General features: G+C 39.8%; 2 protein-coding genes across 7 annotated transcripts; both read right to left on the bottom strand.

The window, feature by feature from the left end:
* Nucleotides 1-23,614: 23,614 nt before the first annotated feature.
* On the bottom strand, nt 23,615-28,296 carry LOC147887170 (ribonucleoside-diphosphate reductase large subunit-like). 6 transcript variants are annotated; one of them, XM_087394152.1, is made up of 18 exons: nt 28,214-28,296; nt 27,725-27,964; nt 27,583-27,644; nt 27,407-27,494; nt 27,041-27,304; nt 26,707-26,947; nt 26,518-26,594; nt 26,244-26,414; nt 26,048-26,140; nt 25,793-25,942; nt 25,553-25,639; nt 25,301-25,465; nt 25,027-25,146; nt 24,743-24,945; nt 24,432-24,581; nt 24,184-24,331; nt 24,010-24,093; nt 23,615-23,922 (listed from the first exon to the last, which is right to left on the bottom strand). In XM_087394152.1, the coding sequence occupies exons 2-18, from the start codon at nt 27,950-27,952 to the stop codon at nt 23,824-23,826; spliced, it is 2,430 nt and encodes an 809-aa protein (XP_087250278.1). In that variant the 5' UTR covers nt 27,953-27,964; nt 28,214-28,296; the 3' UTR covers nt 23,615-23,823. The 6 variants fall into 6 exon arrangements, with proteins under 6 accessions (XP_087250278.1, XP_087250277.1, XP_087250276.1 ...); XM_087394151.1 differs by lacking the exon at nt 28,214-28,296 and adding an exon at nt 28,080-28,189; XM_087394150.1 differs by lacking the exon at nt 28,214-28,296 and having other exon boundaries at nt 27,725-28,176.
* An 18,703-nt stretch (nt 28,297-46,999) lies between these two features.
* Nucleotides 47,000-48,599, bottom strand: LOC147887169 (outer envelope pore protein 16, chloroplastic-like). Its single transcript, XM_087394855.1, has 6 exons — nt 48,306-48,599; nt 48,154-48,205; nt 47,753-47,784; nt 47,613-47,646; nt 47,441-47,508; nt 47,000-47,259 (listed from the first exon to the last, which is right to left on the bottom strand). Exons 1-6 carry the CDS (start codon nt 48,417-48,419, stop codon nt 47,116-47,118), a joined length of 444 nt encoding a protein of 147 aa, XP_087250981.1. The 5' UTR covers nt 48,420-48,599; the 3' UTR covers nt 47,000-47,115.
* Between the last annotated feature and the right edge of the window lie 23,490 nt (nt 48,600-72,089).

Below are 72,089 nucleotides of genomic sequence, written 5' to 3'. Positions count from 1 at the left end.
TTGCCAGATTGCCTAAGTTCAAGGTTGCAGAAATGCATAAGGTATGTGAAGCCTGTCAATTTGGAAAACAGGCAAGGAAACCATTTCCTAGACATGTTCAAGAGAGTAAGAGGCCATTGGAATTAATCCACTTTGATGTGTGGACTACTAAAGCTATATCTATTGGAGGCTGTCATTATTTTGTCACTTTTATTGATGACTACAGCAGAAAAGTTTGGGTGTATTTTATGAAAAAGAAAAGTGAAGTGTTTGGGCATTTCAAAGCTTTTAAAGCTATGGTTGAGAAAGAAACAGGCCTGCAAATAAAATGCCTAAGGTCAGATGGAGGGGGAGAGTACCTCTCAAATGAGTTTGCAAGGTTCCTACACGAGCATGGCATAAAGCAGCAATATTCATGCAAATCATACCCCACAACAAAATGGACTTGCAAAAACAAAAAACAGGCATATTGGAGAGGTATCTCGTGCCATGCTCAACGAAAAAGACCAACCAAATTATTATTGGGCTGAAGCAATTGCTACATCAGTCTACATAATGAATAGGACTCCCATTGCAGCAATACATGGCATGATGCCAGAGGAGAGGTATATTGGTAGGAAACCAAGATGAGTTGAGATCCAGGTTGGATCCAAAAGCTGAGAAGTGCATTTTTATTGGTTATTCTTTGTAGCAGAAAGGGTATAGATGCTATAACCCTTCTACTCGTAAGTTTACAGTAAGCAGAGATGTTTTTGATGAGAGGAGCAGCTGGTATAAACCAATAAATGTGATTGATGATGTAGATGCACAAAATTGTAATGCTGCACAGAATTCACAGCAGCAATCACAAAATAGTAGTGGACCTGTAGTGTCCTCTAGCAGTGGTTCACATACTTCACCATGGATAGGCAGATTGAGATCAGGAGGATCTCTCTCCTCAAAGCAATGCAGACACTGGTATGCAAGTATCACAAAAAGGAAAAGAGGAAGTAGATCAGCCCATGTTTGATGTGAATGCAGGACACTCTTATGTGGATGGTGAATCTAGTGGCTCAGAACAGAGGCTTGATGATGAGTTGGGTATTCCTTCTATTGTTACACCTGGAGTAAGGAAGAGAAGGGATGTTTTGAAAGCACCTGGTAGTGAGCCTATTTTGCGCAGGTCTACCAGAGTTAAGTATCCTGTGGATAGGCTGAAATATGATGGATTTACAGCCATTCACTATGCCTATATGGTCAAAGTGATACATGAACCAGAACCCACTTCTTTTGAACAAGCCATGGGAAAAGAAAAATGGGAGAAAGCCATGGATGAAGAAATGGATGCCTTGGAAGCAAATGCTACATGGGAATTGGTGCCTTTGCCTAAAGACAAGAATGCAATTGGCTGCAAGTGGGTTTATAAGCTAAAGCACAATGCAGATGGTTCTGTGAATAGATACAAGGCAAGATTAGTTGTCAAGGGGTATGCACAGACATATGGCATTGATTATGAAGAAACATTCAGTCCGGTTGCAAGGATGGCAACCGTAAGAGCAGTCATTGCTATGGGTGCATCAAAGGGATGGTCTTTACATTAGATAGATGTAAAGAGTGCTTCTTGCATGGTGATTTGCAAGAAGAGGTCTATATGGAGCAGCCACCAGGTTATGTTCATGCTGTTCCATCCTGAGTTTGTTTGCAGGGTGAAGAAAGCCTTGCATGGCTTGAAGGAAGCACCCAGAGCATGGTCTGACAAGATAGGACAGTATCTTGCCACTATTGGCTTTCAGATTTTCAAGGCAAATTTTGCTGCTTGTCATTTATGTTGATGATTTGATCATCACAGGTGATAGTGATGAAGATATCCTTCATGTGAAAATGCTATTGAAGCTTAGGAGAGCTACGTTACTTCTTGGGCATTGAGGTGATTAGATCCACAAGTGGGACATGGCTCTTGCAGAGGCAGTATGGATTGGACATGCTATCCAAATATGGGATGACAGGCTGTAAGCCTATTTCAGTTCCTTTGGAGTAGAATGTGAAGTTGAGCGCAGATGCAAGTGAGCTTCTGGAAGACCCTACTATGTACAGACGCATAGTAGGAAGTTTGATTTATATGACTATTACCAGGTCAGATTTGAGCTATGTTGTTGGGTTGGTAAGTTAGTTTATGCAGGCTCCAAGGAAACCGTATTTGGATGCGACTAGATGCATACTGAGTCATGTGAAGTCCACATTGCAGTATGGACTATTTTACGAGACTGGGGTTTAGATACAGTTGCATGGATACACTGATGCTGATTGCGCTAGTAGTATTTATGATAGATGATCTACCAATGGATATGTGTTCTCTTTTGGGAGTGCTGCAGTCACTTGGAGCAGCAAGAAACAGCCTACAGTTGCCTTATCGAGCACAAAGGCTGAGTACAGGGGTGCAGTAGTGGTTGCATGTGAGGTAGCTTGGTTGCGTAAGCTACTTTATGATATGCATCAAGGCCAGTTGTCATTTATTGTGAAAACATGAGCAGTATACACTTAGCAACTAACCCAGTCTATCATGCTAGAACAAAGCACATTGAGGTGCATTATCTCTATATGCGGGAGAAGGTTCTAGTAGGTTTTATTGATCTAGATTATGTCAGCACAGAGGATTAGGTAGCTGACATATTCACGAAGGCATTGGGCACAGAGAAGCTGCACAATTTCAGAGACCTGCTTGGTGTGCAGGAATTGGGATTGAGCTCGAGGGGGAGTGTTGAGATATCAAGCTCCACCTGTGATATGCCAGGGTGACCATTGTGCATTTATGTCACCAACTTGTTAGCTGCAGATGCAGTTGGTACACTGCCCATGAATGATAGCCGGATGACAACTATCTTTATGTACTCTAGTTAGTGGCTCAATTAGTATGCCACCTGGGCTAGCTGAGTTTGGTTTGAGACCCACATATATGGTTCACCTATTCCTTTTGTACTTAGAGAGAGAGTTCTTTTGGCTTTCACAACTAAGAAGAGGAAAACTGTTTTTAGCCTCCACCTTTGTGTGTATTCCCCCATTGTGTATGTGAGAAAGCTGCAAGTGAGACTCCTTACTTCTTTCCCACTCTCTTCACACTATGTGCATGGCTTCTATGGGTATAATACTGTTCACATGAATTAAACTAATTAGGTTTAATGTCTATGAAAAGTATCATACCATCGGGTCTCATTTTCATGGCTGCGAATGCTTGTTTTAAACCATGCATTATGCATCAGTGTTGAAAAATATGCATCATTCTACTTCTAGAGTATGTGTGTGGCTCTAATGGTTGTGAAACTTTTTCCAAACCTTAAATCTAATTATTTCAATGCCTTTTCAAAGTATCATACCCATCGGGTCTCATTTTCATGATTGCAAAGGCATATTTTCTTGATTACAGCCGTGCATCATGCGTGAGTGTTGAAAAATATGCATTGGTGCGCTTCTGGTATATGTGTGTGGCTTCTATGGGTATTATACTTTGTACAACCCTTAAAAATACTTACTTTAATTCTTGTACAAATTATCATACCAATCAAGTCTCATTTGCATGGTCAAGAATGCATATTTCCTTGTTTTAAACCACGCATCATGCATGTGTATTGAAAAATATGCATCGGTGCACTTCTAGTGTATATGTGTGGCTTTGATGGGTATGATACTTTGAAAAAGCCTTAAAACTAATTATTTAAGCCTTTTGAAAAGTATCACACCCATCGCAGCTCATTTCCATGGTTGAAAATGCATATTTGCTTGCTTTAAGCCACGGATCATGCATGAGTGTTGAGACATACACATTGGTGTGCTTTCTAGAATGTGTATGTCTCCAATGGTTATGATCCTTGAACCTTCTTATTTTAAGGCTTTTTCAAATTATCATACCCATCGAGCCTAATTTTCATGGTTGGGTATTTTCAACCATGAATCAGGCATGAGTGTTGAAAAGTATGCATCAGTGTGCTTCTAGCCTATGTACGATGCTTTGATGGTGGGTATGATACTTTGCACATGACTTAGAATAAATAGATTCAAATTTTAAACAAATTATTATGTCCATTGGGTCTCATTTGCATGGTTGGGAATGCTTATTTTCTTGTCATCAACCTACATGTGTCTTAGTGGATTTCTAGTAGGGTTTGCCTTTAAAAAGTGTGTGTGTGTATCTCTTCATGGCTCAATATATGGCATATCTCTTTAAACCATATTTTTCTAGAGTCACACCAAATCTTGTCCCATTACAAGTGATGGAGCATCTAATTTTTGGTTATCCTATCAAAAGCGCTGCATGCGGTTAAAAAAATGATGTGCATCCTAAAAGAAGGCCTTGAGCTTACTCCAATGTAAAAATACCTACCATGAAACATTTTCTTATCATGATTTGTAGCCTTACCAAATTTTGGTCCCACTCTAACCACCAATGCCCCACTTTTCCTATGCAGTACCCTCATTGGTGGACCCCCACATTGCACGTTCAAAGGGGCCCACTAAAAAGGTGCATGTGCAGGTATATATATGAAACAAGATTTGACATGCTTCAATGAACCCACACATCCTATTCAAATGATAATAGGTTCATGCTTCCATGTGCTAGAATTCCACAAACATCACACAGTAGTAATGGATAAATTTATTTCCCCAAACATCATGTACAAATTGGTGAAATACTCACAGCATATATATTTCCATTGCTATTATCCAATACACATGGATATCGATAAAAATAGCAATGGAAATATCAATGTTAATATCGACACTGTGGGTTAAACAACCTCCTCATGAGGAAGCGTAGCTCTCATTTCCTCCCTTTCAAACTTTCAATTTTCTCACACCCCTTGTGTCAAATTTCCATGCAAAGCTTTCAATTTCCTCCTACACACACCAAGCATCCATAACAAAAGGAGGGAGGTCTCACACTCTTCTAAAAACTATAGCATTCTTCCCCAAGGTGATATTTTGTAAAGCATTTTGCATTCCTCTCTCCCTTTCCTCCTCCCTCTCCCTTCCCTCCTCTCTTTCCTCATCCCTTTCTCTCCCTTTCCTCCTCCCTTTTTTTTCCCCACTCAATTGCATGGAACTAGAAAAGTAGTAGGAATGAGTAGATCATGCACAATTTGAGTGAAAGAATGTACATCTTGTTTCTTGTTGGTTTGGTTGCATCTCATTGTTATTTACCTCACTCATTCCCTTGCTTTTGCTATGTTTCTCTTATAAAATGATGTGTTTTCTCGTTTCTAGGCATCCAAAGCATCCCCCTCAATTCCAATCATTAACCCTAATCCAAGGAAGTATTCATCTCACCTCTCTCATGGTTGTTGTTTTTGTGTTTATTATTTTTAGCTTAGTGTTTATATTGTTTTCACTCCTTCTCTATCCCCCTCCTTACACTCTCTCATCGTCTTTAGCATCCCATTTTCCCTCTCTTCCCTATCCTCTAAATTCCCTTGCTTCAAAATTTGTCATCTTGTTCTCTTTTCTACCTTCTTTCAGCCCCTCTCCTACAAACCCCTTCACCCCCCCTCCATCCCCTCCATCCTCCATCTTTATCACAAGTGTCTCATGAGGTGAGGGAGAGGAAGCATGTGCATCATAGATGCTCTTCCATGGGAGGTGGAAGGTGTGGTGTGAAAGCTGCATTCCAAGATTGATCTAGAGACTACCCCACATCGTTGATAGCTAAAACCATATCATTATGGATTGTAGAGGTAATTTAGCAAAGATGAATCATATGCAATAGCTATGCATGGGAGAACATTGGGCCATCTTCCCAATTTGCACTAAAAAAAACTATAGCTATGAGCCTTGGCTCTCCTCAATGCATGATATCTTGTGAGTTGCCTCACCAATGTACTTATCTATCTTCTTTACTCTATTTGTTGTTGGATGCATTGATTGGAGCTCAATCAAGTAATTACATAACATTATGTAAAGCCATATAAATGTCATCAAATTATCTTACCAACTACCTATTGGTAAAGTGTAAGACTTGAAAATTGATCCCTCTATATCTTCAATATATTGTGTTTGGTATCAATGAGTGTATGCATTGGTATGATGTATCCCTATTCTATATTGCCCCATCAAACTCATAAAAAAGATCAATATTGACCCTTGTTTATCTGACATGATGATGTCATTCACATAGAGTGCAATAATTGTAGAGAATCTACATACACACCACCATGATTAGGTTAATTTCTTGTAATTAACCCTTCTTGCCTAAAGTAGTTATCAATCTTTTGATACCAAGTCTATGGAGATTTCTTGAGACTAGACAAAGCTTTCTTGGATATGCACAAAAATGTTCAAACAATAAATCCCTATGGCTACTTCATGTATATGCCTTCAAACAAATTTGTATTCAAGTGTTAAAATTAAAATTCATCTAATGCAAGTGTACATTCATGCTATAGGCAAGAGGTAATATCATCTAGATGGTCTCCAACATTGTGTTTTGACACACTAGGCTTCAAAATCAATGCCTTCCTACTTTGCATACCCCTTTGCAACCAATCTAGCTTTGCATTAGTATACTTTCCCATTTACATTGCACTTAAAATTGAAAAACTCATTTGCAACCAATGGAATTCTTAGTATTGGGTGGCTCTAGCACATCTAAAGTATCATTCCTTGAAATGCCATTATATTATTGTTCCATGGTAGCATGTACCTACTCCTTGGGTTCTTGTTTTATGGCATGTACCTACTCCTTTAAATGCCATTATATTCTTGTTTGATGGCATGTACCTACTCCTTGGATTGTTATACTATATGGCATGTACCTACTCATTGGATTGTTCTAGCTCTTGGAACGTGATGGGTTCTTAGATTGGTGATATGTAACGCCTTCAGGTTTCTTGTTATCCCCCAATGTTTTTTGCCTCATCCCCCCTAACCACTTTGCCCATTTTTCGTGGACGTAGAGGGTTTCAGGTCATTTTGTACATAAGGTACACCACGTGGCTAAGTGTTTGCATCCTAGATTAGGGATGCTTTCCCATTCTATGGACTACTTTCGCAATTGCTGAGAAGAAAGTCATCAAATACTTATACTATGTGTGGATTATTGTGCCTCAACTGCAACTTTAGGATTTTCTTTAGCAAGATGTTTGTTTGTCCTTTCATTTTGAAATTCATAGCTATAATGGCATGTCTTTTGGTCTATCTTTTCATCAAAGACCACATCTTTGGAAGAAACCATCCTATGGGTCGATAGATTGTAAATCTATGAATACCTTATACTCATTCGCATAACCAGCCATAATGTACTTCTTGCTATTGGCATAAAACTTACATTGCTTGGCCTTTAGCACATAAGAGTGACGTGTCCCCCCAAAACCTTTGCGTTACTATACATTTGGCTAGTGTTCCCAATCTATGTTTCCTCTCCCAATGTGCATCATTTTACTCATTCATAAAAATTAAATGCATACCTTTGGTCTAGATCATGCTCCTTACACACTCCACCACATTATTTCTTTTCACTACACCATTTTGTTATTGTGTGTTAGGCAATTTCTTGCAAATCTTAGGGATCCCCTTTACGCGTATTGTCCCCCTTGTTGAACCAAACTTGAGCTTCTTTTAGTCTTGAACTTTTGGAACATCTCTAATAGTTCAAACCACTTCTTCCTAAAATAGACATTAACATTACATGTAGCATCATCTTGAAGTATTTTCTACCTATAGATGATGCATCTAATATCTCATTGTGTATCTCATTACGAACCAATTCCAAAGGCTTCTTTGCCTATGTGGCTTGCTTCTTCATAAACGTCTCCTTAATATATTCCCATAAAGGTATCCCTCACACAAATACGATTCTTGGAGCTCATTAATCATATTCCACTTCTCATGCATCTACATGGCCATAAAGTGAAGGCGTCAAAATCTTTCTTGCCATATATTATGCTCATTATACATTATCACTTATATGGGGCTCATTATGCACTATCATGCACATTCTTTGACCACCTGGTCTACAAATTAATGCTTATTCCATGCCCAAGGGTTCCCTCTTTGGTTGAATAAATATATTTTTTTCATAAAAAGAACCTAAATCTTTGGACATAGATAGAAGATTCATGGCTAGCCCAAGCACAAACAAAGAATCACAATATACTTATTTGTTTATTAGATGATTGGATCTAAACATATTCAAATCCTTGGATTAAGAAGTGGATGATTATCTTTTAGATGAATTCCAAATAACCTTTGGACTGAGTACGTGTATTGAACTAGTTTTTCCACAACCCATGTGTTTTGATACTTTGAAATCAATTCTCTAGATATCATAGTCAAATTTGTTGCTATAAGAAATGATGTGGAAAATATAGGTCTAAGTTTTGTATGGAATTATTGGATCTATTATGGCATAAAACATCTTGCAAGATGTCTCCATTTTGTCTAAATCATTAAAGGAAAATTTTGCACCTGTTGCATGTGTTTACTATTCTCTCTTTCCCATGTTTCCTTATCCATGATTCTTAGGCTTATTACAATAGTCCTTCTCAATCTGGGCTCAATGTGACATAGCTTACTACAATAGTCCTTCTTGATCCGGGCTCAATGTGACATAGCTTGCCACAGCTGAAGTATTTCACCTTACCCTTTCTCGATAGCTTTTTCTTAGCATTAGACTATTGATGATCCTAGTCTTGTTATCTTTACACAACTTGGCACCTTTCTCTTGGCATTAGACTATTGATGGAGTTAGTATTTTTTATGTCTAGGCATTAGACAATTGATGGAGTTGGTCTTTTTAATGTCCAAGCTGACAAATACCCACTATTGATGGGGTTGGTCTTGTTTTTATGTCTAGCTTGGATGAATACCCATTATGATATGGAATTACTTTGAGGCTTCATGCCTTTAAGCTACATACCACTCATATTCATGGTATATGCACCATTAAACATAGTCATCCTTGCTCCTTTGCATCAATGCTCTTCTTCAACGCTTGATATTTTAATTCCTACACAATCCTTCAAAGGATGTGGGTAAGCTATGGGGGATTCTCTTCACAAAATCAAGGTCTACCAACTTGAGGCAATTCTCAACCAATTGTCTCAATAGACATTCATATTATTTAGATGATCCTTGATGGCATCATCATCCCACATATTCAACTTATGTGACTATAAGTGAGGTTTAGGTGGGTGACCAAGGTCTTTCCCTCGCATATGTAATTCAATATAGAATGTAAATCATACATTAGATGTTTTTATCATATACATCACCTAATCAAAGAATGTTTTCTTTAAGGATTCTATAGAAATGTCTATACTAAACATTCATTTCACCATAGGCAGACTTTCTTGCTTGTGGTGTTGCTTCTATTGGGGTAGGTGCCTTTGCCCTAGTAATAAGTCTTTAGAGATTCTTTCCACAAATTCATTCTTGAGCTAGAATTTTCAAATGTGCTTCTATTGTTGTGGTGTCTCCCCCTAGTGATAAGTCTTCAAAGATTCATTCCACAAATTGATTCTTGAGCTGGAATTTTCAAATGTGGAAATTATCACCATCAAAGACCAAGGTCTTTTAGGACCTTGAACTTTAACACTAATGTTATCCTCATGATGGATGATGTACTTACATTGCTACACAATATGCAACTATCATAATTTTATGTTCATTATTTTTGGACTTTCTCTAAACTTTTAGACTTTCTAGCAAAGCCTTTTCTCCCCCAAGATTTGACGTTGCATACCATAATCCCATGGAGAACTCAAGGTCCTAATACATGGATTGTATCCACATATTTTGAGAATACTATGCTTATGAAATGAAGACTCGTGAAATGAAGAGTAATATTATAATACATCATTAATATGCTTATGAAATGAAGACTCATGGAATGAAGACTGATATTATAATACATCATTAACTAATTTCTTATATCAATCATTTACCCACCACGTATGAAAAATGGAAATAGGAGCTCCCTTTGTTCTAAAATTAGGGTCTATGCACCAAACTTAATAGGCCTCACGTTCCTAAGGGATGTGCTACTTTGCATTTGATGTACAATTTCATGAAATGAAATCATCCTTGCGACAAGCAAGTTTAACAAATAGCATATAATAGAAGTCCCCAACATTCATCAATGATATTATCCCTACATGAAAAGGGGCTCCCTTTATTCCAACATAAGGATCTATGCTCCAAACTTTCAATGGGCCTCAAGCTCCTAAGGGATTGACCACTTTTTATTTGATGTACAATTCTCATGAAATGAAATTATGTTTGAAATTTGCATGCAATGTCATGCAAGTAAGTTTTACAAATAGCATATAATAGAATTCCCAACATTCATCAATGATCTTATTCATAGGTGACAAACATACATATTGTGAGGTAGTGAAAGTAGAAGTTGCAACTAAATTTATCAAGTAAACCAAAGACTTCCACATATGCTATCAAAAATTTATCACATTGACACTAAAGATCACTACAATGGTCTTATTAGGGAAACTTGTCAATTAATTTGATATCATAATTGAATATTGATGCCAAAGAAATTTGTTGCCATGGACATAACTTTCATGAGTTGAAGAGCTCTAACTATAGCCAACGATTTATTTTTTGACTAGTTAGGTCTAAGGATACCTTAAACTCTAAGATTAAGGTGAAATTAGTGTTTTCATGCATCATTGTTAAAGGTTCCTTATAGTAGAAATCTTGTAGCTACAAAAAAATGTTTTCCTTGATAAGAAGATCTTTAGCCATTGGAAAATGATGGCCCATGGGCTAGGACATGCTAATGCCTTGACAAATGATGCCTCACAAAGTAGACCACTGTCATTAGCTAAATACTAGCCTCTAAGCTAGATATTTACCATTTTTTCCAAACACTTCCCACAATTAGGGATTGGCATTAAAAAGAAAGAATTTGGTCATCACCAAAGGCTGTGGCTTCTAGATTAGGCAACCAATCTCTAGCTCATTAGCTTGTCCTTTTTACTTTTTTCCATACTAGATATGTTCGGTGAATCATTTCATAACTCCTATACTTTCTAGGCTTGTAAAAACATAAAATTTTCTTAAATGTATCCTTCAAACAAAGGACCATATGAATAGTCAATCTTTTTTCTAAGGAAAACATCTTTCCATTCTTGTTCATTAATCCAATAATCTCCTCTTTATGCTTTGACTTCTATTTTCAATTAGCAGTTGCTGCATGATTCCCACACCTTCCATCTCCTTCTCTAGGATCCCAACTAGTTCTATGACCTTACCTTAGTTAACGCCTTAATATAAAAGTCTAGAATGTAATAACTCTAATTTACCTATGTGGGATTTTACAAGCTCCAAGGTGATGCGTGGAAAAGTTACAAAGGACTAGGAAACCTTCAAGCATGGCTAGAGGTGGTTGCATGTGCTACTATAATTTGTAATAATATTGTAGACCACAGATTGGGGGGGAGTCTTCTTGGCAAAAACATCATCCAAATATGATAGGAGTTATGCCTCCCAAAAATCTAGTTACGTACATACTTTAAGATACCCATTTGGCCATAGCTAGAGGTTGTATAGGTAGAGAAACATCCGATTATGGCGAGTTAGAGGAAGAGAAGCTTGGATTTCCTAATTGAATTGAATTTTCAGATTGTATTGAAGATGCGATCCCAAAATATGGATTGACACCACTAGGTATTGCCCTTAACATAAGGTCCATTCAAATCATATATAATTTATCTCCACATGAATTTTAGTATATGCCAATGTGTCCTTGGTATTTTATCTATACATGTTGATAATGCAAAAAAGACATGATTGCACATCAACATATTAGGGTTACAAAACAACTAGTTAGCATAACTAACAGTTTGAATGACACAGTTGATAGTTGAGAGCTAATTAACAACCAATGATTGAGCACTTAAGGCTCAAGATATGAGAGAAAACTTTTGGCCATGGTCAAAAGATTTTAAGTCTTAGATTCCAACATTTATTTTGAGGTCATATGCACCTTTAACTATGGCTAGAGGTTTAGCATAGGATGTAGCTAAACAAGCTCTAGCAAAGTTGAAGGTCGTCTTACGTATATTCTTAGCAAATAGAAAGGAGGTGACATGGATTCAATGTCGTATAGACACTCTATCTAATGGAGTGAGAATAAGGTAGTAGAGATGCTATATGTATAGTACGAGATCCAAAAAAGGAAACCTTACTAGGGGGAATGGATATTAATACATTCATTTTAGGGTTAGTCCATTCAAATTGTGGCATGAATGAAAGTACAAGATGAATTTTAAAACACATTGGTATTAGTATAAATCCCCTACAACATTGTCATCTCTATGTTTGAATGTCTATCTGCAAACCATTTAGCATTTTCACATCCACCCAATAGCTACAATGAGAGATGAAGGTTAAAGAATGAGAGCTTACTAGACAAAAGACAAAGAGGATTTTAAAGAGGAGAAGGTGGCATGGAAGAGTAAGATCTTACTAGCCACAAGACAAAATCATTGAGACAATCGCATGGAAGTGTGAGAGCTTACTTGACAAGAGACTAAAGCATTAAGAATTTACCAAGAGAGGGTGGAACTAAATTAAAGAAGAGAGTAGAGAGAAGATCTTGAACAAAGTCTCCAACACAATAGAAGTCCCTTCTTCTAGAAAAATGGGGAGGGGGTCTCAAAAGATTTGGTCTATTTATCGACTTGTTCTAGGGTTGGAAATATGTCTTCCAAAGGGTCTCTTCAGGGGCTAGTCCTACCCATTAAACTTCATTTATTCATGCAATTCATCATTAAGCCTCCAAATAATTTCTTCATGGGTTTTAAAGAGACACATGGAAATTCTAGAGCTTCTCTTCATTTCTTTACCTTAGGATGCAATCCACACGACCCCCAAGCTTTCTAACACATTTGTATTATGGTTTGGGATGTGATTCTCTATCCACATGCTCGCTATAGCAATGCACATTGCATCATAAGAGGTTACTAAAAGCTAAGACACTTGGATATTAGAAGATCAAATAGCCAAGCTTCATACACAAGAACGTATTGCTCATTGCTGCAAAACTCAACAATAGCCTAGACTGGGGTAAGTCAAAACATCGAGCGAATGCGTTCGAGCGAGCCCAAAGTTCGAGTGACACTTATGAGGAACTTTGTCTAAACCTGTAGGAGCAATAAATTTTTAGTAAAATTGGTTGAATCTACATGACACTATTATAGATTGTTTTAAATTATTTTTTGTATGATTCTTGGCAACTTACAAAGATTAAACTTACTATTGGATAACTCATAAATCCATGCAAGTCAGCAATCATTCAATGAATACCAAAGGGAAAATTCTTGGCAACATACAAAGAGAAAACCTATTCTTCGATAAATAATAAATACATGCAAGTTAGCAATCATTCAATAGATACAAAAGGAAAAATGTTGCAATGTCTACACCTCGAGGCAATCACTCAAAATCATGTAAGGTAGCACGTGAATTGAACAGGTTTCTTTATTTTATGGACTTACATACATGGCAACAATAGTCCCACCAATGATATAGAAGCTCCTCCTAGCAAAATCTCTCACAAACAACTATTTGTAGCTCATCGATTTTTATGCTACTGACATGATTTGATCCATTTTGTACACAAAATAATCACATGAATAAAATGTTTAAACTATAGAACTAATAAATTATTGATCACCTTATGACCATGATGATGCTAACTAAATATGGATCACCTTCATATGTCCTTGACCATGTATACACCTCTAGGATGGAGGGAGGAAACCAAGGACCCAGACTCTATATGAGAAAAATCCATGGTCATAATTAAATATAGAGTTTGATAAGGTCCGACTCTCATGAAACAAAGATAAGTATAAACTTTCTAAAGATCTAGGATTTTGACACTTTAATATGATAAATGTATTCATTCTTATCATTCCGATTGTTTTGACTACAAACATGACCATATTTGGAGTCCAATTGACCAAGTTATGGCCCAAATAAAATTGGCAAGAGGAGCCTCCCAAGAGGCCGCGATATCGCGGCCTCTAGGGAGGCTCCTCCTCCCATTATTTTTTTGCCTTGAAAATGGAAATTGCACAAGAAAAACACATACTTTGACCCCTTTCTTCCACCCCTCCTTCGTTGACCGTTGAAAAACATTGCCAAACATTTTCAGAAATTGTTGTTTGTCTATAAGACAATTGATTACTCACAATATCATGGGTAGGATAACAACTATAAAAGTAAGCAATGAATGCTACTTTTTGAACATAAAACATCACACTAGAATGTCAAAAGTTATGAAATTCCTCGCTTGAACCATCACCATGCTCGAATGCAGTCGCTCGAATTCTAGTAATCCTCCCTACACTACACCCGTGTGACACACACTAGCCATAAGCACACACAACACACAACAATATATGAGACAACAGGAGAAACACCACAAAGAAATACACAAACAGTGCTACACACACACAAGAGAAGAAATATATAGCTCCTATCAATGCACACACCCATTGCATACTACACATAGCAAAACACACACATAGCGCATCAAAATACAGAACACCACATGCAAAACAAAGCACACAAGTAGAATGTGCACAAAATAAAACAAATCCAAGCAAGTTTAAGAAAAACTAAACCTACATAAGCATCGCTCGAGGTCACACATATACTTAATGTGTATACAAATAGACTAAGGAAGATGAAGCGATGGGGAAACGAACTTGGAACAAAAGCCCTAAACTTTGATACATAGTAGATAAGAGAATCCATATGTTTAGATAGGGGCTACACTATATATTAACACATGGCATTTAGTCCAATCAATGAGACACATGGTAGTTCCATGTCATCATTCCCATGTGGGTAGCACACATCAACAAATTCAATTTAACCTCATGTCAAATGAACCATAGCTAACATCAACTTGGATAAAGTCACCTAACTTAGTCATGATAAAGCTACTTTAGTTATCCAACCTGTAAATTTAAGATAAACCATAGTTTATCCAACCATGGTCAAGTGCCACATCATCCTAAGAAAATGGAAAGAATACTCGCTAATAGAATTTCCATTTGCATGTCTTTAAAGTTCAAAGCACCCCTAAGAATGTCCTATTAAGCCTTGATTTAAAAGAGAAAAACTCATCCATTTCAAGTCCCGAATGAGCTCGGAATCTTAACTTTCACATATTGAAAGATCATGTTTTGCACAAAATTTTGACACGTCTTTTGACATAGTATTAATGACCAAATCAAGCAACATTTTTTTGACACATTTTTTGATATAAATTTAAAGACCAAATAAAGCAACAATTTTGTGCACTTTTTGTACCTAAATTGTGATCATATCATATTAGATTTGAGTCGTGTATTCATAATTAAGTTTAACAAATCAAAGCCAACATTTTCAAAAAATGATTCCTCCAAATTATAGCACTTGTACCAGGTTTCAATATTGCTTTTCATTATTTTGGCAATATCTTGATCATTATTGATCAAAACCCAATTTTATGTTCACAAGCAAGTTTTCCATATTGAAAGTTATGCTTTTAAAATGTAGATATTTTCACATGGACATTTCAACATCAAAGTTAACACAAATGTGATAACAACTCATGATGACATCATTTTCTTAGACTTGAACATCAAATTGGATGACAAAAACTATGGCAATCAGAAGTTCAAATTGGTGAACATCTTTCAGCCAAAAAATTTGTGGAATATTTTCATTAAACAATAAAAAAAAGCTAAAGCCCTACATCAACATTAACAATACTATTCATAGAAGACTAAGTAAGAGAACTGGGTGAAAATTGAACACATTGAGATGCAAGAGCACAATTGGCACTTAATCTAGTAAATGTTAATGTCAAGGACAACGTGATCCTAATCGTCAAGGAAAAGGCATCAGTAATGAATGCATGGGAAGCCTTAGAGAAGAGATACAATGTAAAGAATAATTATAATGCTTGAAAATTAGCTAAATAATGCAATTAAGTTAGTAACTAAGATAGGTCTAGATTACCTGGTCCAACTTAAAGATATCGTAGGACAATCGGCATCAAATAGCCAAAAAATCAGAAATAAAAATCAAGTTTAGATTGCATCAAATGATCTTAGCAAGAATCATGAGCATTTTGTGACAAACAACATCATTGGAGATGCTTTATTGACATTTGAAATCATGTCTAACTTCTTATGTAAGAGCAACCATGGAAAAGTTTGATTATAGATTCAAAGAATCATGTTTTGCTAGATGCAGAGGTTTCAACAAGAAAGAGAAGAGTTGAAAGTTTTAACAGAGGAGCAAATTGGAAAGTACATAAATATGCTCCCATGTTGACAATGGAGGACTTCACGTCATATGATTCCAAGCTGTTCAAAGTTTTAATAGAGAAGTAAATTGGAAAGTACATAGGTATCCCCCAATGTGACACTGGGAGGACCTCACATCAGATGATTTAAAGCAGTTCTACAGATATATGGAATCAAAAGACAGTCTACTTGCAAGTATACACCTCTACAAAATGGAGCTGGAGAAAGAAAGAATAAAGCAATAATAGAGTTATCTAGATACATGTTGGAGGAAAAGTTCATATTGGACAAAAGCATGTGGAATTATAGTTTATTTAATGAATTGAATTCCAACTATAATCTTAGATGGTCAAACATACATATGTTATCAAAGACATGGAAAAGAAAGTTTGTAATTGCAAAAATCTCTTTATGGGTTGAAATAGACACCAGGTACTTGGAATGAAAGAATTCACGATTATTTTCTTGCAATAGGTTTTCAACCATCAGACACTTTACATCAAGAAGCCTACCACAAGTCATTAATCTTATTGTGCTTTATGTTGATGGTTTGGTCATCACCAGGTCCAATGGACATCTTATTTCACTAGTCGAAGGTTAGCTCACATCAATGTCTGACATGGCAGACATGTGCCAACTCAATTATGTTCTTAGCATTGAAACATGGAGAGATGACACTGGGATCATGCTCAAACACATTAAACATACTCAAAAAGTCATTCAGTAGTTTCATTTACATGATTGCAACCAATCCCAACTCTTATTATCAGCATAAATAATGTATTGGAAGCTTAATTTGTTCAATAATCACAAGGCCATACATTCTTATTCCATTGGTATTCTTGGTCGATTGATGCAGAATCCAAAAAAGACACATGTCTTTGGCTAAAAGAGTCCTCAAATACTTAAAAGGTACATGGGTTATGAAATGAAATATGACATATAAATAAATCTCAACTTTCATGGATACATTGATGTTGATTGGGCAAGAAGTTGATGACAAGATACATACAAGTTAATATAATTTCAGCCTTGGATCAACAACTTTGTCTTGGCAAAGGAAGAAACAACCAATAGTGTTCTTACCATCAACACAAGAAATAGTCTTCTTACCATCAACACAACATAATTAAAAGGATCAACCATTGCTACATGTGAAGCAATCTGGCTCAAAAGACTCTCTTTCAAAAAATTTGAAGAACCAACCATGCTCTATTCCAACAATATGAGCAGCATTCAACTAGTACAAAATCTAATCATTCATGCTAGAACAAAGCATATTGAAGTCCAATCTTTCATTTAGAACAAAGTTCTTAATGAAGAAAGACCTTGTTCATTATTGACACTTCAACAAGTTGTAGATATCTTCACGAAGCCAATATTCCTTGGCAAAATTTCATACTTTTGACGATGACTTGGTATTTGCCAACCACGACTCGAGAGAGGAAAGTGATGATTAAGTTATGCTTTATATACAAATGTCTACTACGAAGTCATTGTGCTTATGCACATACTCCTTGTTAAGAAACCATATCAACATCATGTGTTCGATATTGTGCATAGCACTAACACATAGAGTGCTATAAAGGAAAGGGTAGGAACCCTAATTCTAACCCTAAAGGGGTTTGTATATTCTACATTTTCAACTAAATCTAGTGTACAGTTAGTCATTTGTGGTGTGCTTTCTTGCTATACTCTCTCTGCTCATCTCCACTCTTCTCCTCTCCTCTCTACATATTTGTTCATGGTATCAGAGCATCCCTACCTTCCGCTAAGGCATTGTGATCCTTGACAGCATGAGAGAGATCGAGAGTTGTTGAGTATTCTTCATGAGGATTCTCTTCCACTAAGAGAATTTTCGTTCAATTCGATCATTGAGAGTATTCTTTTAGAAAAGTTCCCCTTCCATTGTGATTCCGTGTGAGAGAGAGCTTTGAGGTTTGTGAGAAAGAAAGATCTGACACAGAAAGAGAGAAAGACTTCGTGTCTTCTAGAGTCTCCCAGCAAAGTTCCTACAACTACTTTGACCTTCAACAACAAACTCTAGCTACTTCAACCTTCAATAGCCGCCATTAGCAAGTACTATGAGGCTCCAAGGTCAGTACTATGATCTCTGCCTTTGATTGATGATATAAGAGCTACAAGCCCGTCGTGAAAACTAAAGGCCCAACCACAAGAATGGCTCTAGTTTTCAACCAAGAGGTCCTCAGCACCACCGGTTTCTCATGAACTTCATTTGATTGGGTGCCAGGAGCTACGCTTACTGCCCAGTGCCACTTTGAGACATCTGCCCTTGACTGCTACTCCTAGTCGCATGGCTCAGCGACCCTCTTCACAAATGCCTTTTATGCACCTCCAAAGCTCTACAACCACCGACGAGCAGCATTACTAGCCCATGGCACAAACTTTTTGAAATACGGCTCTTCGACACAACAAGCACAAATGCCTTCAACTATGACCAAATGCACAACGACCTTGCATAGGCAATTGCCTAGGACAAATGCCTCCTCGCAGCTTGCCTTCTACAATGACCTCATGCAAAGGCCACCACCACGGGTAGCCATACCCTCAATGAAACGGCCTCCACGGGCTCTTGTGCCAGTCAACTATCGATCTCCTGTTTGCACGTAAGGACGATGATGAGACAAATACATCCTCCATTAAACACAGAACCAACTCCTACGCCATCTACTCCTCCAAAGTGCCTTCACCCTAATCTCTCCAACCAGCACTCACAGCAACAACGCCACAACTCACCGATGAGCTAACGCAACAACTAGACTACCTCTAATAAATACCTCAGTCGCTCCATTAGCAACTATGTACATAGCTGCAGGGCCTCCTGCCTCCAAATCCACGAAGTGACAGCAGGGCAAAGTAATAGCTCTCATGCTCTCCAACGCCTCTCCATACGGCCAGGCACCATCGACGGATGAAATCTTGAAAAAGATTCTGTCGATTCCATAAGGATTTCATAGCCTCTTATCTTGTAACACATGGCGGATACCCTATCCTCAAGGTCACCACACAACAGGTTTAGTCACCAATTTGCCATGTGGGACCCTCAGCCACAGTAGTGCCATATCAGCAATCCATCTAAAGGTGCCACATCACCTTATCTTGACACCTTAGCATCGACTGCCATGTCAGCATTCAAAGTTCCACATCGGCCAGTACATAGTGCTGGCACATCATCCTTGATGGTCATGTCAACATTGATTGCCACATCATCTAGACATGCACATCATCTTGTTGATCCCAACTACCACATCATCACCGATAGCCACATGGCAGTCACCTACCATGTCAACATCCCACGTCATCAAGAGACATCAACATGCCACAACATCAGTGACACATCATCAACCACATCACCCTGCCACCTCATCATCTGCCACATGGTACTCAGCCTCCTGCTAGGCATACTAGCCTCTTCTTAGGCATTGCATATGTACACAACTTCCAGCTCAGTACACTGCTTCATAGCCTACACACCTTGGAAAGCACACCTCTACATGTGACTCACCCTGCCACATCATCACTATACATTTGCACCCTTTTTGCTCCTCCACCTAGATCAAGCCATATCTCTTAATCCAGGAAGACTTTGAGGGTGCTTCAACAAGGAAAAACGCTCATGCTCGTCACATCATGCGCACATTTTGGCACAAATATCACACACTTTTGAGCCTCGATGAGAAATCCATGCACATCAGTCTCTACATTATTGCATCTGATCCACTACCTAAAACGAACAAAGAAAATGAACTATTTGCTGTTTTTTTCATCACTCCACGGTTGGTCCAGAGGATATTAGATCATCCATAGCGGAGAGAACTCCAAAGCAGCCAATCAAAGCCATGCCCAAAAATACCCAAATAGTTTCTACTCGGAGTCAGTCCCTTCGCTCACATGCGGCTTCACATCATTACATTTCTTGAAACCCGACATTCCACAGTTCAGTGAGAGAACTTCAAAGTGTTCAGAGGCATTGACCGATTGATCAGACGCTAGATTGCACATGGTTTGATTTTACGCACATGCCACCATTGTAAAGCCTATTTGGCTATTTTTCGGCATTGTGCACATTATTTAGCCTTGTAAAGCCTCTTGGCTATTGCCATCATCATTTGCCACAAGCATTAGAAAAAAAGAAAGCTCATTTTGGGGCCTTTTAGCCCAGAAGGAAAATAGCCCTCCACCAATCAAAGGAGGGCCAATGTAACGTTGAGAAAATCAGAAAAAGAAAAAAAATACCGTTGAGTGTACATTCAATGAGGACACTTGAGTTGCTTTATTCTATCTGACATATGGTGAAGAATTTGGTATTTTTGACATCAGTGGTGCATTCGGAGCAGGTAAAAACCCTCGGAAAGACTTTTGAAACACCAAAAATGAACCCCCAGATGCCCAAAAAAGACAAAAAAGGCTCAAAAAGCCACCTGTACAAATGAAAGCGATTTGACATGTTGGACCAAGGGGTTTTGGCCTGCTCCAAACATGCCAATGATGTCAAAAATACTAAAATTTGCACCATATGTCAATGGGATTATGTCATACTTTATTATTTTAGAAAGGAAAATGAAAAAATCGTGAATTTCTCTCAGGGCCCCAAAATGAGCTCCCTTTTTTCTGAATGCCTTATAATAGATTGGATATATATTGAAGTTTTATCTTCACTGACAGTTCAGATTGCACTTGATACAATCAATGTATTGCATTTGATTCAGACAGTGATTTTCATGGCACTTTGAGTACAATTTTTTGCACCATGTCTACAACTAGCAACCTCAATTTGAAAGCATCCGCTAAGCTAGACAACTCCAATTATGGCACATGAAAATACCAAATGGAGACCATGTACTTCAAGACAAATGGGAGTATGTCAATGGGTCTACACCTAGACCATTGGATGATCCAGTCAGCAATAGCTCGACTCCCACCATTGTCGTAGCACTAGCGCAGGATCTACAGCTGCATCACCAGTGTCTACACCTGCTGTCTACACCTGCAGTCTACACCTGCAGTAGATACTGCAATTTCCCGAGCACAGGCAGAATGGGATAAGAAAGACAAATATTCATATCATTTGATTAAGTAGAATATGCAAGATGTCATGCTAGGGCAGCTCAACACAGTGATGACATCAAAAGAAGCATGGGATATGTTCACAACTCTTTATGAATCTAAGAACACCTCTAGGATTCTCACACTAAGAAATCAGATAAACCAAAGTTTCTGCAATAGCAATAAAACTGTTCATATCAAGGATTAGAACAATCAACGCGCAGCAAGAGGAGAGATGGTGAATCCCGTAGAAATGGTTCAAGTCATCCTGAATCAACTAGAAGAGGGATACGAGAATCTAGTCCAAAGTATTGCCATCCAATGGCAAATTTCAAAACTAGCAGAATTCAAGTCAATGTTACTTTGTGAAGAACTCAGGACTCAAGATATTCATGCACGCAAAGGTCATTCCAATGATTAAGCATTCACAGGTTCAGATAGAAGCAGAGGCAAAGGCAGAGGTCAATCATTTCAGTGAATTGGACATCATCAACAACAAAGTCAACATCAAAGTAAACATCAACATCATCCTCAGCAGCATCAACATCATCAACCAAGAGGAAATCATTCTAGTAGAGGAAGATTCCAAGGACGAGGGAATGCATCCAGCAATGTGTCAAACATTCAGTGCAATTACTGTTATAAGTTGGGACACTATGAAAGAGATTGCTACAAGAAGCACTACGACCAAGACGATCAATCCAGCAACAATTGAGAAAAAGCAGCTAGTAGGAAAAATATTTAAGGAAGGACGCTTGTTCCGAATGCTAGCTTCAGTACCAGATTTGCATGCCATGTCAGACCGATGCTACTTTCCATAGTAAGGCATAAGAGATATGGACATGTCAATTTCAAAATCTTGATACAGCTAAAAAATCAGAATATTGCAATTGGAATTCCAAAACTACAGTTTCTTGAAAAAGTTTGCAAAGCATGTTGCTTTGGTAAACAAAAGCAAACCATTTTCAACATAAGCACCTCTCAAGCTAGAGGTATTCTTGATTTGATACATACAAATATATGGGGTTATGCCTAAGTCCGCAGCATCAATGGTTCACTTTACTACTTGATTTTCATTGACGACTACAACAACTAACAGGCAGAAAGATCAAAGTCATGCGATCAGACAGAGGAGGTGAATAACTTGATTTTCATCGACAACTACAACAGCTAACAGGCAGAAAGATCAAAGTCATGCGATCAGAGGAGGTGAATACATGTCTTCAGCATTCATGAACTTTTGTAAAAGTAACGGCATTCGAAGACAATTCAATTGTGCAAATACTCCTCAACAGAATGCAAGAGCTAACAGGAAGAACACTACTTTAGCGGATAGTGCTAGAGCAAGGCTTAGTGAGAAGCATCTTCCGAATCCGCATTGGGCAGAAGCAATTGCTACTACAAACTACTTGCTTAATCGACATCAAGCACCATTCTCCATAGCTACTTTGTGAAATGCTTGATGTAAGACTACTATACAACATTGGCATATGTACAAAGGAAGGCCGTGTCTTTATCCCATATGCAAGAAGCTAGTGTGAGCTTCATAGTACAAATTTTAATACTTTTCTAAAAATCTTAAAATAAGGAATGTCAATTAGCTTATTTCCTAATGCATTGTGTGCTACCCATTACTAAACACGTGCCCTCAAAATTTGAAGAAACATAGGACTATACGTGTACACCTCCCATTGAGATTTTGGATGTGGTTTGCGCTTATGGTCAACCCAAGAATACCTTTTCGGAACACCTCAATATCCATGTCATTTTCAAAGAAGGTATTGTTGTTGAAGCCTCTCTTCATTTTCTTCCATGCACTCTGTTGCTTTTTATAGTGTGACCCTCTCTCTTTAATCCTCATCGATTATATCTTCCATCTAGTAAGCTCTCGTGTTTCATCCTTATCACCTCACATACAACCGCATGGAAGGATAGTCCCCGGATAGACCTCAAAGGAGAGCATGATGGGTGATACCATACCAATCTGAATGTAATTTGAAATTGATCACCTACCTTGTCTTGCATGCCTTAGTTCCAATTCGACGATTGTGTAGCCATAAATTTGTTAGAAACTTGTAAAGCCAAGTAACTACAAGACAAAAGACCAAGAGATGATCTATCACAAAAAACCATCAGTCTAAAACTTAGAAGCTATTTGGAAGCTTTCTCTATTTCTCACAAGCACAGACATCTGAATCTCTCTCTGAAAAGTTATATTCTATAAAACCTTGATACAAAGCTCATTATGAGCATAGAGTTTATAAACACAACTTCTCTTTCATAGCTCCAAATCAAGTGCTTCTTGAACCAAAATGTTCATTACAACTCCCCCACAAATATGATTGCCTTCAATTTGCAGTTGATAATAAATGAGCTGATTTACAAGGCTGCAAGCCAACTCTCAAGATATGTATTATAAACATGATACATGAGAAAGCCGAATTCACTATACCTAAAGTACAAAATTTCAAGGTATTAGACCCTCTCAACTTCCACAAGCTAGACAATCTTCCCTGTTTTCTAAGGAGCAAACCATCTGGCCGATTTTGGGTTCTCTCTCCTCTGGAGCAGATGAAGCACTTTCCTGTAACCATCCAAACTCTCAAGCTGACGATCGCACAACTACTTCGTATGACAGTGCTTGCTGTACACCAAATAAAGAAAGCAATACCTTGATACTTGAAGCATCCACAGTAAACTTGATAGCTTCTGCGGCAGCTCTAGATCTGAGATAGTACATTCCTGTCTTAAGGCCCTGCAGCAGTACAATCCCCCTCCAGTCACTGAAAAATTACCTTGTAACAGTGCTCCATATTGAAAAGTCAAATTTAGGGTTTTCATGCACCTTAGACCACGTGTAGAAGTGGAGAGAAGTCAATTTTCCAAAATTTGGTTGATCCATGTGAATATTGAGACTCTGACTCTGATCTATGAAGCACCCTCTGTCAGCAGCCATGTCCACTATGGTTCGTTGCTTGATCTCCCACACGGTCCTATTATCATGCCACCACATCCCCATGGTCAAACCTCAGCAAATGAATATGTAGACGCATCAACAACTGGAATTTGCATGCCCTGTAACAGAGGTTTTACTTGTAAATGGACTTTAAATCATCTGGAATATCACGTATGTTCTGAACAGAGCCATTAAAATGAATAATTTTGTTTTTAAGGTCCGAAGTCCACAAGCCCATGTCAGTCAGGTCATTCAGGAGGTGTTTGTTGACTACCACAAATTCACCACTGTCAAACACAGAATAAGGAAGTCAGAATCGCACCCCAATTTAGACTTGTAATGTTGAGAAGCTAGGGTTTTGGCCCCATCCAGAAGAAGAAAGATTTGCTTTAAAACAGAGACTGTTCACACAGTTTTCACCTGGACAGCAAGCAAGTGACCTACACACCTCAGCACTCTTCTGGTGTAAATATTCGATGTATACGGCTCAAAGCACTCATTGTTACCGAGGAGCTGGCTAGTGGATGCAGTCGGCATTGGTGCTAAAAGAAGAGAATTCCTGACACCATGGTGAGCAACCATTTTCCGCAGAGTAACCCAGTCCCACCTATTTGAAGGTTCTACACCCCACATGTCATGTTGCAGCAACCCCTGATCCAAGAAAACTATACCATGTGAATTTAAAGCAAACCATGGTCCTGTCAGCAGCAACAATGAATGCAGTTTAGATACCTTGCTCACAGGACTTCCATCATAGCTATCATATGCGCCATATTCTGCAGCAAGCTCACAAGAAGTTTTCAAAGCATGATAGTAGATGGTCTCAAAGATCAACTTATTTAGATTCTGAGCCTGCCATTCATAATCATCAGCAAAACTAACTAAAGCCAGTGAGCATGACCCTAACATAAGAAATATCTATAAATTGCTCAGAACAAAATCACTAGCAAAAGTCATCTTTTTTGGCTCAAAATACTGCTAAAAGGAACATTGTAAATTAGGCTACCTCATCCGAATCAAAAGGCATGCCCAACAAAATGAACGTATCAGCAAGGCCTTGAACTCCAATTCCAATAGGCCTATGGCGCAAATTCGACTGCCGTGCTGTCTCCGCAGGGTAAAAGCTGACATCAATTACTTTGTTCAAATTGACTGTCACAATTGATGCCACCTGCCAAAAAGCAATCTACACTATAAATAATGGCAAACTCGTGTACAATTGGTTAATAAAGGCATCAAGATTCCTAAGTATTCCGACCTCTCCAAGCGTCTCAAAATCAAAATAACGGTTTTTGTGGCCTTTACTTCCCACAAGCTTTGAAGGCTGAGACTCAATTGGAACACCCTGTGAAGCTCATGAAGTCAGGTCACAGGTAACAATTGAAAGTTTAGACTCAATTTGAAACAGCTTGTATAAACTAGGTGTGAAAGTAACGGATTCAAAACACAAAATCTTCACAATGTGGGATACCAATATTTCATGAGCAAGAAATCCAACCTTTTCCCTGACAAACCGAGGAAGAGCTAGAGAAGCAAGATTGCAGACAGCTGTTTCTGATGGGCTGGTGTACTCAATTATCTCAGTGCAAAGATTAGAAGACTTGATGGTGCCAAGATTCTGCTGATTGCTCTTCCTATTACAAGAATCCTGCAGTACAATGTTACTGTCATCAACCAAAAAAAGGAAACGCCTAACAGTTAAGAGGTGTATAAATGTTACTGCCAACAACAAAAAACAACACTAACGCTACACCTTATAAAGCATGTAAGGGTTGCCTGTCTCAATCTGAGCTTCCAATATCGCAAACCAGAGCTTTTGAGCTTGAACCACCTTTCTAGCTTTTCCCTGAAATCTAAGACACAAGAATCACCAAGTTGCAACAGATGCAGTAGAGTCCATTGCCATGATGCTTGATTAATTACTACAAAAAGGCACCTGGAAAGCCTACCTCATTTTCATATCTGAGATATAAAATCTCAAACTCTTCACCCCAGGTATCAGCCAATCCAGGTGACTCGTTGGGACAAAACAGAGACCAAGGCCCATTACCTTGGACACGTTTCATGAATAGATCCGGGACCCATAATCCATAGAATAGGTCACGAGCCCTGTTCTCCTCCTGTTAACAGATTGCATAAATTTACAAACTGAAAACTAAGAAATTTGAAAATAAGAGCAAAATCACTCATTCAAGCCCAAACACAGAACGCAAAAGAATTCACCTTTCCATGATTTTTTCTCAAATCCAACCACTCAAATATGTTTGCATGCCATGGCTCCAAATATATTGCAAATGCACCTACAATGGATGCCATCCAAAACAACATCTTGAAGAGCTTTTTAAGCTTCCATACCATCAACTTCAGGTCAAAAGTTTGAGGCAACAGAGACCCGCAGAAACAGAAACTCACCTTTTCTTTTACCACCACCTTGGTCAACGTATCGAGCAGTATCATTGAAAACTCGAAGCATAGGGACTATGCCATTTGATGTACCATTCGTCCCACGAATGTAACTACCTGTGGCACGGATGTTATGTACTGACAATCCAATACCTCCAGCTGACTTGCTGATCACAGCACACTCTTTAAGAGTATCATAAATACCCTCAATGCTATCCTCTTTCATGCATAATAAGAAACAGCTGCTCAACTGCACACCCACCATGTTCAAATAATTAAATTCTTGACTTCCGCTTCCAATTAACACAACATATGTAATAACCGGGCTAAGGTAAAGAAGCACCTGTGGCCTCGGTGTTCCTGAATTGAAAAGTGTAGGAGAGGCATGAGTAAACCATCTTTGAGACATCATGTGGTAGGTCTTGATAGCTGCCTCAATATCAGAACTGTGTATTCCCACGGAAACTCTCATAAGCATGTGCTGCGGTCTCTCAGCAATCTTCCCGTTCATCTTCAAAAGATACGATCTTTCTAGTGTCTTAAATCCGAAATAGTCGTAGTCAAAATCCCTGTCGTAGATTATCTCGCTATCAAGACGGGAAGCATTCTGCAAGTTTCGGGAATCATAAGATTCGTAACAAATCCATAGGCGCTTCCCTATATGATTTTAGGCTTTAAAGACTGGATATCTGTTTAGAAACCAACACACCTTCATGATTACATCGCAAATATCGTCCGCAATCAAGGGGGCGTACTGACCTGACCCAAGGTCCACATGAGCGTGCATCTCTTTGATTCTGAACAGATGCAGAGAAGAAACATTGTAAATAATCCAATTTCGTGCCGGCTGTAATAAACGCGAGATAAGGGAGTTGGCATACGTACGTCTCAGAGAAGGATTTCTTGGTGTTTTTGTGAAGATTCGATACAGCAATTCTCGCTGCAAGCTGCAATGCAAAACGGACAGTAAGCAAACGTCGATGCTATTGACGAAAATAAAGTGCGCATTAACGAAAATCAAACCAACCACAGCGTAGTCCGGATGGCTGGTCGTCATTGCAGCCGCTGTTTCGGCGGCGAGTTCATCCAGCTGACTTGTTGTGACGCCTCTGTAAACTCCAGCACAGACTTTCTGTGCTACAAGAACAGGATCACAATGCTCCGGGTTAAGCCCGTAGCTCAGCTTCTTTAGCCGAGCTGTGATCTTATCGAAGTGCACGGACTCTTGACGCCCATCCCTCTTCATGACATACATTGTGAAATCTCACTGGAAACGGATACAGCAAGTTAAATGATGTGAGAACGAGCTTGAGGTTGAGGTTGAAAACGCGAGATTTTCAGCAGCTGGGTTGCAAAAAGGAAAGGGATGATGCTACAAAAACACAAAAAATGGAAGATGAGCAGAGCTTGCGATGAAAAAACTCAGAGGTGAGGATGTGCAGAATCAAACGGAAGCGTCCTGAAGCACACAAGATGGAATTGGAGCTTTGACACAACTACAATTCCTTGTCCATACCTTATGATGAAGATGATGAGAATGAAGATGAAGATGAAGATGAAGATGATGAAGATGAGTTTGCATAGCAAGATGGGTTAGACCAAGCCGCTAACACGTCTCGTTGTGTATGTGCCCGACCTAGGGGCACCTCGAGATTCTATCTTGGTCACCCCATATCGGACGCTATCGGCACTTCCAATTCCGTACAACGCAAAAAGAAAGAAAGCAATTCATCTCATAAAGCATTCATAAGGCCTGCCTCATATGCGCAGCTTGGAAGAGAGAGAGAGAGAGAGAGAGAGAGAGAGAGAGAGAGAGAGAACTTGGATGTGCAGCAAGGAGAAGAGAGAGAGAGGGGGGGAGGGGTCCTTGCCTTGAAATAGAAAGAGAGAAAGAGGGAACGTGGAAATTAGGGAAGGGCACAAAAAAATGGATTAGAAATTATTTTCGCTTTGCCAAGCTCACCCAGAGTACCTTGAACTATTTGGGTATTTTTGGGCATGGCTTTGATTGGCTGCTTTGGAGTTCTCCCTGCTATGGATGATTTGATATACTTTGGACCAATTGTGGAGTGATGAAAAAAACAGCAAATAGTTCATTTTCTTTGTTCGTTTTAGGTGGTGGATCAGATGCATTGATGTAGAGACTGATGTGCATGGATTTGTCACCGAGGCTCAAAAGTGTGTGATACTTGTGCCAAAATGTGTGCATGATGTGACGAGCATGAGCGTTTTTCCTTGTTGGAGTACCATCAAAGTCTTCTTGGATTAAGAGATACGGCTTTGATCTAGGTGGAGGAGCAAAAAGGGTGCAAATGTACAGTGATGACGTGGTAGGGTGAGTCACATGCAGACGTGTGCTTTCCAAGGGGTGTAGGCTGTGAAGCAGTGTGCTGAGCTGGAAGTTGTGTACATACGCAATGCCTAAGAAGAGGCTAGTATGCCTAGTAGGAGGCTGAGTACCATGTGGCAGATGATGAGGTGGTAGGGTGATGTGGTTGATGATGTGTCACTGATGTTGTGGCATGTTGATGTCTCTTGATGACGTTGGATGTTGACATGGCAGGCGACTGCCATGTGGCTATCGGTGATGATGTGGTAGTTGGGATCAACAAGATGATGTGCGTGTCTAGATGATGTGGCAATCAATGTTGACATGACCTTCAAGGATGATGTGTCAGCACTGTGTATTGGCCGACGTGGAACTTTGAATGCTGACATGGCAGTCGATGCTGAGGTGGCAAGATAAGGTGATGTGGCACCTTTAGATGGATTGCTGATATGGCACTACTGTGGCTGAGGGTCCCACATGGAAAATTGGTGACTAAACTTGTTGTGTGGTGACCTTGAGGATAGGGTATCCGCCATGTGTTATAAGATAAGAGGCTATGAAATCCTTATGGAATCGACAGAATCTTTTTCAAGATTTCATCCGTCGACGGTGCCTGGTCGTATGGAGAGGCATTGGAGAGCATGAGAGCTATTGCTTTGCGCTGCTGTCACTTCGTGGATTTGGAGGCAGGAGGCGCTACAACTACGTACATAGCTGCTGATGGAGCGACTGAGGTATTTATTGGAGGTAGTTTGGTTGTTGCGTGAGCTCATCGGTGAGTTGTGGCGTTGTTGTTGTGAGTGCTGGTTGGAGAGATTAGGGTGAAGGCACTTTGGAGGAGTAGATGGCGTAGGAGTTGGTTTTGTGTTTAATGGAGGATGTATTCGTCTCGTCACCGTCCTTACGTGCAAACAGGAGATCGATAGTTGATTGGCACAAGAGCCCGTGGAGGCCGTTTCGTTGAGGGTATGGCTACACGTGGTGGTGGCCTTTGCATGAGGTCGTTGTAGAAGGCAGGCTGCGAGGAGGCATTTGTCCTAGGCAATTGCCTATGCAAGGTTGTTGTGCGTTTGGTCGTAGTTGAAGGCGTTTGTGCTTGTTGTGTCGAAGAGCTGTATTCCAAAAAGTTTGTGCCATGGGCTAGTAATGCCGCTTGTCGGTGGCTGTAGAGCTTTGGAGGTGCATAAAAGGCATTTGTGAAAAGGGTCGCTGAGCCATGCGACTAGGAGTAGCAGTCAAGGGCAGATGTCTCGAAGTGGCACCGAGTAGTAAGCGTAGCTCCTGGCACCCAAGGCAGGCCGAATCAAACGAAGTTCATGAGAAACCGGTGGTGCTGAGGACCTCTTGGTTGAAAACTAGAGCCGTCTTGTGGTTGGGCCTTTACTTTTCACAACGGGCTTGTAGCTCTTATAGCATCAATCAAAGGCAGAGATCATAGTACTAACCTTGGAGCCTCATAGTACTTGCTGATGGCGGCTATTGAAGGTCAAAGTAGCTACAGTTTGTTGTTGAAGGTCGAAGTAGTTGTAGGAACTTTGCTGGGAGACTCTAGAAGACACGAAGTCTTTCTCTCTTTCTATGTCAGATCTTTCTTTCTCACAAACCTCAAAGCTCTCTCTCACACGGAATCACAATGGAAGGGGAACTTTTCTAAAAGAATACTCTCAATGATTGAATTGAATGAAAATTCTCTCAGTGGAAGAGAATCCTGATGAAGAATACTCAACAACTCTCGATCTCTCTCATGCTGTCAAGGATCGCAATGCCTTAGCGGAAGGTAGGGATGCTTTGATACCATGAACAAATATGTAGAGAGGAGAGGAGAAGAGTGGAGATGAGGAGAGAGAGTATAGCAAGAAAGCACACCACAAATGACTAACTGTACACTAGATTTAGTTGAAAATGTAGAATATACAAACCCCTTTAGGGTTAGAATTCGGGTTCCTACCCTTTCCTTTATAGCACTCTATGTGTTAGTGCTATGCACAATATCGAACACATGATGTTGATATGGTTTCTTAACAAGGAGTATGTGCATAAGCACAATGACTTCGCAGTAGACATTTGTATATAAAGCATAACTTAATCATCACTTTCCTCTCTCGAGTCGTGGTTGGCAAATACCAAGTCATCGTCAAAAGTATGAAATTTTGCCAAGGAATATTGGCTTCGTGAAGATATCTACAACTTGTTGAAGTGTCAATAATGAACAAGGTCTTTCTTCATTAAGAACTTTGTTCTAAATGAAAGATTGGACTTCAATATGCTTTGTTCTAGCATGAATGATTAGATTTTGTGCTAGTTGAATGCTGCTCATATTGTTGGAATAGAGCATGGTTGGTTCTTCAAATTTTTTGAAAGAGAGTCTTTTGAGCCAGATTGCTTCACATGTAGCTCAATGGTTGATCCTTTTAATTATGCTTGTGTTGATGGTAAGAACACTATTGCTTGCGTTGATGGTAAGAACACTATTGGTTGTTTCTTCCTTTGCCAAGCCAAAGTTGTTGATCCAAGGCTGAAATTATATCAACTTGTATGTATCTTGTCGTCAATGCTTCTTGCCCAAAAAACATCAATGTATCCATGAAAAGTCTAAGAAAATGATGTCATCATGAGTTGTTATCACATTTGTGTTAACTTTGATGTTGAAATGTCCATCTGAAAATATCTACATTTTAAAAGCATAACTTCAGTATGGAAAACTTGCTTGTGAAGATAAAATTGGGTTCTGATCAACAATGATCAAGATATTACCAAAATAATGAAAAGCAATATTGAAACCTGGTACAAGTGTTATAATCTTGAGGAATCATTTTTTGAAAATGTTGGCTTTGATTTGTTAAACTTAATTATGAATACACGACTCAAATCTAATATGATATGATCACAATTTAGGTACAAAAAGTGCACAAAATTGTTGCTTAATTTGGTCTTTAAATTTATATCAAAAAATGTGTCAAAAAAATGTTGCTTGATTTGGTCATTAAAACAATGTCAAAAGACGTGTCAAAAATTTGTGCAAAACATGATCTTTCAGTATGTGAAAGTTAAGATTCGGAGCTCATTCGGGACTTAAAATGGATGAGTTTTTCTCTTTTAAATCAAGGCTTAATAGGACATTCTTAGGGGTGCTTTGAACTTTAAAGACATGCAAATGGAAATTCTATTAGCGAGTATTCTTTCCATTTTCTTAGGATGATGTGGCACTTGACCATGGTTGGATAAACTATGGTTTATCTTAAATTTACAGGTTGGATAACTAAAGTAGCTTTATCATGACTAAGTTAGGTGACTTTATCCAAGTTGATGTTAGCTATGGTTCATTTGACACGAGGTTAAATTGAATCTTGTTGATGTGTGCTACCCACATGGGAATGATGACATGGAACTACCATGTGTCTCATTGATTGGACTAAATGCCATGTGTCAATATATAGTGTAGCCCCTATCTAAACATGTGGATTCTCTTATCTACTATGTATCAAAGTTTAGGGCTTTTGTCCCAAGTTCGTTTTGCCATCGCTTCATCTTCCTTAGTCTATTTGTATACACATTAAGTATATGTGCGACCTCAAGCGATGCTTATGTAGGTTTAGTTTTTCTTAAACTTGCTTGGATTTGTTTTATTTTGTGCACATTTTGCTTGTGTGCTTTGTTTTGCATGTGGTGTTCTATATTTTGATGCGCTATGTGTAGTATGCAATGGGTGTGTGCATTGATAGGAGCTATATATTTCTTCTCTTGTGTGTGTGTAGCACTATTTGTGTATTTCTTTGTGGCGTTTCTCGTGTTGTCTCATAAATTGTTGTGTGTTGTGTGTGCTTATGGCTAGTGTGTGTCACACGGGTGTAGTGTAGGCTATTGTTGAGTTTTGCAGCAATGAGTAATACGTTCTTGTGTATGAAGCTTGGCTATTTGATCTTCTAATATCCAAGTGTCTTACCTTTTAGTAACCTCTTAGAGAAACACATCCCAAACCACAATACAAATGTGTTAGAAAGCTTGGGGGTCATGCGGATTGCATCCTAAGGCAAAGAAATGAAGAGAAGCTCTAGAATTTCCATGTGTGTCTTTAAAACCCATGAAGAAATTATTTGGAGGCTTAATGATGAATTGCATGAATAAATGAAGTTTAATGGGTAGGACTAGCTCCTGAAGAGACCCTTTGGAAGACATATTTCCAACCCTAGAACAAGTCAATAAATAGACCAAATCTTTTGAGACCCCCTCCCCATTTTTCTAGAAGAAGGGACTTCTATTGTGTTGGAGACTTTGTTCAAGATCTTCTCTCTACTCTCTTCTTTAATTTAGTTCCACCCTCTCCTGGTAAATTCTTAATGCTTTTGTCTCTTGTCAAGTAAGCTCTCACGCTTCCATGCCATTGTCTCAATGATTTTGTCTTGTGGCTAGTAAGATCTTACTCTTCCATGCCACCTTCTCCTTTTTAAAATCCTCTTTGTCTTTTGTCTAGTAAGCTCTCATTCTTTAGACTGATCATCTCTCATTGTAGCTACTAGATGGATGTGAAAATGCTAGATGGTTTGCAGATAGACATTCAAACATAGAGATAACAATGTTGTAGGGGATTTATACTAATACCAATGTGTTTTAAAATTCATCTCTTGTACTTTCATTCATGCCAAAATTTGAATGGACTAACCCTAAAATGAATGTATAAATATCGTTTCCCCCTAGTAAGGCTTCCTTTTTTGAATCTCGTACTATACATATACCATCTCTACTACCTTATTCTCACTCCATTAGATAGAGTGTCTATATGACATTGAATCCATGTCACCTCCTTTCTATTAGCTAAGAATATACATAAGACAACCTTCAACTTGGCTAGAGCTTGTTTAGCTACATCCTATGCTAAACCTCTAGCCATAGCTAAAGGTGCATATGACCTCAAAATAAATGTTAGAATCTAAGACTTAATAAGCTTTTGACCATGGCCAAAAGTTTTGTCTCATATCTTGAGCCTTAAGTGCTCAATCATTGGTTGTTAATTAGCTCTCAACTATCAACTGTGTCATTCAAACTATTAGTTATGCTAACTAGTTGTTTTGTAACCCCAATATGTTGATGTGCAATCATGTCTTTTTTGCATTATCAACATGTATAGATAAAATACCAAGGACACATTGGCATATACCAAAATTCATGTGGAGATAAATTATATATGATTTGAATGGACCTTATGTTAAGGGCAATACCTAGCAGTGTCAATCCATATTTTGGGATCGCATCTTCAATACAATCTGATAATTCGATTCAATTAGGAAATCCAAGCTCCTCTTCCTCTAACTCGCCATAATTGGATGTTTCTCTACCTATACAACCTCTAGCTATGGCCAAATGGGTAGCTTAAAGTATGCACGTAACTAGATTTTTGGGAGGCATAACTCCTATCAATTTGGATGATGTTTTTGCCAAGAAGAGTCCCCCCCAATCTATGGTCTACAATATTATTACAAATTATAGTAGCACATGCAACCACCTCTAGCCATGCTTGAAGGTTTCCTAGTCCTTTGTAACTTTCCCATGCATCACCTTGGAGCTTGTAAAATCCCACATAGGTAAATTAGAGTTATTACATTCTAGACTTCTATATTAAGGCCTTAACTAAGGTAAGGTCATAGAACTAGTTGGGATCCTAGAGAAGGAGATGGAAGGTATGGGAATCATGCAGCAACTGCTAATTGAAAATAGAAGTCAAAGCATAAAGAGGAGATTCTTGGATTGATGAACAAGAATGGAAAGATGTTTTCCTTGGAAAAAAGATTGACTATTCATATGGTCCTTTGTTTGAAGGATACATTCAAGAGAATTTTATGTTTTTACAAGCCTATGAAGTATAGGAGTTATGAGATGATTCACCGAACATATCTAGTATGGAAAAAAGTAAAAAGGACAAGCTAATGAGCTAGAGATTGGTTGCCCTAATCTAGGAGCCACAGCCTTTGGTGATGACCAAATTCTTTCTTTTTAATGCCAATCCCTAATTGTGGGAAGTGGTGAAAAAAATGGTAAATATCTAGCTTAGAGGCTAGTATTTAAGTAATGACAGTGGTCTACTTTGTGAGGCACCATTTGTCAAGGCATTAGCATGTCCTAGCCCGTAGGCCATCATTTTCCAATGGCTAAAGATCTTCTTATCAAGGAAAAATTTTTTTTGTAGCTACAAGATTTCTACTATAAGGAACCTTTAACAATGATGCATGAAAACACTAATTTCACCTTAATCTTAGAGTTTACTTAGGTATCTTTAGACCTAACTAGTCAAAAAATAAATCGTTGGCAACAGTTAGAGCTCTTCAACTCATGAAAGTTATGTCCATGGCAACAAATTTCTTTGGCATCAATATTCAATTATGATATCAAATTAATTGACAAGTTTCCCTAATAAGACCATTGTAGTGATCTTTAGTGTCAATGTGATATAAATTTTTGATAGCATATGTGGAAGTCTTCGGTTTACTTGATAGATTTAGTTGCAACTTCTACTTTCACTACCTCACAATATGTATGTTTGTCACCTATGAATAAGATCATTGATGAATGTTGGGAATTCTATTATATGCTGTTTGTAAAACTTACTTGCATGACATTGCATGCAAATTTCAAGCATAATTTCATTTCATGAGAATTGTACATCAAATAAAAAGTGGTCAATCCCTTAGGAGCTAAAGGCCCATTGAAAGTATGGAGCATAGATCCTTATCTTGGAATAAAGGGAGCCCCTTTTCATGTAGGGATAATATCATTGATGAATGTTGGACTTCTATTATATGCTATTCGTAAAACTTGCTTGTCGCAAGGATGATTTCATTTCATGAAATTGTACATCAAATGCAAAGTAGCACATCCCTTAGGAACGTGAGGCCTATTAAGTTTTGGTGCATAGACCCTAATTTTAGAATAAAGGGAGCTCCCATTTCCATTTTTCATACATGGTGGGTAAATGATTGATATAAGAAATTAGTTAATGATGTATTATAATATCAATCTTCATTCCATGAGTCTTCATTTCATAAGCATATTAATGATGTATTATAATATTAGTCTTCATTTCACGAGTCTTCATTTCATAAGCATAGTAGTCTCAAAATATGTGGATACAATCCATGTATTGGGACCTTGAGTTCTCCATGGGATTGTGGTATGCAACATCAAATCTTGGGGAAAAAAAGGCTTTGCTAGAAAGTCTAAAAGTTTAGAGAAAGTCCAAAAATAATGAACATAAAATTATGATAGTTGCATATTGTGTAGCAATGTAAGTACATCATCCATCATGAGGATAACATTAGTGTTAAATTTCAAGGTCCTAAAAGACCTTGGTCTTTGATGGTGATAATTTCCACATTTGAAAATGCCAGCTCAAGAATCAATTTGTGGAAAGAATCTTTGAAGAATTATCACTAGGGGGAGACACCACAACAATAGAAGCACATTTGAAAATTCTAGCTCAAGAATGAATTTGTGGAAAGAATCTCTAAATACTTATTACTAGGGCAAAGGCACCTACCCCAATAGAAGCAACACCACAAGCAAGAAAGTCTGCCTATGGTGAAATGAATGTTTAGTAGACATTTCTATAGAATCCTTGAAGAATACATTATTTGATTAGGTGATGTATATGATAAAAACATCTGATGTATGATTAACATTCTATATTGAATTACATATGTGAGGGAAAGACCTTGGTCACCCACCTAAACCTCACTTATAGTCACATAAGTTGAATATGTGGGATGATGATGCCATAAATAACATGAATGCCTATTGAGACAATTGGTTGAGAATTGCCTCAAGTTGGTAGACCTTGATTTTGTGAAGAGAATCCCCCATAGCTTACCCACATCCTTTGAAGGATTGTGTAGGAATTAAAATATCAAGAGTTGAAGAAGAGCATTGATGCAAAGGAGCAAGGATGACTATGTTTAATGGTGCATATACCATGAATATGAGTGTTATGTAGCTTAAAGGCATGAAGCCTCAAAGTAATTCCATATCATAATGGGTATTCATCCAAGCTAGACATAAAAACAAGACCAACCCCATCAATAGTGGGTATTTGTCAGCTTGGACATTAAAAAGACCAACTCCATCAATTGTCTAATGCCTAGACATAAAAAATACTAACTCCATCAATAGTCTAATGCCAAGAGAAAGGTGCCAAGTTGTGTAAAGATAACAAGACTAGGATCATCAATAGTCTAATGCTAAGAAAAAGCTGTTGAGAAAGGGTAAGGTGAAATACTATAGCTGTGGCAAGCTATGTCACATTGAGCCCGGATCGAGAAGGACTATTGTAGTAAGCCTAAGAATCATGGATAAGGAAACATGGGAAAGAGAGAATAGTAAACACATGCAATAGGCGCAAAATTTTCCTTTAATGATTTAGACAAAATGGAGACATCTTGCAAGATGTGTTATGCCATAACAGATCCAATAATTCCATACAAAACTTAGACCTATATTTTCCACATCATTTCTTGTAGCAAGAAATTTGACTATGATATCTATTGAATTGATTTCAAAGTATCAAAACAGATGGGTTGTGGAAAAACTAGTTCAATACACATACGCAGTCCAAAGGTTATTTGGAATTCATCTAAAAGATAATCATCCACTTCTTAATCCAAGGATTTGAATACATTTAGATCCAATCATCTAATAAACAAATAAGTATATTGTGATTCTTTGTTTGTGCTTGGGCTAGCCATGAATCTTCTATCTATGTCCAAAGATTTAGGTTCTTTTTATGAAAAAAAGATATTTATTCAACCAAAGAGGGAACCCTGGGGCATGGAATAAGCATTAATTTGTAGACCAGGTGGTTAAAGAATGTGCATGATAGTGCATAATGAGCCCCATATAAGTGATAATGTATAATGAGCATAATATATGGCAAGAAAGATTTTGACGCCTTCACTTTATGGCCATGTAGATGCATGAGAAGTGGAATATGATCAATGAGCTCCAAGAATCGTATTTTTGTGAGGGATACCTTTATGGGAATAGATTAAGGAGACGTTTATGAGGAAGCAAGCCACATAGGCAAAGAAGCCTTTGGAATTGGTTCGTAATGAGATACATAATGAGATATTAGATGCATCATCACCTATAGGTAGAAAATACTTCAAGATGATGCTACATGTAATGTTAATGTCTATTTTAGGAAGAAGTGGTTTGAACTATTAGAGATGTTCCAAAAGTTCAAGACTAAAAGAAGCTCAAGTTTGGTTCAACAATGGGGGACAATACACGTAAAGGGGATCCTTAAGATTTGCAAGAAATTGCCTAACACACAATAACAAAATGGTGTAGTGAAAAGAAATAATGTGGTGGAGTGTGTAAGGAGCATGATCTAGACCAAAGGTATGCATTTAATTTTTATGAATGAGTAAAATGATGCACATTGGGAGAGGAAACATAGATTGGGAACACTAGCCAAATGTATAGTAACGCAAAGGTTTTGGGGGGACACGTCACTCTTATGTGCTAAAGGACAAGCAATGTAAGTTTTATGCCAGTAGCAAGAAGTACATTATGGTTGGTTATGCGAAAGAGTATAAGGTATTCAAAGATTTACAATCTATCGACCCATAGGATGGTTTCTTCCAAAGATGTGGTCTTTGATGAAAAGATAGACCAAAAGACATGCCATTATAGCTATGAATTTCAAAATGAAAGGACAAACAAACATCTTGCTAAAGAAAATCCTAAAGTTGCAGTTGAGGCACAAGAATCCACACATTGTATAAGTATTTGATGACTTTCTTCTCACCAATTGCAAAAGTAGTCCATAGAATGGGAAAGCATCCCTAATCTAGGATGCAAACACTTAGCCACGTGGTGTACCTTATGTACAAAATGACCTGAAACCCTCTATGTCCATGAAAAATGGGCAAAGTGGTTAGGGGGGATGAGGCAAAAAACATTGGGGGATAACAAGAAACCTGAGGCATTACATATCACCAATCTAAGAACCCATCACGTTCCAAGAGCCAGAACAATCCAATGAGTAGATACATGCCACATAGTATAACAATCCAAGGAGTAGGTACATGCCATCAAACAAGAATATAATGGCATTTAAAGGAGTAGGTACATGCCATAAAACAAGAACCCAAGGAGTAGGTACATGCCGCCATGGAACAATAATATAATGGCATTTCAAGGAATGATACTTTAGATGTGCTAGAGCCACCCAATACTAAGAATTCCATTGGTTGCAAATGAGTTTTTCAATTTTAAGTGCAATGTAAATGGGAAAGTATACTAATGCAAAGCTAGATTGGTTGCAAAGGGGTATGCAAAGTAGGAAGGCATTGATTTTGAAGCCTAGTGTGTCAAAACACAATGTTGGAGACCATCTAGATGATATTACCTCTTGCCTATAGCATGAATGTACACTTGCATTAGATGAATGTTGATTCTAACACTTGAATACAAATTTGTTTGAAGGGATATACATGAAATAGCCATAGGGATTTATTGTTTGAACACTTAGTGTGCATATCCAAGAAAGCTTTGTCTAGTCTCAAGAAATCTCCATAGACTTGGTATCAAAAGATTGATAACTACTTTAGGCAAGAAGGGTTAATTGCAAGAAATTAACCTAATCATGGTGGTGTGTATGTAGATTCTCTACAATTATTGCACTCTATGTGAATGACATCATCATGTCAAATAAACAAGGGTCAATATTGATCTTTTTTATGAGTTAGATGGGGCAATATAGAATAGGGATACATCATACCAATGCATACACTCATTGATACCAGACACAATATATTGAAGATATAGAGGGATCAATTTTCAAGTCTTACACTTTACCAATAGGTAGTTGGTAAGATAATTTGATGACATTTATATGGCTTGACATAATGTTATGTAATTACTTGATTGAGCTAATCCATGGCAAGCCATGCATCCAACAACAAATAGAGTAAAGAAGATAGACAAGTACATTGGTGAGAACTCACATGAAGAGGAAGGAAACAGAGGTGTGCCTTCGAGTCAACCAACAATTGGAACTAAAGCCACATGCCTTGTAGAGGGCACCAGAGACTCACACCCATCTCAAATAGTTGCGAGGCAAGGTGCCAAGCTAGAAATTATTATCAGTGTTGTGTTTCACCCCAAGCTCCATTACAAGGAGTAGTAGGGATTATGGTTTCTCTATGCTACACAAGATGTCATGTTAGAGTGTGGTATGCTACATTGTTGTCTGCTATGCTATTGTTTGCTAATATCTATAGTTTTGTTTGTTGTTAAGGTGAAGAGTTTTACTTTATAAAAGAGTTCTTGACTTAATATAATATAACCTTCTTTTCCTCGGGAAAAAAATGTTGAGGAAGGTGTATATTTTGTATAACCAATTTCATATAGCGTCCACACTATCTCCCGATGGTCATGAGTCTGCTCCCATCCATATTCAAACATAATCAACAAGAATAAAGATGAGAGGAGATAAAGATGATATGCTACAATTTGAAGAAACTAGTCACATTAATAAAGTGCATTCAAATCAATAACAAGAAGGAAGCAAATGATAAATTATACAAAATGAAAATGGAATTGATGTATCATAGTTTAATGAAAAAGATAATGGTGGGTATAAATATCACAGGTAGAAGGGCCTATATCACATAAAGATTATGCATGGCATTACTAGCCTAAAGCTGCTACCTATTTGAAGAGAAGCACACATATTAGAGGTTAGTACATCATGTACTTGTTTAATTATTTAAGAATTTGCTAAAAAATAAAAATATAGATTTTAAAGATCTTACATCAACAAAGGGGGTGAACTGCCCCCCACCTTCAATCCTCTTGAAATAGAGATGTTGTACCATGTTGGTATGCATACATGTATTCCTCATCTATATAGGAGCTTCCCGTTTTAATAGGCTAAGGTTTACAAGACTACATGTTAGATCAAATGATTTCGTGGTACAAGAAACATACTAAAAGAAAGAAAAAACTTAATAAAGCTTCAAGGAAGGTATCCCTTACTCTTGAGCCTAAGTGGGATTGGCGCACTTTAGCCTTCCTAGCTAGAGCTACTGCTCATTGTTGATCAAATTTTTTGGGTGGTCCTTCATCTCCTTTTTGACTTTCTTCTAACCATCACTATGAGCCCAAGCTTGCTTGCCTGCACCATTTCTCAAAGCCTTGTAGATTTGACCTTTCCAAGGTTTAAGGGCTACAACCATTTCTATTAGCATCCATGGATAATCAAACTCCTACTCATTGGAAATATCGTATTCTTCTCGCAAGGAGTTTATAACCCAATCTTTTTTGTTATCTAGCTAGAGGTGAAAGTCCAACATGATGTTCTTGAATGTCGAATTGCATAGCTATTGCATATGATTTATCTTTGCTAAATTACCTCTACAATCCATAATGATATGGTTTTAGCTATCAACGGTGTGGGGTAGTCTCTAGATCAATCTTGGAATGCAGCTTTCACACCACACCTTCCACCTCCCATGGAAGATCATCTATGATGCACATGCTTCCTCTCCCTCACCTCATGAGACACTTGTGATAAAGATGGAGGATGGAGGGGGGATGAAGCAGTTTGTAGGAGAGGAGCTGAAAGAAGGTAGAAAAGAGAGGATAAATAGGATGACAAATTTTGAAGCAAGGGAATGTAGAGGATAGGGAAGAGAGGGAAAATGGGATGATAAAGATGATGAGAGAGCGTAATGAGGGGGATAGAGAAGGAGGGAAAACAATATAAACACTAAGCTAAAAATAATAAACACAAAAACAACAACCATGAGAGAGGTGAGATGAATATTTCCTTGGATTAAAGTTAATGATTGGAATTGAGGTGGATGCTTTGGATGGCTAGAAACAAGAAAACACATCATTTTATAAGAGAAACATAGCAAAAGCAAGGGAATGAGTGAGGTAAATAACAATGAGATGCAGCCAAACGAACAAGAAGCATAATGCATGGTTTAAAACAAGCATTCGCAGCCATGAAAATGAGACCCGATGGTATGATACTTTTCATAAACATTAAACCTAATTAGTTTAATTCATGTGAATAGTATTATACCCATAGAAGCCATGCACATAGTGTGAAGAGAGTGGGAGAGAAGTAAGGAGTCTCACTTGTAGCTTTCTCACATACACAATGGGGGAATACACACAAAGGTGGAGGTTGAAAATAGTTTTCCTCTTCTTAGTTGTGAAAGCCAAAAGAACTCTCTCTCTAAGTACAAAAGGAATAGGTGAACCCTATATGTGGGTCTCAAACCAAACTCAGCTAACCCTGGTGGCATACTAACTGAGCCACTAACTAGAGTACATAAAGATAGCTGTCATCCAGCTATTATTCATGGGCGGTGTACCAACCGCATCTGCAGCTAATATGTCGGTGACATAAATGCACAACGGTCACCCTGGCATATCATGAGTGGAGCTTGATATCTCAACACTCCCCCTCGAGCTCAATCCCAATTCCTGCACACCAAGCAGGTCTGTGAACTTGCGCAGCTTCTCTGTGCCCAATGCCTTCGTGAATATGTCAGCTACCTGATCCTCTATGCTAACATAAACTAGATCAATAAAACCTACTAGAACCTTCTCCCGCACACAGTGATAATGCACCTCAATGTGCTTTGTTCTAGCGTGATAGACTGGGTTAGTTGCCAAGTGTATACTGCTCATGTTGTCACAATAAATGACAATTGGTCCATGATGAATATCATAAAGTAGCTTATGCAACCAAGCTACCTCACATGCAGCCATTGCTGCACCCCTGTACTCAGCCTCTATGCTTGACAAGGAAACTATAGGTTGTTTCTTGCTGCTCCAAGTGACTGCAACACTCCCAAAAGAGAACACATATCCACTGGTAGATCGTCTATCAGAAATACTACCAGCCCAATCAGCATCAGTGTATCCATGCAACTGTATCTGAACCCCAGTCTCATAAAATAGTCCATACTGCAATGTGGACTTCACATACCTCGATATGCATCTAGTCGCATCCAAATGCGGTTTCCTTGGAGCCTGCATAAACTGACTTACCAACCCAACAGCATAGCTCAAATCTCGCCTGGTAATAGTCATATAAATCAAACTTCCTACTATGCGTCTGTACATAGTAGGGTCTTCCAGAAGCTCACTTGCATCTGCGCTCAACTTCACATTCTGCTCCAAAGGAACTAAAATAGGCTTACAAGCTATCATCTCATATTTGGACAACATGTCCAATCCATATTGCCTCTGCAAGAGCCATATCCCACTTGTGGATCTAATCACCTCAATGCGCAAGAAGTAATACAACTCTCCCAAATCCTTCATCTCAAACTTCTACTTCAATAGCATTTTCACATGAAGGATCTCTTCATCACTATCACCTGTGATGATCAAATCATCAACATAAATGACAAGCAGCATAATGCCTTTCTCTATTTTTCTCACATAAAGTGAGAAATCTGCCTTGGAAATCTAAAAGCCAATAGTGACAAGATACTGTCCTATCTTGTTAAACTATGCTTTGGGTGCTTGCTTCAAGCCATACAAGGCTTTCTTCAACTTGCAAACAATGAATAGCATGAACATAACCTGGTGGCTGCTCCATATAGACCTCTTCTTGCAAATCACCATGCAAGAAACCATTCTTTACATCCATCTGATGTAAAGACCATCCCTTTGATGCAGCCATAGCAATGACTCCTCTTACGATTGCCATCCTTGCAACCGGACTGAATGTTTCTTCATAATCAATGCCATATGTCTGTGCATACCCCTTGACAACTAATCTTGCCTTGTATCTGTTCACAGAACCATCTGCATTGTGCTTCACCTTATAAACCCACTTGCAGCCAATTGCATTCTTGTCTTTAGGCAAAGGCACCAATTCCCATGTAGCATTTGCTTCCAAGGCATCCATTTCTTCATCCATGGCTTTCTCCCATTTTTCTTTTCCCATGGCTTGTTCAAAAGAAGTGGGTTCTAATTCATGTATCACTTTGACCATATAGGCATAGTGAATGGCTGTAAATCCATCATATTTCAGCCTATCCACAGGATAACTCTGGTAGACTTGCGCAAAATAGGCTCACTACCAGGTGCTCTCAAAACATCCTTTGTCTTCCTTACTCTAGGTGTAACAACAGAAGGAATACCCAACTCATCATCAAGCCTCTGTTCTAAGCCACTGGATTCACCATCCACATAGGAGTGTCTTGCATTCACATCAAACATGGGCTGATCTACTTCCTCTTTTTCTTTTTGTGATACTTGCATACCACGGTTTGCATTGCTTTGAGGAGATCCTCTTGATCTCAATCTACTTGTCCATGGTGAAGTATGTGAATCACTGCTAGAGGACACTACAAGTCCACTAATATTTTGTGATTGCTGCTGTGAATTCTGTGCAGCATTACCATTTTGTGCATCTATATCATCAATCACATTTACTGGTTTATACCAGCTACTCATCTCATCAAAAACATCTCTACTTACTGTAAACTTACGAGTAGAAGGGCTATAGAGAATAACCAATAAAGATGCACTTCTCAGCTTTTGGATCCAACTTGGATCTCAACTCATCTGGCACATGAACATAGGCAATGCAACCAACTTGGATCTCAACTCATCTGGAGAAGGAGAAGAAGGAGAAGGAGTGAAGGAGAAGAAGAAGAAGGAGAAGAAGGAGAATGAGAGAAGCAGCAGAAGAAGAAAGAAGCAGAAGGAGGAGGAGAACTTAGGAGAAGCAGAAGGAGGAGAAGAGGAGGAGGAGAAGGAGTCTAAGGAGGAGGAGGAGAAGAAGGAGAAAGAGATGAAGACCTAAGAAGGAGAAAGAGATGAAGACCTAAGAAGAAGAAGAAGAAGAAGAAGAATGAGGAGGAGGAGGAGAAGAGAAGGAGAAGGAGAAGGAGAAGAAGAACAAGGAGGAGGAGGAGAAGGGGAGGAGGAAGCAATAGGAGGAGGAGGAAGAAGAAGAAGGAGGAGGAGGAGGAGGAGGAGGAGGAGGAGGAGGATGAAGAAGAAGCAACATGAGAAGAAGAGGAAGAAGAAGAAGAAGAGGGAAGGGGGAGAGGGAAGAGCGAGACAGAACAGGAGAGGGAAGAAGAAGAAGAAGAAGAAGGAGAAGGAGAAGGAGAAGGAGAGGGAGAGGGAGAGGAAGAGGAAGAGGAAGAGGAAGAAGCTCTCTCTCTCTCTCTCTCTCTCTCTCTCTCTCTCTCTTCTTTAAGTTGGTTTCCCTCAATGACCCTCCCCTTTCTCTTCTCCATCCCCCCCCCCCCTCCCCCCCCTCCCCCTCTCCCTCTGCTTACTCCTATTCCCCTCTCGCTCTCCTACACAACACTCTTCCCCTCCACTTTCTTGGGTGGCCTGTTGCCGCAGTCCCCCCTTCCCCTTCTCTCAAATCCTGAATCATCTCTCTCTCTCTCTCTCTCTCTCTCCCCTTTTTTGAGTTGGATGCCCTCATTGACCCTCCTTTTTCTCTTCTCCCTCGTCCCTCCCCCTTCTCCCTCTGCTTGCTCCCCTTGCCCTCTCCCTCTCCTACAGAACACTCTTGGGTGGTTTGCTACTACTGCAGCCCCCCCTTCCCCTTCCCATTCTCTCAAGCCCCTACTCTCTCTCCCCCTCCTCCCCTTCTCTGGGCTATATGCCACTAGTATTTCCCCCTTAGAACTTTAGAAAAGGAATTGTGGGGATGGGTACTTATGGACAAGAATTGCGAGGGGTAAGTATGTATGTATTTTTGTCGTTACTTCCAAATCCCTCTTCGTCCGTTACTTTACTTTAGGTTAGGTTGGTGATGTTGGTTAGGCTAGGTTAGGCTAGGCTAGGCTCGACTAGCCCAAGTTAGGTTCGACTAAGCTAGATTAGGTTAGGCTAGGTTAGCAAATCTTGTACTTTGAATTTTCCATTTCCCAAAAAACTACCATAATGTCATAAGGTCCTGAGTTACACATGCAATTAAGAGCTTACAAATATAACCATAAGTCTTCGCAACGTCATGAAATGTCAAGAAAAATGTAAGGTCCATCGTCAAACCAAATTAGAAACATTATATCATTGTCAATTTAAGAGCACTGATGGCATCTAGAGATCAATTGTCCTTTACAGCGTCCAATGAAAGTATCTCCAACCGTCTTTCTTAGCATCCAATGAAAGTAAGATATGTTCTACTTTGTTTTTGAGAATTCTCTACTAGATTTTAGAAAAAAAATTGAGCTTGGAATGGGAAAGCCATTATGTAACACTAATATAGATTTTATAAGAAAGCATAATCAATATATGCGGAGGATTATGTGAACAAATCATTCACATTTGCATTGTCTTAAATTTGTTCACATGTCATTATAAAATGCCCAAGTATAATTCTAATTTTAATTTCTATTCCTCCCAACTATATATATATATATATATATATAGAGCAGAGCGAGAGCGAGCTAGCGAGCGAGAGAGCGAGAGAGAGAGAGAGAGAGAGAGAGAGAGAGAAATGAGACGTTTTATTTTATGCTTTGCTTTTAATATTACGTCACATTAAAAAACTCCAATTTCCTTGACATTTTCAATTACCCGATTGCAATCTTAATTTAGCGCATGCTTTAATTTTAATATTTTATATCTCAATTACTATTGTGTGTGTGGTACGGTTGGAATTCTTATTCTTCCATCATTCCATCCGAATGAAAATAAGATCATTGGCGATGTTTTGCATTATCCCGATTTCTTCTGTTGGCATAAGTTTGGAATCATCCTAGATTCTTATCTATAAGTTGGCGCATGTGCGTATATTTGAGGTCATACATTATCGTGTTTCTCCAAGTCATTCTAAACTGAACAACCAATTACAGACTCGACACAAAGCACCAAAATACAAAAGCCCAAAGAAAGAAGCACAATTCACAATTGAGATTTGATAAAATACAAACGCAGCTACGTTCTGCAACAGCAGCATGAGGTACTAAAACCCATCTCGAGTACCTCCTCCCACTGAGCCTCGCAATCGTTCCAATCGGAGCAGGGATAAAAACATGGTTCAGCGCTCATCTACTAAGATTCTTGCAGCTCATCGACACCAAAGGACGCCTAAGTCCTCAAGTGAGCTTCCGGAGAAACTCAGCTGCAGTAGCAATAGCTCCCCCAGTGATTGCTCCGCTAATAATCCTATCATGTCGAGGACTAGGCTCTGTCAAAGAAAGCGCTGCGCCAGTCAAAGCTCCTCCCAGCATCGCATTTTTCTACATCGAAGAAGAAAGCAGAGCTGCTCAGTCGATGGACGGATGAGAATTTCACTATAAAATACTTCTTTTGTCTATCTCTCTTTCACTAAATATATATATATATAGATAGAGAGAGAGAGAGAGAGAGAGAGAGAGAAGGGGGGGGAAGAGAGAGAGAGAAAGGGGGATCTTCAGTCACCCAATCATGTGTTCCCCTTGCCTCCTGCATTGCGTAAGTCATGCCACTGTATACTCCCGCAACGAGTCCTGCATTTTCGTTTCATTCGAACTTATAACCAGCAACACTCGACTGCTTAAAAAAAGCGTGCATTCAATCCAAGCTCTTTCCCAGCTTTTTCAGAACGACTTACCCCATTGCACAGCCTCCTTTCCCATGCGCTGCGCCTGTATACGAAAGGATATTAGATTCACATTACAGTTTGTTTCAATATTCATTGCTCTAAAGCTTAAACAATATTACAACAGTCGGAACCGATGACATCGAACTTACCATACGTTCCAAAGACCTCTTATTCGTCCCCTCTGCACAATATCAATAGTGAAAGGGTGGGTCAGAGCCTGCTAGACCAGTATAAGAATAGCAAGAAAATTCAATGCCGACCAGAATGACGGCTGAGAAGTGACACATTGAACTGTGAAGCGAAGAAATGAAAGAGGGCCAAATTACACCGACGTTCATGATTCAGCCTATGCGAAAGGGGTGAATAAGACCCATAGCACCTTCGAAGGGCAGATACTTTTTGTACTCAGAAGGGCGAATTGGGAGTGTTGATATTGTATATCGACTCGGATATTGATCGCAATCAAGAACATGGAGTCCATTGTTAGTGGAACAAAGAGATCAAGGGTAAAACAATACATCGACCCTAGCTTTCAACGACGATTCATTACCTTGAAGGACAAATCCATAGGTCTGCTGCGATGCCGCGTGGACTGCCCCGACCTGTGACCAAGAGCACGAAAACGTTTACAATTGCACGCATGTAACAACACGATACGACAAGTAATTGCTCGCATTGAATAAATTTAAAAGCTTTTAGTACCGCTCCGACTTTCACAAATCCGTCCACCATTCGGTTGAGCAATGGATGTCCCATGTCGACCAGCACATCGACGCTGGGAGTGTCCAACTGAGCGTTGATACGAGCCCTCGGCATAGTGGTACTGGTGGGGTGGTAATCTGCAGAGAAGAAAAGCAAATTGGTTTTCTTGAAAGAAGTGGAAAGCGAAGTGGCAATCGAGCAAGCTAAAACGTGAAAAGAGGAGCTCAAATGGAGCCGAAGCAGAGACAAAAAGAAAGAGGAAACTGCAACAGGCAATGAGGTGATGATGCAGAGAGAAGCAAGCAGAGACCTGAAGCGATGGAGATGGAAGCGCAAAGGAGTGAATGATGAAGAAGATGAAGACGATGAAGTGTTGTTTTTGTACAAGATCTACGTTACGTTTTTATCGTCTCGCCACGTTGCACGCATGCATTGGTCCACCTCATCACTATCCCCCTACCACGTGCCGCTCCCTTAATACTTCTCGTCAACCGTCATGACATCCTCTCTATCCTCTTCCGCTCTCATAGTCACTCTCCTTTGCACCTTAATTCATACAAGTAGCAAGACCCGTCTACGACGCGATAGAGACCCACTCTGCTGGGTCTAAAGGTGGGATCTTAAAATGTTTTTTGCGTACCTCTCTTTGCTGACATTGCAAATAGAGAGATATTCTTATCAAATCTTAGCCTCTCAGCAAATGCCTTCTGTGGCATTCAAACCGATAAAAATAGAGACTTCGCATCATGGCCAATTCATTTGGGAACATTAAACAGTCTAATAGCTAGTGTTACAACTCTCGACCATTTGATTTATACATCTAAGTAGTGAATGCTGCCCTCCACATCCAACACATGGCTTGCTAGCAAATTGTCAGCAAACAAACTACTTAGAGAGCAAAAGAGAATAGAGATAGACCAAGAGCCGTGGAAGAGGAGGGAAGGGAGGCTAAAGAGGCTATGAGAGGGGGAGGGGAAGGAGGAGGGACGAAGCATAGCAAAGAAGGGTTGGAGGGAGCAAGGAGACATGGCAACGGAGAGAAAGGGGGAGAGTTAGCATCAGACAAAATGGAGGTGGAGAAAGTAGGCTCGCTGCCTATTATGAAGAGGGGGATGAAAGTGAAGAGCCTCGTGAGATGAATGTGAACATTAGCAAAGACAAATGTAGAGAGAGAGAGAGAGAGAGAGAGAGAGAGAGTAAATAATTGTGTGTGTGTAATATATACACCAGATAAATTCTTATATAATATATATACATGTGTGTAAAAGTCAAAATGCAAATATGTGTATACAACAGCAATTCATTAACCTAGCTACTGGCCATCTAGGCAGAGGAAAACAATGCAATTTGTGTGTGTGTGTGAAAGAGAGAGAGAGAGAGAGAGAGAGAGAGAGAGAGAGAGAGAGAGAATACATATATACAAATATATGCATGAGCAATTTGGTAACCCAGGTACTCACTATGTGGGTCTAGGAAAACAAAGTAGTATTCCATGAGCACCCCAAAAGGAGAGAAACCAAATCAATTGCTATGCAAATGCATCATGAAACTATAGAGGCCCATGTAGTAATGCACATGAAAAAAGTGTTTTGTAGCCAAGATAAAAAAGCCTAGGAGGGGAGCATATTTGTGATTGGACACATACGTAGCAACCAAGGACACAACGTTGGCCTACAATGAGCTTGCGAGGGGTTTGTATGGTCTAAAGGCTCCTCTGAGTCTATTGAAAATAAATTTTTTGTACCTTTCTCTTCAAATATTGAACTCGTAGCTTCCATCACTTCTACTCAATTGACCTCTCCTCCTTTACCTTTGATTTGAAAACTACTATGCCTTCTACTCAATTGACCTCTTCTTCTTTACCTTTGATGGACCCATGAAACTTTAAGTGTTGGTAAAGGCAAGCCTTCATCCTTATTCTCTTAGGTTGTTATGCAACATTTCACATTGTCCCTTACTCTTGCTTCCTTTGATCTTCTCCTTCACATGTGTTGCCAATTTCGACCCAGCCATGTCCCTAGACACAAAAACTCTTCACACTACTATGATTTTTTATACTTGAAGCATATTTGGTTATGTCCTTCACCTATATACGAGACACATCACCTTCCATTGTATCTTGGAATGAACCAACAATTTGCTTTACTGATCGCAAATTAAACACCTTGCTCTCACAAGGATCCCAATACTTTGATCCTAGCTATTGAAAAGGCAAAGGGATTACAGATGAGTTGAATGATGGAAGAGTAGTAGTGGCCAAAAGTTAAGGCTATAGGTGGCATATGTGATCGACTCTCTAAGAATGTGATAGGCAAGACGTGCCATGCAAGGCAAATAAAGGCTTCAAAAAAGGGCAACACGTGGCACTACCATGCTCTAAATGCCATGTTTCATCTCACAAATAAGGAGATATAGATAATAGAGAAGATAAAAAGAAAAAATCTTGGCCATATAAACGGCCTCATCCATCCAAAACCATATTTTAAAAATGAATAAGCCCATATCTACGTCAATGATCAACATTGAACCACATAGGAGAGAGTGAAACTTGACTGCCTACATAGAAGTCAGGAATATGCCGCTTGGTCATAACAACATAAATTTCCTTCCTGTCCATCAACCTAGGTCAAGAAGAATGTTTTAAGGCTTGATATCCAAATGCATAATTGTCTCTTGATCCCTCATGTTGATTGTATTTAGAGAGATGCACTGCATTTGCATTTATTTGAAATAGTTCAGTGTCATCCTAACCAAAGCCATATTCCAACATACCTTAAATTAGAGCTTTTGACTACATTTTCGATGGCTATATAAACTTGACCAAATGCGACATGTCCCAACATCTGAGAAAACCACTTTGTAACCAAGAAAGGTTTTTTAAAGTTTATCTAGTGAAGAAGGTCTTATCCTCGCAATTCAAATACTTGGGACACTTGATTCCTTTAAATTTCTTCCTTCAATGCAAAACCTATCTTTCTTACACATTAGGTGAATGTGGGAACCAAATAGTGCGCTTGCAACATGTCAAACCAACAAAAATAATTTATAAACACCATACCCATTCGGGATATTACTGCTAATATGTATGAAGGAAGCAGCTTTTCATACAATGAGTGCTTAGTTCCTTCAAGAGGGAGCTAGACTTAAAGATCATAGATGGACCTCTTCCCCTCTGGACCAACCCAAGGAAGGCCTTTCATGTAGCTAGCTTCAATACCATTCCCCACTTTTATGACCTCCTACATGGTTAGGATTTAGTAGTACTCTTGGCCTTTACCTTCATAGGCAAGTTTTTTAAAAACTTCTTTGCAAGCTAAGCAAGCAACAAAAGAGGTTGCTAAGGATGTCTCACTGGAGGGATGTAGATTGCACTGGCTTGAATTTCATCTTGCCTATATGGGCTTGAAACACTCTACCACTACACAATTTGTCATTACGTAAGAAAGTTGAGATTGCAAGCCTTTTAGTCTCAACAAAGGGAAAAGAGGTGCAATTGACTCGAAATTGTAGTAGAAAGAGTATTACCATGTATGACCTGCCAAGAAAGCTTCACGTCCGTTGAGCCAACATTGATTGTCTTCAACTGCCTCATCGCACTGTCCTTTCAGCTCTTATCCTCAATGGAAAAGGAGATTCATTGAAATCTTGTTTTTCCTATAGAATTAGCCTTGCACTTGCAATGATGAAGCAAGCCTGACTATAGTAATTTTTGGGATGTTTCTTATGCTTTTTGTAAGCATAGCACATAGCTCAATTCCAATGAAAATACTTTCGACTTAACATAGCTAGTAACTGTGATATGAGTGAGATATAGAGAAAAGCATCTCGAAGCTATTAATTGTTTAGCTTGGTTAAAAAATATGAACCTTTGTTTTGATACGCATCCTCAAGTCGGTTGGAATGGTAGGTCATCTTTCCAATGAACTGGTTGGTGCAATCAATTGAGCAAGATCTATGCGCTTTCTACATAACCTCAAATTGAGTGCAGTACAAATCTTGACTTTTTGTAGTTCCTAGTAGGTGCTAGCCTAGAGCTTCAAAGTAATTGCAATGTTTTACAAGGGCAAATGCCTATTGGGAGGAACATGTTTGGAGCAAAGACCAAATCTCAAATTACCGTCACCATACCCTTGCGAGGACCAACATAGTCAAACCCATCACGAAGCTCAATATTTTGTTGCATCCACTGGTGATTAAACTTGAGTTTCTATTGCCCCTTCATCTAAGGTAGAGCTAGCTTGCTCTAAGCTTCTACATCCAAGATCTACCATCGATCGCACATGTTCAATATCAAGCACTCCTTCCCTTTGAGCATGGAACATGTTTAGCTATTTTGGCTATGCTATCAACACAACTCACTTCAATTGTTTATCGTCAAGCTTGTATGCTTCTAAAGAGGTCGGTAATCTATTACATAAACATCATGAATCTACATTGGAAACAAAATCATTTCCCAAAATCCATGCAATCACTTGAGAGTTGATGTGATCCTTCTTTGCTCCCTCGTATTCATCTAGCTTTCAAGCAAGCTTATCGACCTCTAAATTGCAATCACTATTATGAAAACCTCTAGCAGCAACTCGAGGGTGAGATTTTAGATGCCGCACCCAATCTCCAAAAGCTCCGAATCCTAGCCTTGCATCCAAGCTCTCCCCTCAAACGCATGCACACCCATCTCTCCTACTCTCCTCCTTAACTCATCCATTATACCACTTGCTTCTTTGGCTACTATTGATCCCATTGTCAAACTGTACACTGATTTGTATTGGTAGCTCCTCCATGGTAAGAGTATAATTAATCCTTGAAAAAAGTGCCTACATTCTAGAGATTTCACTAAATTGCATGACAATGATAATGTCATCAAGGATGGGGAGAGGTTAAATTTGACTATGATTTGAGGGAGGAGATACAATAGACTCAACACAACTTTGGCTTCATCTTCCAACACCCACTTCCACCCCCAAGCTTGGTTGGACCTCAACGTAGACCCACACTCCTTTCGGAAAGCTTGGCTTTGCCTTCAACACTTTGGAGTATGGCATCAAACAAAAGGTTGACATTCTGCTACCTTTCCATCAACGCTTTTGGTGTCTTGTAGGCCAAGGTTCCTCTAAAGCTCAAGACAATTGGGCCATCATATAATCGGTTCTCGACATCCTAAGATGTCTGTGATCTTCAATTACCCTCCAAAGGACTGTCATTGAGTACATTATCTGCAAATAAAAACAAGTAGCCACCATGAAGAGATCAAAGCTGAGGTGAGCTTAGCGTAGTTGCCACATAGTGGGAGGAATAGTTTGAGCGGCGATTGTAATGCACGATGATCATGATGAAATGGGCGTTTGGGAAGCATCAACACAACACTTTGCCATAGTGCAATGTTTGGGAAGCATCAACGCAACACTTTGCCATATGTTTGGTTAGCAGCCCCAAACACCTCAAGAAAGCCCACAAACACCTCCTTAAGCTTCACAAGGAGTCTGCTACTCCTTACTATGCAACTCTCGAAATGGCAGAGAAGTTAGTTAGGCAAGCCAGCAGGAAGATGGAGCACACTGCAAAGAGCATGGCTCCCAAAGCCACACCATATCGAAAAAACATGCCATACACCTTTATCTCTGACAATCTATGGCTTGTCAACTTTCGAGTTGATCCTTGTCCTCAATTCTTTCCTTGGCACTCTGATGTTTGTTCTACATGGGCTTCCAATCAATCTTATCGGCTTTCACCCTCGACCCATGCATCCTCCACACCTTAGTCCACTCCATCATCACTACCACAAATATCTGCGCCGTGCTCGTGAAAGGATTCCCTCCCACCCTGCACTACCTATGCATCCCAAGTCCACCTGCAAACACTGAATTCCAACGCTCCCACTCTTATGCAGGTCAACCGGTACCACAACTCCCACTTCCTGTGAATTCTTTAAGAACATGAACCCTGTATTGGTGCCACATTGTTGGAGAAGAAATCCACTCAAAGAAATAGGCTCTTCAACGTCAAATTGGTCAGAAGATCTTGCCCACATTGTTAGCAAAGAAGAGTCACTTGAAGAATTAGACTTCTCGGCGTCAAATTTGTTAGCAAGATATGCAAAGAAGGGAAATTCCAATGATCAACAGAGCGACAAATTTGTCAGCAGGATCATGCAAGGAAGGGAAATTCCAATGAATGAATGATTCTGGGTAGCGCTATGAGCGAATAAAAGAAATCAAAAGGTTGAATGTGATGTGCAAAGAACTTGACAACAACATAGCTTGGAGTGGCGTTAGGCTTGGGTCAGCACATATGACAAAAAAAAGCCAGAGGTTCAGATCTTTTAGCCTAACAACCTCGAGAATCAGGGGGAGACTGTCTCTCACGCTTCTGGAAACGTCCTCAGCTGCTCAAGAGCAGCTCTACACTCCAAATCCACTGCGAACACCAAATGAAGAGCCACAAACACTAAGGCATCAGGAATCAGGAACCACAAATATGAAGAAAACTTCCAAGAGATGCATAGAAAGGTCGCAGCGTGCGCACGCAATCTTGCACTCTTACTCGTTGACATCAGACCCACCTTTAGACCAGACACATCACGCAGCATGGCCTCAACATTGGCTCCTATGTATGTCTCCACCAGTAACTTTCCCAATCATGGCACGACGCACACACAAACTTGGATTCCGCCAATATTGTGTGAGGAAAACATACCTGGTTTCTCACCATAGAGTAGCATTGTGATGCAGTAGAATGAGCCAAACCAAGCGCAAGATCAAAGCCATTCAGACAGGAAAGATAAAAATCAACAATCAGTGCAAGGAGATGGCTGTATTAGTGTTTATTCTCAGGAGTAAGAGTAAAAACGACGACACAATCCTCCTATGGCAAAGCGAATCTCTTCGGGAAATGCCATCGAAACAAACAAAGCTCTTTTCTACTCAATGTTGCGAAGCTGGATTAGAAGACAGAGACTCCTCCAAACATAACTTTTCAGATGATATTGGATCGTTTTGCGAGGAATGAAAGAGCGACCAGGAGAAGGCTACCTAAGCCTGAAACTAAAACACAACTCTTTGATTGCATCTTTGCAATAGAACGCAAGTCTTCATCGGGCATCTATGATGGGGCGTGGGCGGGAAGAGATGCATTCGAATTTTGAATTAGAGCCATGAGAAATTGGCAGAGGTGTGTTGCACCACATGTGGCATTTGGCTCTCCTCCCTCCCCTCATGACACGTGGCAAGGTTGGCTCCCTCCTACCTCCTTAAGATATAAGAAGAAGATATAGTAAAGATATAGTAAGATATAAGACATAAGATAAGAAGATAAGAAGATAAGATATAGTAAGAAGATATAAGATAAGATAAGATAAGATATATACGATATAAGATACGATAAGATAAGATATAAGATAAGAAGTAAGAAGTAAGATATAAGATAAGATAAGATATAAGATATAAGATAAGATATATATACGATATAAGATACGATAAGATAAGATATAAGATAAGAAGTAAGAACTAAGATATAAGATAAGATAAGATATAAGATATAAGATAAGAAGTAAGATAAGATAATATAAGAAGTGCTATTCTTAGAGGCATGCCTTGTGCACGAAATCCACCTTCAACATCGGCTCTAAGGCCGACCCTATAGGCAAGAGCGTATAGCTCAGACTGTTGACTGTAATATCCTGTAGGGCCTTACAGGCAAACCTTTACTGTGAAGCCTCTCAATCTGTAAATTTTTATGTTAATCAAGACATTTGTTGCACGCAAAAAAAAAAAACGGCGTCTTGGGAGGCTCCTTCTGCCAATTTTATTTGGGCCATAACTTGGTCAATCAAACTCCAAATATGGTCATGTTTGTAGTCAAAACGATTGAAATGATATGAATGAATCCATTTATCATGTTAGAATGTCTAAATTCTACAACATTAAAAAGTTTGTACTTATCTTTGTTTCATCAGAGCTAAACCTTATCAAACTCTTATATTTTCTTAAATTTTTCTCATATAGAGTTCGGGTCCTTGGTTCTCTCCCTCCCTCCCACAGGTATATACATGGTCATGGACATATGAAGGTGATCCATATTTTGTTAGCATCATGGTCATAAGGTGATCAATAATTTATTAGCTCCATAGTTTAAACATTTTATTCAATGTTATCATTTTGTGTACAAAATGGATCATATCATATGGGTAGCATAAAAATCGATGAGCTACATAGTACAAATAGTTTTTTGTGAAGGATTTTTATAGGAGGAGCTTCTATATCATGGATGGGACTATTTTTGTTTGTATGTAAGTCCACAAAATAAAGAAACCCGTTCAACTCACGTGCTACCTTACATAATTTTGAGTGACTACCTCAAGGTGTAGACATTGCAACATTTCCCCTTTTGTATCTATTGAATGATTTCTAACTTGCATAGATTTATTATTTATCAAATAATAGGTTTTCTCTTTGTATGTTGCCAATAAGTTTTCATTTGGTATTCACTGAATCATTGCTGACTTGTATGGACTTATTAGTTATGCCCAATAGTAGGTTTTATCTTTGTATGTTGCCAAGAATCATACGAAAAATAAGTAAGAACAATCTTTAATATGGTCATGTAGATTCAACCATTTCTAGTAAAAAACTATTGCTACTATAGGTTCAAAAAAAGTTCATCACAAGCATCGCTCAAACTCTGGGCTCACTCGAATGCAGTCGCTCGATATTTTGACTTACTCAATTTAGGGGAGTTTTGTTACAAAAAGAACCAATCTCTTAAACTTAAATGAATCACCAAAATCTGCAATGATGTTTCCATGAGCATCTAGATTGCAAATTTCTAGGCTCTTTCTTCGATCCAACTGCAGGAATGTGCTCTTGTAGGGAGTCCCTAATAGTACTACCCCATGTTGTTGTTGGGATATGTGTGATGAAGGGCTTTGCTCTAGTAGCAATCATATGATTGTGTGTGTGTGTAGTGAAGCACACTTAGTGCTATGGACCATGACATAGGTGATGATGCAGTACAAGGCCCCCCACTTGGATGATGTAGGAGTCCCTGTGATGTGGGAGTTATCTCCTTTGGTGTAGGAGATGTGCCTATGATTTAGGCCACCCTCTCTCTCATTCTATAAAAGAGAGGCTTCCCTCTCAAATCAATAGAACACACACTCTTTGGCTCATTTGTGTTATCACTCCCTCCTGCCATGATGCATCTTTGTGGTATCACAGCCACCTCGAGCCTCTAGCCCATTCTAGCTCCAAAATGCCACCTCATCACCTTCTTCTCCACCCTCCACCTTCTTCCTCATTTTGCCCTCTTTCTTTCCAAAGCTTGCAGAGCTCAATTCTCCCACTACACGTGACCATTCTCTAAGCCCTCTAAGCTGAAGAATCCTCTCCTTAGGGCGCACCTATGACTCCAAGCTTGCCTTGACATTTTGCTTCCATAGCCGTGCCGACAAGATATCTGCCTGGCGAACTTCATCAAAATTGCAACCCCACAGAAGAAAATTTGACCTGTCCTTCCAGCACACGTTAGGCAATGCTAAAAGCTTGCTCTTGATGTAATCTGAGCCGAAATGCTTGCTAGAGTGAGGAGAAATTGCAGAAAGAACAATCGGACTTGGTGCAACTGTCACGAGTGATACTGTGCCTGATTTTGCCTATCCTTGTCGGTAGATAATCTTTGGTATAAGACCTTCAATTGCGCATTAAAATCCCTCTCAGTTATGCTTCAAAGTGTTTGAATGAGCCTTCCAATTTGCTCTAGTATTCTATAAGTTAGTTTGGTAGTTTTTGACATTTGATGTTAAAATTTAGTTCATGTGGGTGTTGAGGATGATTTACCGTCAGTAAAACTTTCTATTAGTAATGCTTGTTCATAATGCCTAGCTCTTGTTCCTCTTCCAATGCTTCATACGTGAATGTAAAAGAGAAGAAAAGAGAAGAAACAAGCACCTAGACATGTCAATAGAAAGGTGACAAAACTTGTGAAGAAAAAGCCATATAAGCCATATTATTGTTTTGATGCAAAAAGACTAGGATTCTCTAATTTTATGGCTTGCAATATGCACTTATATGGTTAAGGACCTATTCCCATTACTAGTTAGGGATCAGTAGTTAAGGCTCTTAACTGAGTGTACATAGTAGTGCTCATTCCCATTAGCGTTTTTAGAATGTAGTTGAGTTAAACTCCTAACTGCCCATTTGTAGATTTAACCCCTTAAAAATAGATACTTTAAAGACTTTAAGAAGAGAAAGAAGTTGGAATGTAACAATTTAATGGTTAACTTAAGGGTGAGTAGTGGGAATGATACTTAAAGAAAGATTCTTGTTAAGAAAATTTCATGGTCAAGATCAACTCGGAACTATACAACATGGATACTCGTTTGAAAGTTCTTGAAAAGAAGAATCCATTGTGACCTTAACTTTAAAGAATTGACTTTGGATTAATGAGATAAATCATTTTGTATAAAAAATACTCCAAAAGTTTTATTTAAGACCACTTAGTGCATAACATAATGGGCTACCAATGGGAATGTAATTTCCATTTTAAGGTTAACTTTAACTTAACAGAACTGGTTATGTTAAGCTCACTAACATAACCTAACTACTAGTGGGAAAAGGCCCTAAGATTTATAGCCATTTGTAAGAGAGTAGACACTGCCTAAACATAAAGGTAAGACCCTCTCATGGCTACCTTTAAGATGGACAAATTCAATGGGCCAAGGCTTCCATACTTGGCAAATGAAAATTAATTTGTGCTTATGCAGGAGAATTTGTGGGATTTAGTTAAGCCAGGAAATCAATCATCACAAGAGGGTGAATCCACCACAACCAAAGGAAAAGGGAAGGCAAGTGACTCTACTTCAACAACACCAGCAGATGCTAAAAGGTTAGAGAAAGCCTATGCAATTATTGCATTAGGTTTGGGAGATGATTATGTGCATCATATTTCAAATTTGGAATCTCTCTCTGAGGCTTGGCATAAATTAGATGTGTTATTTGGTGCTAGCTCTCATACTTCTAAGTTGAATATGAAAATTAAGTTCTTTGAGCTTAAGATGGATGGAGACACTGTTGCAGCTCATGTCAACATGATGAGGAGTCTTATGACACAATTGGACTGAATCAACTCTCTAGTAACTGAAGATGATGTAGTGGCTGTGCTCTTGAAGAGTATGCCTTAGGATTTTGACTATGTTGTGACTACTTTGAAGAGTCTTTTCCAACCAACACTAGAGGGCATCATCAATGCTCTACATGAAGAAGAGAGAAAGAAAACTTCAAGGAAGGTAGAAGATGAAACTCAATCAATTACAGTGAAGCCCTCATCAAAAGGCAAGTACAAAGCATGCAAGCATTGTGGAAAGAACAATCATCTTGAAAAGATTGTTATAGAATCAATCCATGCACTTATTGTGGCAAAAACAATCACTCTGAGAAGTTTTGCAATGAGAAGAAGAAAGTCAAGGAAAATATGGTTAAAGAAAGAACTCCATCAGCAAAGGAGCTAACAAATTTTGTGGTGGCATCAACAAATGAGGAGGAAGATAAAGATTGGACCTTCTAAAGTCCACAATCTTTGAACTTTTGTCATCACTTGGTCATGTAGTCAATTTTGAGGTTCTTTGCCTAGAGAAGTGCTCCAAAAAGAATGTTATGGTCATGTATTTTAGTCCTTATAGTTTTTGTAAATCACCTCTGGTCAGCATATGATGTAGGTCATGTGATATGTGTTTGCCTCCATGGTACCTCTTGCAGACATGAGAAACTAGGTCCACACAAAGGCCTAAGACTAATCCTTGTAAATGCAAGGGAGATAAACATTTGGGGGGTTTATCCCATTTTGTAAGCCTTGACCCTTGGGCACCTTTGCTAGCATGAGATCCTAGCCATAGATTCATTAGGGGAGAATTGGGGTCTCAAAAGGACATCATAAGGAATGGATCATGGAATGCTTAGTGGGCTAATGCAAGGCGCTTGGAGGGTCCCAAGGAGGCCTAACCAGCCCAACCTAGGTGGGTTAAGCCCACAATTGAGCCCATCTCTCCCCCCATCAATGAGGGGAAGGGGAAACTTTTTGAAATTTGAATTTTCAAATTTTGAATCTCCCTCCCTCCCTCCCTCCCCCCCCCCCCCTCTCTCTCTCTCTCTCTCTCTCTCTCTCTCTCTCTCTCTCTCTCTCTCTCTCTCTCTCTCCCCTCCCCCTCCCTCCTCTCTCTCCACCTCCCTTCCTCCCTCCCTCCTCCTCTCTCTCTCTCCCTCCCCCTCCCTCCTCTCTCTCCACCTCCCTCCCTCCCTCTCTCCTCCCTCTCTCTCTCTCTCTCTCTCTCTCTCTCTCTCTCTCTCTCTCTCTCTCTCTCTCTCTTTCTCTCTCTCTCCCCCTCCTTGCTCCTCATCCTCCCTCCTCCCTCTCCCCTCCTCCTACTCCTTTTGGCTCCTCCTCCTCCCTCCTCCCTCTCCCCTCCTTCTTCATCTGCCCTACTCCCTCTCCTCTCCTCCTCCCTCTTGCAAGCTAGCTTCTCCTCCTCCCTCCTTTTTGCACCAGTCGCCCTACTCTCCTCCTCCTCTTCCTCTTGCCTTGACCTGCTTATCCTCCTTCCTCTTCCTTGCTACGCCCTCCCTCTCACTACTCCCTGTTTGCCAGCTTCTCCTCTGCCTACTCTCCCCTACATTTTAGCCTGCAGCACTGATACCTCTCCTTGAGTACTCATGGCACCATTCAAGAACATATCAAGGACATATCCAACAAGTACCATGTGAACTTAGAAATGGATGCTGAATATGCAAGGATACACCATCTGGGATTTAGTGGAACTCCTCAAAGTTTGCTCCACAGTCTTCGATTGCAAGGGAAGAAGCATCTTAACATTTGGATGGATGGAACCTTATATCCTTTCGACCCTGCCAACCAAAAGAGTCCTCCTTTTCATATAGTGTATGATGTTGTTCGGTTTGTTGGCAACAGACATGTTGGATTGCTCGGTTATTGCAATCGATTGAACCATTATTAGAAATTGGCTATGCAAGAAAGCGAGGTGCAAAGAGCCCAAGCAGAATAACTAGCACATTTGGGAAATATTACTATTGTGGCAATGCATAATAGAATGAAGGATCTCCGATTGCAAAACAAGGAACTCAATGAGACAAAGTCCACGCACTGGACTTGGAGCGACATGAATTGGAAGAATCAACCCATAAGCTCGTTGAAAGCAAACAAGCTTTGGAAAGGTCTATCTATGGCCAATTTCAACGTGCTGTGGAGAAGGAACAAGAGAAGTTAATAGAACAAGTACAAAAGTTGAAGGGAAGACCTTTGGGACTGAAGGAGAGGAAAAGACAATTGCAATCTATGGATGCATTGTTGGCCAATAGTGGCTACAAGGTTAGTTCTCCAATGTTTCAATGAAATTTCTTATTGCTGCAAGGTTAGTTCCCCAATGTTTCAATCTTACTCCAAAATATTCATGGTGTTGCATTGTTTCCACTAAGACTCATTTGCACTCTACTTAGGAATTTCATGGAGGACGTGATGGGAGAAATGGAAATGGATGATAGTGAACCTTCATATGTTCTAAGAAGTTTAAAAAAGCCAAGTGATGTCATTGAAGTGTTGAAGGACCTTAGACAAAAAGGGCTGCGTGAACAAGTTGCTAGAGAGGTGATGAAGGACCTCGCGCAAGCAAAGGAGGGAGCTTGTGATGCTACTGGGGTAAGTCATGAAGCTTACAACTCTGTTTTTAAAATTTTCAAGTCTGCTATGGGGGAAAAGTATAAGATATGTACAATGCCATTGCCAACACCCTAGTCTGTAAGGCTTGCATGTCAAGAAACAAACCAATGTGCTGGAGAAAACTTTGGAGGATACCATTGTGTAAGTGGCATAATGACTTGGAGGATACAACCGCAGCCAAAGGGAAAGAGGCCAAGGACAAAGTAGACCCCTACACGCAAGAGGCCACCTCGACAGACCCACCAAACATAGGAAGAGTTTGAGGAGGAGGCTGCAAGGGAGAAGAGGCAAAAGAAGTTCAAAGTGGACAAGTGGCCATGGAGCCATGTTAAGAGGCCAATGTAGGGTCCCCCAAAGATTATGAGGAGCAAGAAGTTAGGCGTGAAGGCACTTCAAGAGATTCACAAGTTCCAAACCACTATCGAGAATCTCATTCCCCATGCACCCTTCCAGCGTGTTGTATGTGAAATAGCACAGCAATACAAGGATGATGTGCGTTTCACTTAAGGTGCTATGGGAGCAATTCATGAGGTGATAGAGCAGATGGCATTACATCTTTTTGAAGACACAAACTTATGTGCTATCCATGCCAAAAGAGTAATAGTGATGGACAAGGACCTTGCACTCGCTAAGCGCATCCGCTTCGATCCAATCCCTTAGGCCATAGATGCTGTTTAGGTTCACTTGCTGTAATCTAAATCATTTTGTAAATCTTTGCCCTTTGAGGCCAATGAATAAAAGATATTTTTATTTTCTATTTCTATTCCCATGTTATTATACATGTTAGGTGATTGTTTCCATCACTTTATGCAAGGTCAGTGTGAATTTGAGTAGTCAAATGAAGTTTTTTCAACGTGGTACGACCCATCGCAGCTTGTTGTGGATCCAATTTACGAGAGTTAGATAAAGTGCATGTAATATGTAGTAAAACAAATAGAACAATACATTAAATGAGAAGAAGTAGACTTACCACGGTTGCCTCAAATGCCAACCGTCCGCTTGCACCAAAGTGCGAAGTACCTACGGCATCTAGCCATCTCCTCGCAGCCCTCCTCTGACCCTCGAACATTTCGGGATGGTCCCTATTCTACTTCTTGAAGAACTTCCAATCAGCTTTGTCTGCCTAGCTAGATTTAGCCATCCCCTTTGCGATGGAAGTATGCAAGGTTGATCTACGATGCTTCAAGACCAAACCCATGCGCTCTTGCATGTAATTCTCATTGAACTCCAATTTGGCGGGTTAGGGTTATTTTGTTTTAATTCATCGATGACCGCTTGCTTCTTTTGGTCAGCTTGATACCGCCAATCAGTAGCAATGCCACTCTTGAAGTGGTGGCTCATCAACCGCCTCATGGTGGCCATCACTGCTTTACCCTTTCTATCTTCTATTATCTCTCCGATAGCCGTGATTTGATAGGAAAGGTCCTCGACTAGGTAAGGAGGACTCATGGTAGTGGCAGAGTCAGAGCGAGTGGAAGCTGTGCGAGTGCTTTTGAAGCAAGGAGTAGTAGTGGGAGTAGGAGAAGGCAAGGGACCTGACTAATATTGTGTCTCGGGACCAAGTGGAGACTTGTAGGGATGTGAGTGTGCTGACTCGTCTACAGTACAACATAAGCAGCCCCTCCTACTCTTCCTTCCCTTACGATAGGCATGCGCAGGTGATGACCCCTTGGTCGAAGGGGCACGAGGGGACGACTGTGGGCAGTAGGTCCAACTATCAGTGTAGGAGAGGAAATTGCTGAGGTCCTCTGAGATAGCAGAGGGAAGAATCTCGTTGCCTCCTCATCGATCACCTGTGCTACAAACTCGTCGGGACTCCCAACAAAGCCATGGGCTGCTAGCAAAGGAGTTCCTGAGAGTGCTCTCAACGAAAGCAAGAACGGAAGAGGGAGAGAGAGAAACAGAGAGTCACACAAGTTTTGGTGGGTGCAGAACACCCTGATCTTCTTTTTCATTCATTTATATATGCATTTGAGTATTGTACATAACCGGGGTAAAAGCACAGTGACCCTTAACCCCCACAACCTCCCACTTAAAGGACAATGTGCCTTTAAGGGAGAACAACTAGTGAGCATACTATCCAATGCCCATCAATACACGACAATACTCAAGCTGCTGACTAGGTAGACTCTTCGTCAGCATATCTACAGGTTATCATCTATATGAACCTTGACAAGCTCTATGCGCTTGTCCTCAAGTACCTCCCCAATGAAATGGTACCTGACCTTAATGTGTTTGGTCTTTGTGTGAAAGACTGGATTCCGTGTTAGCTGAATAGCACTCATGGAATCACTATGTAATGTCGGTACACCTGTATGAATCCCCAAATCTCCCACTAGTCGATCAAGCCATATAGTCTCCTTGCAACCCTCTATGGCTGCAACATACTCAGCCTCTGTGGTAGACAAAGCAACACACTTCTATGCGCGAGACATCCACGACACTGCACCACCTACAAAGGTCAACACATAACCAGAAGTGGATCTCCTACTATCCACATGCCCTGCATAGTCTGAACCTGTGTAGTGTAACATGAAGTTGGGGGTAATAAACTTCACGCACCTCTTCACTTCCTGCTACTTTCGAACTGACTGCCAAAGATATTTATCATTGAGAATGGGACATTAGAAAAAAGCTTTTATGCCAAGATACCACACCATACTTTCCTCCCTCAGATGAGAATGAAGATGGTAACATCCCAAGTGATGTAATCAAGCATAGGGAGAAGGAAAGGATCAACAGAGGCCATAATCTCAGCGAGCCAGCCTGCGCCAAAGGAAGAGCGATACGTTGTTGAAAGAAGATCTTGCGGCTCAACATGACATGAACTGATATATATCGAGGAGTTTGAAGGGGCTGATTGGGTCGGATGGGTAGATTCCGAGGAAACATTGCACCTCCTTCATAGACACCTTTACACTTAGCTCAAGACACTCTACAAACTGTCATTAGACACAAAGGCCTATAACTTTCAGTAGATACATGATATCAGAGATTCAAGCACATAAAGAGATGCGCCTTGAGATGGGATTCGCGCTGATATAAGTTTCATTGAAGACAGACAGACGGTTGAACAGATATGGACAGTTTGCTGGAAGGGGATAAAAAATATCATGAAAACAGACTGTCAAACACAGAGACTCATAACATTTTGCAGCAATATCTGATTCAAGATCTAAGCACCTAGAGACATGCGCCTTAAAGAGAGCTTCGTGCTGATATATGTTTCATAAGAAACAGAGAAGCGGACAAAGAGTTATGGACAGTTTACTAGACGGGGTAAAAACTATCATGAAAACTGCCCTCCACCCAAGCTAATTTCGCCTGAGCAGGATGCTCCCTCAAGACTCCACCTTCATCAATGATCCACTCCTCATAGATTTCGCCTAGAAGAGGGAAAGAAGTTTGCATGGTGGCTCGGGAAACAGTGTGTGCACAGTGAGCAGCCGAATAGAAAGAACTTTTAAGGCTTTGAAAGAAAGAAAAGGGAAGAGACACTCAAGAGAGAGAGAACCTGAAGTGACCTTCATTACAAATAGAGTGAGAATCCACTCCAACACTACAAACACAAGGGAGAAGAAGAGGTTTCATACATACAAGAGGGAGCGGAAGCTCCAAGACTACTCATAGAGAGAGAATAAACTAGAGAGAGATGGACTCAAGAGTCTACATAAGAGAATATCTACAAGAGGGAGAGAAGGCTCATGGAAGAGGCTTGGGGAGACTAGAGCTACAGCAACATGAGGCCTAATGGTGGAAGAGATTGATGAACAAGGGAGAGGAGGGCTCCTTTTATAGAGATTTTGTTACCCTCCTTCACCCATTTACAATTGCTGCCTGTAGATTCCTTTCCCCATCATTCACATAAGCACGTATGTCACCATCCATGTCCTTTTTGGCTACTCTTGCCAGGTGTCCCATCACAAGATGCTCAAGACTCTTAAAATATTGAGAAATTCAAGAGTCTCCTCACATGGAGCCCATAGGGACCCTCTCTTTTCCACATGTCCACATCCTCCTTATTCCACATAGGAGTTCTAGAAGGATTCCTCTTGACTTCACACTCCTCCACATGCCTTCCACAGGCTTGGCATGTGGCCTCTCTTATATTATTAGAACACATGGACATGAGCCCACCTCTTTATATGACTCACTCTTCCTATTTTCTAAATATCCCATACACAAATAACTCTCACCCCATACCAAGGTATTTATAATTCATACCTATGGTATTTACAATGAGCCATTCCACTCATCCTCTCCATCCCATACAATATCATAGAAAATAGAAATAAGTGAGAGCCGCTAGGCTATCACTTGATACTCAAACTCTTATCAAACATAGAGAAAAACAATACCAATGCCAAATTAAAAATGGTGTCACATCTTTCCCCCCCCAGCAGATCCTCTCTAGTACAGAGAGGGTCTGCTGGCCCTCAAGGTAGTCGAGCATAGCTATTGCAAGAATAGAAGGACAGGAGGATGCCTATGCTCAACGCTTGGTACAGCTAGAAGCCTTGGATGAATGCAGATTACGGGCCTTACAAAACTTGGAATCTTCTCAAAAAAGGTGCAAGGCTTTATGATCTAACTCAGAGGACTTTGGTACCTGAGGAGTGCCACACCTTTACACTTAGCTCAAGACACTCTACAAACTATCATTAGACACAGAGGCCTATAACTTTTAGTAAATACATGATATCAGAGATTCAAGCACATAAAGAGATGCGCTTTGAGATGGGCTTCGCGCTGATATAAGTTTCATTGAAGACAGATAGACGATTGAAGAGATATGGACAGTTTACTGGAAGGGGGTAAAAACTATCATGAAAATAGACTGTCAGACACAGAGACTCATAACATTTTGCAGCAGTATTTGATTCAAGATCTAAGCACCTAGAGACATGCGCCTTAAAGAGAGCTTTGCGCTGATATATGTTTCATAAGAAACAGAGAAGCGGCCAAAGAGTTATGGATAGTTTACTAGACGGGGGTAAAAACTGTCATGAAAACTGCCCTCCACCCAAGCTAATTTCTCCTGAGCAGGATGCTCCCTCAAGACTCCACCTTCATCAACGATCCACCCCTCATAGATTTTGTCTAGAAGAGGAAAGAAGTTTGCATGATGGCTCGGGAAATAGATGGACCATGTGTGCACACTGAGCAGCCGAATAGAAAGAACTTTAAGGCTTTGAAAGAAATAAAAGGGAAGAGACACTCAAGAGAGAGAGAACCTGAAGTGACCTTCATTACAAATAGAGTGAGAATCCACTCTAACATCATAAACACAAGGGAGAAGAAGAGGTTTCATACATACAAGAGGGAGCGGAAGCTCCAAGACTACTCATAGAGAGAGAATAAACTAGAGAGAGATGGACTCAAGAGTCTACATAAGAGAATATCTATAAGAGGGAGAGAAGGCTCATGGAAGAGGCTTGGGGAGACTAGAGCTACAGCAACATGAGGCCTAATGGTGGAAGAGATTGATGAACAAGGGAGAGGAGGGCTCCTTTTATAGAGATTTTGTTACCCTCCTTCACCCATTTACAATTGCTGCCTGTAGATTCCTTTCCCCATCAATCACATAAGCACGTATGTCACCATCCATGTCCTTTTTGGCTACTCTTGCCATGTGTCCCATCACAAGATGCTCAAGACTCTTAAAATATTGATAAAGTCAAGAGTCTCCTCACATGGAGCCCATAGGGACCCTCTCTTTTCCACATGTCCACATCCTCCTTATTCCACATAGGAGTTCTAGAAGGATTCCTCTTGACTTCACACTCCTCCACATGCCTTCCACAGGCTTGGCATGTGGCCTCTCTTATATTATTGGAACACATGGACATGAGCCCACCTCTTTATCTAAATATCCCATACACAAATAACTCTCACCCCATACCAAGGTATTTATAATTCATACCTATGGTATTTACAATGAGCCATTCCACTCATCCTCTCCATCCCATACAATATCATAGAAAATAGAAATAAGTGAGAGCCGCTAGGCTATCACTTGATACTCAAACTCTTATCAAACATAGAGAAAAACAATACCAATGCCAAATTAAAAATATCAATTTTTGGCATCACAGTACCCAAGTACACACATATCTCCTTTACTGAAGCAGATGCACATCTCCTTGGTACCCTTCATGTACATCATGATGCACTTAACTGCCTCCCAATGCCTCTTTCCTAGATTAGCCATATACCGGCTAACAACTCCCACTGCAAATGTAATGTCTGGTCTAGTAGCTATCATAGCATACATAAGACTCCCAACTACTGATGCATAAGGAACCTTGGCCATCATGGCCCTTTCCTCATCTAATTTGGGACTATCTGTATGACTCAGTTTCACATATGGAGGCAATGGAGTACTCACTGCCTTCCCCCCCTCCATATTGAAACGCTGCAATATTTTTGTAACATACTCCCGTGAAAGCCAAAAGAGTTTCCTACTCCGATCACGTGTGATGCGCATACCAAGAATATGACCTGCAAGTCCCAAATCCTTCATGTCAAAGGCCTCATGCAACTTGGCCTTTAATGCATCTAGCTCATAAGTATTCTTGCTAGCCAATAGCATATCATCCACATATAGTGCCAGGATTATCAAGCTATTATCCTTAGCCCTTTTAGTGTAGAGGCAGTGATCAATTTCACTCCTTCTAAAACCCTAGGATCGAATGAAAGCATCAAACTTCTGATGCCATTCTCTAGGCGCTTGCTTAAGACCATAGAGACTCTTCTTCAGCTTGCAAACTAAATGTTCTTTGTCCTTTTCTTCAAAGCCTTCTGGTTGCACCATGTAAATTTCCTCATGCGAATCCCCATGCAAGAAAGTTGTCTTGACATCCATCTCAATAAGCTCCATATCCTCTGCTGCCACTAGTCCAAGCATGCATCTAAGTGTGGCCATCTTCACAACCGGAGAGAATATCTCATCAAAGTCCACACCCTTCTCTTGCTTGAACCCTTTAGCGACCAAACGGGCCTTGTACCTAGGCACATCATCACCTGTGACCATCTTGTAGACCCATTTACATGGCTTTCCATGTGGCAAAGAAACCAAGTCCCAAGTCTTATTCTTCATAAGTGAACTCATCTCTGATTGCATAGCATACTCCCACTTGCATTGATCCTCGTGCATCATAGCTTCTCTGTAGCAAGAGGGCTCCCTGCAATCAGTAAGCATCACATAGTCTACCCCTGGAACAAACCTATCAGGCGGTCTAGACACTCTAGATGATCTTCTCAAGGGCATTTTAGCTTGCTGTCCCATCTGCATATCAACCACATTTGGCTCATCATTTCCACCAATAGATGATCCATCATCTACCCTTGATTGTATACCTGTGGGAGTACTTGGTGGTACCATTTCTTGCACATTTGGTGCATGTACAGCTTGCTGTCTATCAACATATGGAGGTGGATTCACATCCTGGAAAGTGATTTCCACATCCCTCATGGGTGCCTTATGCATCTTCTTCTCATTGAAGACTACATCATGGCTGCGCATGATCTTCTTTGCTTCTAGATCCCAGAGACGATAGCCCATCTCTCCACTTTCACCATAACCCAGAAAGATGTATTTCCTAGACTTAGGATCTAGCTTCTTTCGAAGCTCTTTCGGCACATGTGCATATGCCTCACACCCAAATATATGAAAATGAGAGTAAGAGGGCTTCTTGCCACTCCATGCCTCTTTAGGAATACCACCATCCAAACTCTTACAAGGTGACCTATTGATCACATGCACTGCAGTCTTCATTGCCTCAGCCTAAAAACGACCAGAAAGACTGGCATTGGAAAGCATGCATTGCAACCTTTCTTGAATGGTATGGTTCATCTTTTTTGTAACTGGATTTTGCTATGGAGTACGAGGGGATGTGAGCTCCCTCTTAATCCCACGTGTATCACAGAAATGCTGAAAGTCACGAGAGAGATACTCTCCACCATTGTCAGTCCATAGGCATTTAAGCATTCTATTTGACCGATTCTCAACCAAGGCCAGCCATTTTTGAAATACCTAGAACACATCACTCTTCCGAGCTATAGCATAAGCCCACACTTTCCTAGTTGCATCATCAATGAATGTCACATAGTATTTAGCCGTGCCTAATGACCGTGTAGGCATGGGACCACATACGTCTGAATGCACCAAATCAAGCTTTTCAAACTCTTTTTTTCCCCTTCTTTTATGGGTTGATTTACTTTGCTTCCCATAGAGACAATGCTCACAAAATTCAAAATCAGAGAAACTCAAATGCGGTACATAACCCAAATGGCATAAGAGTTTCATTCCATTCTGGCTCATGTGCCCCAACCTGCAATGCCATAAAGAAGTGCTTGGCTGCTCGGTTATTGCAATAACATGATCAAATACCCCTGATACATGTAAGGGATACAAAGTCCCACACTTGGCACCCCTGGCCAAAAGCATAGAGCCCTTTTGAATTTTCCAACTCTGAAAGCCAAAAGTGGTGTGAAAACCAGCATCATCTAGCTGACCCACTGAAATAAGACTCTTACTCAACTTAGGCACATGTCTCACATGTTTCAAAATAAATGCAGACCCATTTGCAAAAGAAAACTTTATGTCACCTACTCCCACTATGTCACATGCATAGTCATTTCCAAGATGCACACAACCTGTCTTTCCATTGTCATAAGTGGAGAACCCTTCCCTATGGGGAGAAACATGGAATGAAGCACTAGAATCCAAAATCCAATCCTGGAAATATGCATCATCTGAAGTGGTAAGCAACTCTGCAGATAAACTAGACATGAAGAGAACGTCATTGTCACTATCATGTGTGGCTGCATTGATCTCCCTGATCTTCACTTTTCCTTTGTCCTCCCCACGACTCTCTTCCTTCTGATTTGCACCCCAATTTGCATTCTTTTTCTTATCCTTTCGCTCTCTTTTCAGCTTGTAGCAATCCTTTTTCATATGGCCCTTCTTGCCACAGTGGTAACACTCAATGTTCCATGCCCTAGATTTGCTACGAGACTTCCCTCTTTCTTGGGACTTCCCCTTGAATTGTGATCTGCCCCTTTGCACATTTAAGGCTACATCCTGCTTGTTGCCATCCATAGACTTTTGTCTAATCTCCTGAACCAACAAGCTCCCCACAACATCACCAAATTTCAGTACTCCACCAAGTGCAAAGTTACTGACAGCTGTACGGAAGGTATCCCATGAGGATGGCAATGAACATAAGAGAAATATTGCCTTAGTCTCCGCATCAAATTTCATCTTCTGAGCCTGAAGCTGGCTGAAAATAATGTTGAATTCATTCAAGTGAGAAGCAATGGAGACCCCTTCCTTCATCTGCAGCTCAAACAACCTCTTCATGAGGTAAACTTTATTAGAGACAGTTTCCTTCTCATAAGTGGCACACAGTTTCTTCCACAAATCTTCCGTAGTCTACTCATTTACCACTGTGAAATAAACTAACTCTGCAAGATGAAGTCTAATAGTAGAATTTGCTAATGCATCCAACTCATTCCAATCATCCTCAAACATATTTGCAGGCTTAGCTTCAATCCCTGCTAAGGGTTTAATCTGCTTCTTTTGAATAAGCCTCGAATAAGCACATCCCTTATCTGTTCTTTCCACAAAGAAAAGTTTGTCCCATCAAACTTTTTAATGTTGAAAATCTCCTTTTTAGACATGGAAGAGGATGCCATGATGCAAATAAAGCAAAATCCCAAATGCTAGTGCCTGGAGAGTGCCTGTAAGAGGAAATCACACCAAATACCAGGTGCACCCAAATGTGTATGCCACAATAAACTGAAATATCACCAAAACTCAAAGCTCAAAGCATCAAAAGATGCAGCTGACTCATGTGCATGTACTATGCATCCATATGAGCAAATCTGGCCCAAAAGAAAATGCCAACTGCAATGGCAATCCAAAATGCCAATAGGTGCCAAATGGCTCAAGCATAAACATCATCCATGGGCATGTGCATCAATAATATCTCATCCAAGAGAGCATAACACTATCAGTGCATCACTTGCAATGTGTCAAAGCTATCCCTCAGCATAAAATAG

This window comes from Dipteris shenzhenensis, chromosome 23, assembly GCF_047967505.1.
Source record: "Dipteris shenzhenensis isolate YYH24624 ecotype China chromosome 23, Dip_SZ_1.0, whole genome shotgun sequence".
In the NCBI taxonomy this organism is placed as follows: domain Eukaryota; kingdom Viridiplantae; phylum Streptophyta; class Polypodiopsida; order Gleicheniales; family Dipteridaceae; genus Dipteris; species Dipteris shenzhenensis.
Note: the sequence above shows the minus strand (reverse complement) of the source record. Positions and strands in the feature narration are given on the sequence as shown.

What these genes read in the sequence shown, in the direction of transcription:
- LOC147887170 (XM_087394152.1), bottom strand. Translation starts at nt 27,952, where the DNA reads ATGTATGTCATGAAGAGGGATGGGCGTCAAGAGTCCGTGCACTTCGAT. An exon ending in ACCCTTACATGCTTTATAAG is followed by an intron (nt 25,943 to 26,047) that starts GTGTAGCGTTAG and finishes ATTGTACTGCAG; the next exon opens with GATTCTTGTAATAGGAAGAG. An exon ending in ATTTTGAGACGCTTGGAGAG is followed by an intron (nt 25,466 to 25,552) that starts GTCGGAATACTT and finishes GCTTTTTGGCAG; the next exon opens with GTGGCATCAATTGTGACAGT.
- LOC147887169 (XM_087394855.1), bottom strand. Translation starts at nt 48,419, where the DNA reads ATGCCGAGGGCTCGTATCAACGCTCAGTTGGACACTCCCAGCGTCGAT. An exon ending in CTATGGATTTGTCCTTCAAG is followed by an intron (nt 47,785 to 48,153) that starts GTAATGAATCGT and finishes GATATTGTGCAG; the next exon opens with AGGGGACGAATAAGAGGTCT. An exon ending in CAAGGGGAACACATGATTGG is followed by an intron (nt 47,260 to 47,440) that starts GTGACTGAAGAT and finishes TCTTCGATGTAG; the next exon opens with AAAAATGCGATGCTGGGAGG.